The sequence below is a fragment of the Triticum aestivum genome, chromosome 5A (genome assembly GCF_018294505.1).
Source record: "Triticum aestivum cultivar Chinese Spring chromosome 5A, IWGSC CS RefSeq v2.1, whole genome shotgun sequence".
Lineage (NCBI taxonomy): Eukaryota > Viridiplantae > Streptophyta > Magnoliopsida > Poales > Poaceae > Triticum > Triticum aestivum.
Window position 1 is genome coordinate 221607498 of NC_057806.1, and position 72089 is coordinate 221679586.

Here is a 72089-nt window from a genome sequence, read left to right on the forward strand (position 1 = left end):
GTAGCTAATGTTGGGTGCATCATGACTGGATCTTTTCTACCATGAATAGTAATGGTTAGTCGTTGCTTGAACTTTGGGGGTGCTCTGCATTTATGTTTTGCAGTCTCAGAAAGGGCTAGCGAGATACCACTGTTGTCATACTATATCATGGTTGTTTTAACAAAGTGTCGTTGTTTGAGATATCTTATTATTGCTCGCTAGTTGATTATGTCATTGATATGGGTTAATATAATTTTTAAGAGTTATTTTCAACATGGTTAGTAATAATTTTGGCTGAAAACTTGGGTGCTACTTAAGCTTATTTATGTAAACAAGAGCAAAATAGTTCATAAAAGTTTTTATTTTCCACTTTTAGTTTATCAACTGAATTACTTGAGGACAAGCAAAGGTTTAAACTTGGGGGAGTTGATACGTCTCCGTCGTATCTAGTTTTCCTAATGCTTTTCCTCTTGTTTTGGACTCTAATTTGCATGATTTGAATGAAACTAACCCGGACTGACGCTATTTTCAGTATAACTACCATGGTGTTGTCTTTGTGCAGAAATAAAAGTTCTTGGATTGGAACGAAACTTTGCAAGGATTTTTTATACAATAAAAGAGAATTTCTGGAGCCAAGAACCACCGGAGGGGGGCACCTGGGTGGGCACAACCCACCAGGGCGCGCCCCCTCCAGGCGCGCCTAGGTGGGTTGTCCCCACCTAGTGGCCCCACAGACTCCCACCATAATACTATAAAATTACATATTTGGAAAAAAATCAGGGATAAAGAATTATTGCATTACACGAGACAGAGCCGCCTCCACCTCATGTTCTTCATTGGGAGGCCAGATCTGGAGTTCGTTTGGGGCTCCGGAGAGGGGGATCTTCGATCTTCGCCATCACCAACCCTTCTCCATCGCTAATTCCATGATGCTCCCCACCGAGAGTGAGTAATTCCTTCATAGGCTTGCTGGTTGGTGAGGAGTTGGATGAGATTCATCATGTAATCGAGTTAGTTTTGTTAGGGCTTGATCCCCAGTATCCATTATGTTCTTAGATTGATGTTGCTATAACTTTTCCATGCTTAATGCTTGTCACTTTGGGCTCGGGTGCCATGATTTCAGATCTGAACCGTTTATGTTATCACCATTATATCTATGTTCTAGATCCGATCTTGCAAGTTATAGTCACCTACTACGTGTTATGATCCGGCAAACCCAGAGTGACAGACGTCGGGACACTTCCCTGTGATGACCGTAGTTTGAGGACTTGATGTATTCACTATGTGCTAATGCTTTGTTCTGGTTCTCTATTAAAAGGAGGCCTTAATATCCCTTAGTTTCCAATAGGACCCCGCTGCCATGGGAGGGTAGGACAAAAGATGTCATGCAAGTTCTTTCCATAAGCACATATGACTATTTATGGAATACATGCCTACATTATACTTATGAACTGAAGCTAGTGCCGTATCTCCCTAGGTTATGACTGTTATATGATGAATATCATCCAACGAATTCAGCGATCCAATGCCTACGAATTTCTCTCATATTGATCATGCTAAGTTACTACTGCTATTGTTACTATTGCACTTGCTACAAAAGCATTACTATCACTGTTACCGTTACTATTGCACTTGCTACAAAATCATTACTATCACTGTTACCGTTACTATCGTTGTTGCTACTACTATCAAAACTATCATACTACTTTGCTACTGATCACGTTGCTGCAAATAATTAATCTCCAGGTGTGGTTGAATTGACAACTCAGCTGCTAATACTTGCAATAATTCTTTGGCTCCCCTTGTGTCGAATTAATAAATTTGGGTTGAATACTCTACCCTCAAAAACTGTTGTGATCCCCTATACTTGTGGGTTATCACACGCCTAGGGGGGTAGGCGCACCATGATGCCTTGTGGGACCCTTGTGACTCTGTCTAACCTAATTCCACTTCTATAAATTCCAAAATATTGGGAAACCAACAAAGAGCCACCCAAAATACTTTTCCCGCCACCACAAGTCTCTGTTCTTTCACGATCCCATCTAGAGGCCTTTTTGGTACTCTGCCGGAGGGGGCATCGATTATGGAGGGTGTCGTGGTTTTTTCAAGGCATATGTCACCGTGAAAGGACTAAGTCTGGAAGCCATCGCAACTACACTACAAAAAAGCTACTTCCGTGATGATACGTGTTTGTCATAGTATGTCACGTTTTCTGTCATGCATGTACATCCATGACGATTTTATGACAGAATCAAGATAGTCATACATGTGCTGTCGTAGAAGTGTTCCATGACAATACCAAAATTATCATCACGGAAGTGTCCACTTCCATGATGATAGATGGCATGTCATGGAAGTGTTTTCATCAAGGGTAACCGACATGTGGCATCCACTGTAACGGGTCGCCGTTAAGCTATTAGGTTCCGGTTTGGATCCGATAACCCGTTAATAGCCCACACCAATGGGGATTTTCCACGTGTAAAATTCTCAATGGCATGAGGAACCAAGTGTCAGCTCAGCATTGGGACATATGTCATCCACTCATTGGACGGGAGGCGCCTATGATACGTCGACACGTGGCAAGGCCCAACAGTGGCCCATTCAGGTGAAAAAGCCATCGTTTGACTTGGTCAAAAGGTAGCGGGCTGGTCCATGGAAAGCCTGTTAACGACATATTCGCATATAGCCCATTTACAGTCCGCTAACTCACGGCCCGTTATGGCCTATCCGAATTTGGCCCAGTAGCATCATCTGGGCCTTCCAATATGATTCTAGCCCATTGTAACTTCTGGCCCATGTATGGCCCATGACGTCTTTCGGCCCATATAAGGCACTTTGTAACCCTGGGCCCATTAACGGCCCATGGTGAACTGGCCCATAATGAACATTATATCGCTTTATACCCATTAATGACCCATTATTCCATTGGGCCGTTTCCAGTCCGTGTTATCTTTCGGCCTTCTAAGGGCCCATTTATTCTTGGGCTCATTCCAGCATTCGAATACTTATGGTCCGTTGATGTCTACTACGCAACTTTATTCTTGTAGACTCATGTTGGGCCTCCAAGCGCAGAGTTTTGTAGGATAGTAGCAATTTTACCTCAAGTGGATGACCTAAGGTTTATCAATCTGTGGAAGGCATAGGATGAAGATGTTCTCTCTCAAACAACCATGCAACCAAATAACAAAGAGTCTCTTGTGTCCCCAACACACCAAATACAATGATAATTTGTATAGGTGCACTAGTTCGGTGAAGAGATGGTGATAAAAGTATAATATGGATGGTAGAAATATTTTTTTAATCTGAATAAATAAAAATAGTAAGGTAGCAAATAGTAACGGGCACAAAAAAGATATTGCAATGCTTGAAAATGAGGCCTAGGGTCCGTACTTTCGCTAGTGCAATCTCTAGACAATGCTAACATAATTGGATCATATAACCATCCCTCAACGTGCTATGAAGAATCACTCCAAAGTCCCTATCTAGCGGAGAACATAAGATGAAATTATTTGTAGGGTACAAAACCACCTCGAAGCTATTAATTCCGATTGATCTATCCAAGAGTTCGTACTAAAATAACACCAAATAATTCTAGGTTCATAATACTCAATCCAAACACAATGAACCTCAAACAGTGCCCCAAGATTTCTACCGGAGAAAGAAAAGACGAGAACGTGGATCAACCCCTATGCATAGATTACCCCAATGTCACTGCGGGAATCCGCAAGTTGAGTGCCAAAGCACATATCAAGTGAATCAATATGGCACCCCATTGTCGCCACGAGTATTCATATGCAAGACATATATCAAGTGCTCTCAAATCCATAAAAGTATTCAATCCGATAACAACGAAATCTCAAATGGGAAAACTCAATTCATCACAAGATAGAGGGGAAAACACCAAATGATCCGATTATATTAACAAAGCCCGAGATACATCAAGATCGTGCCATCTCAAGAACACGAGAGAGAGAGATATTAAACACATAGCTACTGGTATAAACCCTCAGCCCTGAGTGTGGACTACTCCCTCCTCATCGTGGTGGCTGCCGGGATGATGAAGATGGCCACTAGTGTTGATTTCCCCCTCCGGTAGAGTGCCGGAACGGGGTCTAGATTGGTTTTCGGTGGATACAGAGCCTTGCGGCAGTCAAACTTCTAATCTAGGGTTACCCCCCAGGGTTTTTGGAATATTTGGTGATTTATAGGGCAAAGAAGGGGTGCGGGAGGCCACCGAGGTGGGCACAACCCACCTAGGCGTGCCTGGGTCCCCAGGCGCGCCCTAGTGGGTTGTGCCCCCCTCGGGGCACCCCCCAGGTGCTGCTCTGGCCCACTGGTGGTCTTCTGGTCCATAAAAAAATCCACAAAAAGTTTCGTGATGTTCGGACTCCGTTTGATATTGATTTCCCGCGATGTAAAAAACAAGCAAAAAACAGCAACTGGCACTGGGCACTGGGTCAATAGGTTAGTCCCAAAAAATGATATAAAGTTGCTATAAAGTGATTGTAAAACATCCAAGAATGATAATATAGCAGCATGAATACTTCATAAGTTATAGATACGTTGGAGACGTATCATCCGCTACTGGCCTGTTCTGCTTGTGGGCCAAATTTAGCCCGTGGCTAAAGTCGGCCCGTTTGTGGAACATTAATCCATTGGGACATTTTCATAGCATCATCAAATATGGACCACTAACGACCCATTATGCCTGTCGATAGAATGAAGCCCGTTAAACATATCGGCCACTTAATAGCCCGTTATGGTCGGCCCATAAATAGACGATTCCCATTGTAGCCTGTTTACGTCCCATATTGCGGTCTGTTGTTGGTCCACGAATAGTATGACCCATGTTTTGCCAATTGATTATATGACCCATATAAGGCCCATTGATTTTACGGCCCGTAGAAGGCCCATGGATCCTTCGGTCCATAGGAGGCCCATGGCACTACAGCAGGTAGCAGGACCATGGTTACAATGGTTCGTATGTTGCCCATGGTTATTATTGGGAAATGTTGCATGGAAAACAAAAAAAATTCTACACACACGCAAGATCTATCCAGGGAGATGCATAGCAATGACAGGGGAGAGTGTGTCTACGTACCCTCGTAGACCGTAAGTGGAAGCGTTTGTTAACGCAGTTGATAGAGTCGAACTTCGTGCTCCAACCGATCGAGTACCAAACGTATGGCACCTACGTGTTCAACACACGTTCAGCTCAGTGACGTCCTCTGCTTTCTTGATCTATCAAGACGGAGTGGTAGTAGATGAGTTCCGGCAGCACGATGGGCGTGGTGACGGTGAATGGTGAAGCTATCTCCACAGGGCTTCGCCTATGCACTACGAAAATATGACCGAGGGTGTAAACGGTGGAGGGGGGCACTGCACACGGCTAAGCAATTGTTGTTATTGTGCTAGGTGCCTCCTTCTCACATATATATAGGTGGGAGGAAGAGGGGAGATACCAAGGGGCGCCCCAAGTAGGGCTGAATCCTACTTGGGGACTTCCCCAAGCCGCGCCCCCCTTTCCATATATGAGTGTGGGAGGAAGGCAGGAGGAGAGGCGCCCACCTTTCCTTTCTCTCACGAGGAGTGAAAGGCGGGATGGGCCACCCCTCCCCTTTCCTTCCCCTAGGGCCACACGACCATGTAGAGGGGCACACCAGCCCCCTAGTGGGCTGGTCTGTCCCCTCCTTTGGCCCATTAAGCCCATACACTTATCGGGGGTGTCCGGAACCCCTTCCGGTTACCGATGACTACCGGGTGCACTCCAAAACTATTCAGGTGTCTGAATACCATCGTCCTATATATCAATCTTTACCTCTCAACCATTTCGAGACTCCTTGTCATGTCGGTGATATCATCCAAGACTCCGAACAACATTCGGTCACCAAATCATATAACTCATATAACACTATATTATGAACGAACGTTAAGCGTGCGGACCCTACGGGTTCGAGAACTATGTAGACATGACCGAGACACCTCTCCGGTCAATAACCAATAGAGGAACATGCATGCCCATATTGGCTCCTACATATTCTACGAAGATCTTTATCAGTCGAACCTTATGACAACATATGTAATTCCCTTTGTCCATCGGTATGTTACTTGCCCGAGATTCGATCATCGGTATCTTCATACCTAGTTCAATATCATTACCGGCAAGTCTCTTTACTCGTTCCGTAATACATCATCTTGCAACTAACTCATTAGTTACTTTGCTTGCAAGGCTTCTTATGATGTATATTATCAATAGGGCCTAGAGATACCTCTCCGATACTCGTAGTGGCAAATCCTAATCTCGATCTATGCCAACTCAACAAACACCTTCGGAGATACCTGTAGAGAATCTTTATGATCACCTAGTTACAGTATGACATTTGATAGCACACAAGGTATTCCTCCAGTATTCGGGAGTTCATAGTCTCATAGTTGAAATAATATGTATTTGGCATTAAGAAAGAAATAGAAATAAACTGAATGATCAATATGCTAAGCTAACGGATGGGTCTTGTCCGTCACATCATTCTCCTAATGATGTGATCTCATTATCAAATGACAACTCATGTCTATGGTTAGGAAACCTTAACCATCTTTTGATCAACGAGCTAGTCTAGTAGTTGCTCACTAGGGACATAGTATTTGTTTATGTATCCACATATGTATTTAAGTTTCCATCCTATACAATTCTAGCATGAATAATAAACCTTTATCATGATTAAGGAAATATAATAATAACCATTTTATTATTGCCTATAGGGCATATTTTCATCAGTCTCCCACTTTCGCTAGTGTCAATAATCTAGTACACACCGCCATGTGATTAACACCCATAGTTCACATCGCCATGTGACCAACACCCAAAGAGTTTACTAGAGTCAACAATCTAGTTCACATCGCCATGTGATTAACACCCAAAGAGTACTAAGGTGTGATCATGTTTTGCTTGCTAGAGAAGTTTAGTCAATGGGTCTGTCACATTCATATCCGTATGTATTTTGCAAATTTCTATGTCTACAATGATCTGCATGGAGCTACTCTAGCTAATTGATCCCACTTTCAATATGTATCCAGATTGAGACTTAGAGCCATCTGTATTGGTGTCAAAGCTTGCATCGACATAACCCTTTACGATGAACTCTTTATTACCTCCATAACCGAGGAACATTTCCTTAGTCCTCTTTAAGGTACCTAAGGATAATTTTGACCGATGTCTAGTGATCTACTCCTAGATCACCATTGTACCCCCTTGCCAAACTCGTGGCATGGCACACATTAGGTCTGGTACACAACATGGCATACTATATAGAACCTATGGCTGAGGCATAGGGAATGACTTTCATTCTCTCTCTATCTTCTGCCGTGGTTGGGCTTTGAGTCTTACTCAACTTCACACCTTGCAATACAGGCTAGAACTCCTTCTTTGTCTGATCCATTTTGAACTTGCTCAAAATCTTATCAAGGTATGTACTCAATGAAAACCTTATCAAGCGTCTTGATCTATCTCTATAGATCATGATGCCTAATGTGTAAGAAACTTCACAGAGGTCTTTCATTAAGAAAAATCTTATTCTAGTATCCTTTTATGCTATCCATAAATTCTATATCATTTCCAGTCAGCAATATGTCATCCACATATAATATTAGAAATGTTATAGAGCTCCCACTCACTTTCTTGTAAATACAAGCTTCACCGTAAGTCTGTACAGAACCATATGCTTTGATCACCTCATCAAAGCGTATATTTCAACACCGAGATGCTTGCACCAGTCCATAGATGGATTGCTGGAGTTTGCACACTTTGTTAGCACCTTTAGGGTCGACAAAACCTTCTGGTTGCATCATACACAACTCTTCTTTAAGAAATCCATTAAGGAATGCAGTTTTGACGTCCATTTGCCAGATTTAATGATTATAAAATGCGGCAATTGCTAACATGATTCGAACTGACTTAAGCATCGCTACGGGTGAGAAGGTCTCATCGTAGTCAACCCCTTGAACTTGTCAAAAACCTTTTGCGACAAGTCAAGCTTTGTAGATAGTAACATTACCATCAGCGTCAGTCTTCTTCTTGAAGATCCATTTATTCGCAATGGCTTGCCAATCATCGGGCAACTCCACCAAAGTCCACACTTTGTTCTCATACATGGATCCTATCTCAGATTTCATGGCCTCAAACCATTTATCGGAATCTGGGATCAACGTATCTTCTTCATAGTTCATAGGTTCACCATGGTCTAATAACATGACTTCCAGGATAGGATAACCGTACCACTCTCGTGCGGTACGTGCTATGTTCGACCTACGAGGTCTAGTAGGAACTTGATCCGAATCTTCATGATCATCATCACTAGTTTCCTCTCTAGTTGGTGTAGGCATCGCGGGAACAAATTTCTGTGATGTGCTACTTTCCAATTTGAGAGAAGGTACGATTACCTCATCAAGTTCTACTTTCCTCCCACTCACTTCTTTCGAGAGAAACTCCTTCTCTAGAAAGGTTCCATTCTTGGAAATAAAGATCTTGCCTTCGAATCTGTGGTAGAAGGTGTATCCACTTGTTTCCTTAGGGTATCCAATGAAGACGCACTTCTCTGATTTGGGTTCGAGCTTATCAGGCTGAAGCCTTTTGACATAAGTATCGCAACCCCAAACTTTAAGAAATGACATCTTAGGTTTCTTGCCAAACCATAGTTCATACGGTGTCGTCTCAACAGATTTAGATGGTGCACTATTTAACGTGAATGCGCATGTCTCTAATGCATAACCGCAAAACAATAGTGGTAAATTGGCAAGGCACATCATAGATCGCACCATATCCAATAAAGTACGGTTACAACGTTCAGACACATCATTACGCTGTGGTGTTCCAGGTGGCGTGAGTTGTCGAACAATTCCACATTGTTTTAATTGAAGGCCAAACTCGTAACTCAAATATTCGCCTCCACGATTAGATTGTAGAAACTTTGTTTTTCTTGTTACGATGATTCTCCACTTCACTATGAAATTCTTTGAATTTTTCAAACATTTCAGACATGTGTTTCTTCAAGTAGATATACCCATACCTACTCAAATCATCTATGAAGGTCAGAAAATAATGATACCCGCCACGTGCTTCAACACTCATCGGATCGCATACATCGGTATGTATTATTTCCAATAAGTCATTACCTCACTCTATTGTTCTGGAGAACAGAGTTGTACTCATCTTGCCCATGAGGCATGGTTCGCAAGTATCAAATGATTCATAATCAAGTGATTCCAATAGTCCATCTGCATGGAGTTTCTTCATGCACTTTACACCAATATGACATAAACGGCAGTGCCACAAGTATGTTGCACTGTCATTATCAACTTTTCATCTTTTGGCATCAATGTTATGAATATGTGTATCACTATGATCGAGATTCAATAAACCATTCACATTGGGTGTATGACCATAGAAGGTTTTATTCATGTAAACTGAACAACAATTATTCTCTAACTTAAATGAATAATGGTATTGCAATAAACATGATCTAATCATATTCATGCTCAATGCAAACACCAAATAACATTTATTTAGGTTCAACACTAATCCCGAAGGTAGAGGGAGTGTGCGATGGTGATCATATTAACCTTGGAATCACATCCAACACACATCATCACCACACGCTTAACTAGTCTTTGTTTATTCTGCAACTCCTGTTTTGAGTTACTAATCTTAGCAACTAAACTAGTATCGAATACCCAGGGGCTACTACAAACACTAGTAAGGTACACATCAATACCCTAGCCAAGAACAGACCCTCACGAGGCTGTTCTTCCTTGTATTGCTCATCACCATCAGCCCAAGAGGCAATCCACCACACCACACACTGGAGTAGGGTATTACACCACAACGGTGGCCCGAACCAGTATAAACCCTGTGTCTCTTGTGTTGTTCTTTCCATAGCTTAGATCTTAGCGAGGCGGAGGGGTGTAGGTAGGTAGAAGGCGAAATCTCCGTGCGCACCCCAGTGTTCGAACCTCAATGGTTTGCCGGAACCCGAAATCCGACACTTACGAGAGTGAGATCTGATAGATATGATAAGATAATATTTTTGGTATTTTTATGATAAAGATGCAAAGTAAAATAAAAGCAAAGGAACTAAGTATTGGAAGATTAATATGATGAAGATAGACCCGGGGGCCATAGGTTTCACTAGTGGCTTCTCTCAAGAGCATAAGTATTTTACGATGGGTGAACGAATTACTGTTGAGCAATTGACAGAACTGAGCATAGTTATGAGAATATCTAGGTATGATCATGTGTATAGGCATCACGTCCAAGACTAGTAGACTGATTCCTGCCTGCATCTACTACTATTACTCCACTCATTGACCGCTATCCAGCATGCATCTAGAGTATTAAGTTCATTAAAACAGAGTAATGCCTTAAGCAAGATGACATGGTGTAGAGTGATAAATGCATGCAATATGATAAAAACCCCATCTTGTTATCCTCGATGGAAACAATAAAATACGTGCCTTGCTGCCCCTACTGTCGTTGGGAAAGGACATCGCAAGAATGAACCCAAAGCTAAGCACTTCTCCCATTGCAAGAAAGATCAATCTAGTAGGCCAAACCAAACTGATAATTCGAAGAGACTTGCAAAGATAACCAATCATACATAAAAGAATTCAGAGAAGATTCAAAAATTGTTCATAGATAATCTTGATCATAAACCCACAATTCATCGGTCTCAACAAACACACCGCAAAAAGAAGATTACATCGAATAGATCTCCACAAGAGAGGGGGAGAACATTGTATTGAGATCTAAAAAGAGAGAAGAAGCCATCTAGCTAATAACTATGGACCCGAAGGTCTGAGGTAAACTACTCACACTTCATCGGAGAGGCTATGGTGTTGATGTAGAAGCTCTCCGTGATGGATGCCCCCTCCGGCGGAGCTCCGAAACAGGCCCCAAGATGGGATCTCGTGGATACAGAAGGTTGCGATGGTGGAATTAGGTTTTTGGCTCCGTATCTGATCTTTTGGGGTACGTAAGTATATATAGGAGGAAGGAGTACATCGGTGGAGCAACAGGGGGCCCACGAGAGTGGAGGGCACGCCTGGGACGGGGGGGGGGGGGTAGGCACGCCCCCTTCCTCGTGGCCTCCCTATTGGTTGATTGTCGTAGGCTCAAAGTCTCCTGGGTCTTGTTCGTTCCAAAAATCATGTTCCTGAAGGTTTCATTCCGTTTGGACTCCGTTTGATATTCCTTTTCTTCGAAACCCTAAAATAGGCAAAAACAACAATTCTGGGATGGGCCTTCGGTTAATAGGTTAGTCCCAAAATAATATGAAAGTGGATAATAAAGCCCAATAATGTCCAAAATAGTAGATAATATAGCATGGAGCAATAAAAAATTATAGATACATTGGAGACGTATCAGGTCGACATGAGCTCCCACTGGATGGCTGTCGTCAGACAAGACCAGAAAAAGTTGGTGCTCGTGAACTTCCACACCTCCGATGAGATTATCCTGCCTACGTTGGATTATATAGGGTTTTACCGTCGCTGTCCAAGTCATCTAGATTACGAAGTCAGTTGGACGCACCTTGTTTTGCCGAAGATAGTAATCTGCCAAGTGCCCACACGAGATGTGAATTACGCAGACTTCAAGCTAATTGCCTTGTTCAACCGCAGACTCGCCTATCTTTCCGCTGGTGCCTTCTTTAGCTAGAGACAACTCACCTCGTACTGGATCGTCAAAGCTGATACACACTTATGTGATGCTATTGAACACAATGGCATCATCTACGCGATCGACAAAGCAGATGGCACCATGTATTGCTGGGACGACGCGTGTAAGTTGTTTCCGTCTGATGTTAATGATGACGCCATGACACTGTTTGAACTTTTTGTGATGATTGGCATATCCCTGTTTGAGCAGAATTTGAGTAGAACAATGGCAATGTATTAGAGACGCCGTAAATCAGCTATATTTGGAATGAGGTAATTCATGCGACTGTGACCATGTCATTACAGCCAATTTGTACCCCCGAATAATCAAACGGTTAGGAAGATATTGATATTCTCCTTATTTATAGGAATATATATACTACTAAGTATGAGTGTGTATCAATGGCCATGTTGGTTTCCTCATTTTCATGATGTAGAAACATGCATCACACCGTTGGTTTCATCTAACACTGGTACACCGACGTGCTATACAAACGGTTTTTAACCCCTTTCCGCGACGGCATTTGGAACCGTCGCCAAGTGAGTGTGGGTGAAAGGGGGGTGGTTCCCACACTACCCAGAAATCGTCGGGGATAGGCCCTCCTGGGACATAGACTGGGGCCGTGTGCGATCAGGCGAGGCATCGAAACCCAATCATTTTCGTAGGTATGTACATCCCACATGGTAATCCGAGAAAAACAATTCCGTAGGTATGTACATCCCACATGGTGAATCCCAGAAAATCATTTCCGTAGGTATGTACATCCCACACGGTGAATCCTAGAAAATCATTTCCGTAGCATCCCACACGGTGAATCCTAGAAAAACATTTCCGTACGTATGTATATCACACATAGTTCTTTGTGTGGAAACGTTTGTGCAAGGTGGCCTAATGCAAACTGTTCGCTGCCGGAAGCCGTGTGTGATTGTTAGTTGATTAAACAAACCTACTTTCTAGAAACCATGCGGGTTGTTTGAGTTCATTGCCCACGGTGCTGTCCGAGTAACTGTCAGCAATAGAAAACCCCAATAAGCAGGGTAATTAGCCTATTATTGATAATCCATGTACTAATCAAATAGATATTTCTTATAAAACACACCGGATATTTCATATCCGTATAAAAGCAACAAGGATTTCATAATCGAATTATATCAGATAGCTTCTGTACTCAGTTACGCCGTTACACAACAGCACCAAGTTTCAGATGCAGCATCAAAAACCTTTGGAAAGTAGCATCATACACAGTAAATAGATAGATGAATCTCATCTGGGAAACTGCAGAAGCGGAAGGCAAATATTGAGCCTTCAGGGATGTTAAATGTCCTTGCAACTTTAGGCCAGTGGCTATGGATAATTGCCCGCCCAACTTTCGCCCTCTTCAGCAAGACTTCAATATTGTACCATGGGTGTTGAATGAATACCTTCCTCGCCTCTTAACCATACAGGTGGTTTGAGAGGTAATCATCGGTGAACTGCTTTGAAAAGTACTGAAAACAAAGCTACATCGCTGTTGTAAATTTTGAAATGGTGCAAGGGGTAAAAACAAGGTAAAAGAGTCGGTATCATCCTATAGTTGACTGGTGTCTTCTTCATTGTGCAAACAAAGATCTTGCGTTATTCGTCGCAAGTTTCTTCATCCTAACAATCTGTCTGAGTTTCTTGATTTGAATGATATTCATGGACATCTCATTTCCCCATATGCAAAATGGGTCGAACAGTGGGTCTAAGCCTCTGACAGCAGGACCTACATGTGCAAGACCAAATTGTAAGAAACCTAAATATTAGAATGATTCCTCCAACTGGACAATAATGTGCTATTAGCCAAAGGACCCTGCTTGAATAAACCTCGATGGTAAACCGCAGTGTCTCCCATTGTTTCCCTGCAACACACATAAGGAAGATCTTGACCAGGTTAACTAAGAGTTGCCATACTATCAGTACAATATGTATTGAGTATAGCCAAATTCGATTGGTATCACATGCATAACAATACAAAATTGTACCCACAGAAAACAAAAATCAAATTGCAGAACTGAACCAAACAGTTAAATGGATAGTAGACCAAATGAACCAAATAGTTAACTGAGCACAACATTGCAGAATGGAAACATGTACTAGAAGATAAGACAGTTAACAAAACAAAGAATGCTTGAGAACAGTACTATGAAATGTAGCAATTGTTGGACCAAAGTGTTAACGGAACATTACATTTCAGAGGACCAAACTGTTAACTGAACATCAGATTGCATATTAACATTATAGAGGACAAATCACTAGAAGGCACTGGCGGTGGCCTCGAGAAAACAACACAAACTGTATTTTAAAGTAGACAACCACGTGGCGGTATCGACGGTGGCCTCGAAGACGAGGTGCTCCTCCAAGATCTGGCGGTCGACACGCATGGCAGTCATAGCGACCTCGTGCGCGTGTGCGGCCGCATGCTAATGAGCTCCATGTTATACTGCATGCAAAATGGCTACGGGTGGCACTTAATTGGAGGAGGGGGCAGTGATTTCGGTGGAAGGTGTTGCGCCGTCGGTCGGGGCATGTGGGACGGGAAAGGAGGAGGATGGTGTGGGTGGGTTGTGGATTACCTGACCATATCAATGAGGCCGCGCAGCAAGAAGAAGGGTTGGCAGCTAGGAGGCCGCGCAGCAAGAAGAAGGTTCGGCGGCAAGGAGGCCGCACATCAAGAATGGGTCGCCGACGAGGAGGTAGCGCTGCAAGAAGAAGGGTCGCCAGCAAGGAGGCGGTGCTGCAAGAAGAAGGTAACCGGCTAGGAGGTGGCGCTGCAAGAAGAAGGGTCGCCGGCGAGGAGGTTTAGCTGCTAGTAAGCAACAATGAAGGTTTGAACTTTGAAAGCAAGGAGGAACGGTGGAAATGTGGCTTTTGGTAGGAGGGAGGGGCAGGGAGATAGATATTTCCGCGGTGGCAAATTTTTTTTGCTTGGTGCCGCGAGAAACCAGTGCGCAAGTGTGGTTCAAGCGGGGGCGGTGGACTGTAGATGACGAAGCCTCCTGTGTAAGCCAGACAAGATGATGCGCCAAGATATTTTATATCGCATCCCACACAATTCTTTGTAGTAAACTGTTTGTGGTATACCTGATTTTTTTCATTATGTTTTGAAAGACAAAATGGTGTTACGGAGGGAAAGGGTGGTGTTTGAGTTGCTAGAACATTTACGTACAGTGAACATGGAACTAGTACATGACTATCGTGTTTAAATTTGGAATTATTCCGGGTTTGTTTGGCATTTTTATGCATTAATTGAATTTCTGGGCATTTAATGTGCATAATTCAAACTTGAATTACAAGCACATGCTCCAATGCACCAAAGTTTGTTTAAAAATCACATGTGTGTCTTTGGGTGAATTTATAGGTCCCATGCAAGAAATGGGAATGAAATTCAAACATCTAGGCGTCGTGGCTTGGCCGGAAAGATTGAGAAACTTGGCTTTTAAATTCCTGTAAATCCAAAACATGCCTGAAAATCATGAAACTTGGCATGGTATCATGACATGGCACCAACATGTTGCGATAATTTTTTTGGCCGAATTGGGACAAGCTTTGGTGTAAGCTTCTTGCAAACCGGAGCTTCCCTCAAGAAGGCTCGTGGTTCCGAGAGGGAACGTGTCACCTCCCTGTGCGAAACGAGGTACATACAGTGCCTTCTCTCGCCTTAATTTTTTACAGAGGCAGATTAGACCAAATAGAAGTATCGTGCTAAATTTTGGAATTATTCCGGGTTTGTTTGGCCATTTTTATACATTAATTGAGTTTTAGCGCATTTAATGTGCATAATTCAAATTTGAACTACAAGCACATGCTCAAGTGCACCAAAATTGGTTGAAAAATCACATGTGTGTCCTTGGGTGTATTTATAGGTCCCATGCAATAAATGGGAATGAAATTCAAACATCTGGGTGGCGTGGCTTGGTCGGAAAGATTGAGAAACTTGGTATTTTAATTCCTGTAAATCCAAAACACGCCTGAAAATCATGAAACTTGGCATGGTGTCATGACATGGCACCAACATGCTGCGGTAAATTTTTGGCCGAATTGGGACAAGCTTTGGTGTAAGCTTCTTGCAAACGGGAGCTTCCCTAAAAAAGGCTCGTGGTTCCGAGAGGGAACGTGTCACCTCCGTGTGCGAAACGAGATACGTACACTACCTTCTCCCACCTTAATTTTTTTACACAAGCAGATTCGACCAAATAGAAGTATCATGCTAGATTTTGGAATTATTCGGTGTTCATTTGGCCTTTTTATACATTAATTGAGTCTCTGCGCATTTAATGTGCATAATTCAAATTTGAAGTACAAGCACATGCTCCAGTGCACCAAAGTTGGTTGAAAAATCACATGTGTGCCCTTGGGTGTATTTATAGGTCCCATGCAAGAAATGGGAATGAAATTCAAACATCTGGGCATCGTGGCTCGGCTATAAAGATTGAGAAACATGGTTTTTTAATTCCTGTAAATCCAAATAAGCGTGAAAATCATGAAACTTGGCATGGTGTCATGACATGGCACCAACATGCTGCTGTATTTTTTTAGCCGAATTGGGACAAGCTTTGGTGTAAGCTTCTTGCAAACCGGAGCTTCCCTCAAGAAGGCTCGTGGTTCCGAGAGGGAACGTGTCACCTCCATGTGTGAAACGAGATACGTATAGTGCCTTCTCCCACGTTAATTTTTTTACATTGGCAGGTTAGACCAAATAGAAGTATCGTGCTAAATTTTGGAATTATCTGAGGTTCGTTTGGCCTGTTTTATACATTAATTGAGTTTCTGCGCATTTAATGTGCATAATTCAAATTTGAACTACAAGTACATGCTCCAGTGCACCAAAGTTGGTTGAAAAATCATGTGTGTGTCCTTGGGTGAATTTATAGGTCCCATGTAAGAAATGGGAATGAAATTCAAACATCTGGGCGTCGTGGCTCGGCCGGAAAGATTGACAAACTTGTTTTTTTAATTCATGTAAAAATCCAGAACACGCCTGAAAATCATGAAACTTGGCATGGTGTCATGACATGGCACCAACTTGCCGCTGTAATTTTTTTGGCTGAATTGGGACAAGCTTTGGTGTAAGCTTCATGCAAACTGGAGCTTCCATCAAGAAGGCTCGTGGTTTCGAGAGGGAACGTGTCACCTCCGTGTGCGAAATGAGATACGTACACTGCCTTCTCTCGCCTTAATTTTTTACACAGGCAGATTAAACCAAATTGAAGTATCATGCTAAATTTTGGAATTATTCCGGGTTTGTTTGGCCTTTTTTATACATTAATTGAGTTTCTGCGCATTTAATGTGCATGATTCAAATCTGAACTACAAGCATAGGCTCCAGTGCACCAAAGTTGTTTGAAAAATCACATGCGTGTCCTTGGGTGAATTTCTACGTCCCATGCAAGAAATGGGAATGAAATTCAAACATCTGGGTGTCATGGCTCGGTCGGAAAGATTGAGAAACTTGGTTTTTTAATTCCCGTAAATCCAAAACACGCCTGAAAATCATGAAACTTGGCATGGTGTCATGACATGGCACCGACATGCTGTGGTAATTTTTCTGTATGATTTGCGAAGGCACACACATTAACAATCAACAAAGTCATTTTCGAACAAGTGTTGTCACGTTACAAATTGGAAACAGAAGTATTATTGAAACTGTGGGCGTTCTACTTACCATTTACGTGCCGCCACGTGTCCCCTTTTTTTATTGGCTAGGAGGTGCCGTGCGGGGTAGCTATTTGAGTACGGGAGGCGGGCAATCAGACCCCTGCACGTGCTCATCGGGAGGAGAGCCCTTTGACCACTACCCGCCATGCACCTTCCTCCCAACGTCCCCATTAATGGCGCCCGAGCCCCTATCTACGGCGTGGCTATGTGTCTCACTGGACTGAGATTTAAGAGAGAAAAATAAAAATCTGAAAAGAAAGTTTTGCACGGATCTTGATGTAAGATCTGATGGACCTATATAGAATCGACTACGACTTATAGCAAGAATGATGAATATAAGGACGATGACAATGGATAATAATTGTCTTACATATTTAGGAACATAAATTGAAAAGGCCACATGCGGCAACGCCAGAAATAGACAAGGGTAAAAGAAGAAGGAAGACAATGATCTGCCTCACCGATCTCTACGTTGCCGCAAGCCGCGGGAACTAGTCTCCATGGCGAGCGGCGATGAGCTCTTTCTTGTCCTCAAGATGCTGCTTGAGAGCATCCACGGATTCCTCCACCAGCCTTCTGTGCTCGATGCGCAGCATGGCATTCTCGTCCATAAGTTTCTCGACAATGACACTGGTCCTCTTCAAGAAGACAGTGGTCTCCTCCTACTGCTCCGCACTTCCGATGATCTTCACCCTCAGTAAGTCGCACTCAGCCCGGAGCTTTGCATTGATCTCATTTAGTTGCCGGATGACACCGGCAAAAGAGGCTTTCATGTCGTCCTGCAACCTCGCCCAGCCAGAGATCTGATCCATCTGGCTATGGACGATCACATACATGCGCCTGTAAGAGTCCTCGCCTGCCCGCGAGACATTTTCCCAGGCTGCCGCGGTGCGGGAGGACATCTCTGCTGCATTCGTGGCACGACGGGACATCTCTTCTGCTTCCGCGGCGCGGCCGGACCAGTCTACCGCATCAACGGCGCGACGAGACCTGCGTGCTGCTTTGGTGGTGCGGCGGGACCTCTGCTCTGCTACGGCCGCGCAGTGGGACGTGTCGGCTACGTTCGCGACAAGGCAGGACATCTCTTGTGCTTCCGCTTCCATGCTCGCATCTCCCTGGTGGGAATCTCTCGACCCAGAACTCACGCTGGCCATGAGAGACGCAAAGGAAATGATGATGAATGACTTTGTTTTTGTGGATGAGGAGCTGAGGAGGAATGTGCAGTCATCTTGGAGTAGTAGTATTTATAACTGAGTAGTAATACGCTCCTAAGTGGGAAACCGTCTAGGTTTTGATCAATGTGAACAGGTTTGCAATTTGGAATGTGACGGGACGCATGCTCAAAAATAACTGACGGTTATAAGTGTGGCACTATTCTCGGAAGGCGTAACGTGGGCACGTACGCCTTATTGTCTGCGTACGTGGCATTTGCACCATAGGGTGCACCACAATAGGCAATGTCAGCACACGTCTTGTTCCAACAACCGTGTTTCCTTGAAGAATTTGTTTGTGAGGACAAAACATGATTACATAACATGCATGACATGGTAGTTTCCTGTTAATAATCGATTGTGAGATAACATGAGTATAACCATGCATGGCACTTCTACATTTTTGAACCCAGTATACATTTCTCTGTATTTTCATCCCATTTCCAATAGGGACATATCAATGTTGTTTCTTGCATTATCCTACACATACTCTGCACAATGCTGATCTTACATTAACAATGCATGTCCTTTCTGATATGATGCAGTGTCCCTACAATTATTGCCCTTTGTAATCACACCACCTTTCCCAAAAACAAGGAAGCACAACTGTTTCCTCGCTCGATCAGACGATGGCAAAAGACTGATGATCATTCAGACACATGAGCCAGAAAAGTTATATTGCAAAAACCCCACTGTATACAAGCACCGTGAAATACGCGAGTGTCCGGACAGTGGCTGTTACATCTATGAGCAGGATACCAGCTTGTTAGGGCCTTCAGGATTTTTGAGTTGGAGGCGGGTAAACAACCTTGGTTCACAATCTCCGTTTCTCAGACTCAATTATCCTATTAACCAGGATATCACCATTGGCAAGGACCTTGATGGCAGAGAGGCTCTGTTTGCTAGGGAAAACTGTGTCTACACGGCGAGCCCTAAGAGTTCTGGAGCAAACTCCCCCGATTGTGAACGATACAGCCTGCAACCAAAAGAAGGTGAGAATAACAAAGGCATCTGGATTAATTTTGATCCTTGGATGTGTCGAGTCCGACAGGCAGTGATATGGTTCAATCCTTCAGGTTGATAGGCAATTGGGCTGTTGCGTCGAAAGGGTGGAGTACTGGTGTCTCTAGATCATTGGTGGCTGAAGCGGGCTTGAAAATTATGATAGTGTTGGATCATCCCTCTTCGAATGACTTGTTGTCTATGCTGCTTGTTCTGGATGTGTAGTTCTCTCTTTTGTTAGGCATATTCCTTGTCATTTGGTCATCCTTGTCCATGTCACTCTTACTATGTAAAAGTTGCCTCTATTTAGAATGCCATTCTCGTCTGGATCACGAGAGTCTGAGCGCTGCAGATGGGTCCATTTTGATGGTGTAGCAAGACTTCTTATGAAATATCATGTCTTGCTGTTCATGTAAGTAGTAGTCACTAGCCAGTGTTTGAATGTTGTATATATCGGTGTTTCGAACTGTTTATTGTCTCGAACTGCTGGTGGGCTAAATGAGGGCATCACCATTCTCCAGCGTTCAAAGTATATCTCCTTTTTTAAAGGTATAATTTGAGCTCAGTGTCTTCTCGATGATGTACACTTGTTTGGGCCAGTGAGGTGTCGTTGAATATGAGCCGAGTAGTAACGCAATGCCAAACATGTCAATTATGACTCTTAGGCCGGGCTCTCAAAAGATCATCAAAAAAGACGCTGGGCTCTCAAAAAAGGAAGAATTGGGACTCTTAGGCCGACATGTGGGCGCCACTGGCGTTTTCGTGCGCTTGCGCGCCGAGAACAAAGTGGCGCATGTTCGAAATTCATGCTACCTTTTCATCCCCAATCTCTCGCCCCTCCCCCATAGGTGGAATCTCGATTCCTACTCCAGTTCCACCAAATCCCCCTCCTGTACTACATGTACTCAAGCGCACTATCATGTCGCCAGTCAACGCGGATCTCCGAGCCGGAGATTCTCAGGTTCATCCTGCCTTCAGGCGCTGCGTGCTATCACTCAATAGTGGCATGGCGGCGCTTGACGACCAGTTTGCCGACAAAGTGCTGATGGTAACCATCAATGGCGACCGACCTCCTGTCTCGCCGGACGACCTTGTCAAAGCTCTTGGCATTGCGCATGACATCCAAATAAGTGACTTGCTTGTCGAAGTCTGTCCGCCACCGGCTGATTTCTCCGTCAGGTCCCGGGAAACTTTCGACTGCAGTCGTGTGTTCGGATCTTCCCGGTGTTTGTTCTGCGGTGGCATGCTGGTGAGCTTTGATTGGTGGCACCCAGGATGGGGCTCGGTGCCATCTGAGCTTGAGTTTTTAACAAAGCTTACCTTCCACGGCATGCCTCGGCGTGCTTGGAATAGCGAGTCCATGAATGAGCTTATCAGCAACCTTGGAGGAGAGCTCGTAAGTATGTTTGTTCCTCTAGACAGCTGGGCTCTGACGGTTATGGCATGGATGAAGAAGTCGTCCACCATACCGAAGGTGATTGGTGTTGAGATACCGGTGTAGGAATCGGGGTTGTACTATTCGTTGCCACCAAGGCCATCACGGGCCATGTTAGGGATGTACCTATATCGAGTGTTCGTGCATGTCGAAGAAGTGGTCAATCCATCAATCGAAGTCCTGCCGCCACCGCTGGTGCCCGGGTCCGTCGACGACGTCCATTACAGGAGTCAATGTCAGAATTTCCCCGTGTTGCTAGGAACGATGGATGGCATTGGGCCTACTCCATCGCGCGGCGGAGGCCACTGCTTGTTTGGGAGAAGAGGCATGGCTGGTTGCCTGGATGTGCTCTAATTTGAGGTAACAACTGAATCTTGTCAGATACTAGTTAAAACCGAGCTATGGGTGTGAAGCACTGATGTGACGGTACATTTGATTGTGACCTGTTCTATTTTTAACAAACTATAAATGGGTTGTAGTAAATTCCATTAGAATTCAAAAATGGGCTATACATTCTAAAAAATCGCAAATGGGCTATATGTTCTCTGCCACACACTTGTGGGACTACTAAGTTGACGCGTCCCCTGAAAAAACAAAAACTAAGTTGACACGTATGCAAGGCTTTGCCAACTTATAGTCAACACATGGTTCTAGCAGCAGCGACCGTTGGATGTCCATCTAACGGATGTCGTGCTTCTTCTTCAATCTTGAATATTCTTGCTTCAACCGCCCAAACAATGATTCCTCCCCCTGACATCTGGGGCGCACCGTTTCGGAGGCTGATTTTGGGCCTACTAAGTTGACGCGTACCACGGGCTTTGTCAACTTAGTCAATATAAACGATTCTAGTTGCAGTGACCGTACGATGTCCATCCAACGGCCATCATGCTTGTTCAACCTCTGGTCTTCTTGCTCCAGCCGCCCAAACCAGAGCCGTCTGTGCCGCCTGCTCCTGCCTCCCGTGTCCGGCTGTGCTGCCACCGCTGGCCATGCCATCCCTCCATACTCACCCACACCTCCTGTTATTCTCCGGCAACGACAGCCTCACACCGCAGCTGAAGCAGTCAACCCATGTACTCCCCTCCGCATGGGCATCCACTACCGCGTCTTCCCTGCCTCCGCGTCATTCCCTTCCTAGGCCTCGCCGTCGTCCACCGCCTTGGTGCTCTCGGCGCGGCATGGTCAACGTGGTCAACGGAGGACAGCCATCAGACGAGGACTTTAGGCGGTGAGGCTGACAGCTGGACCCACTAGCTAAATCTTCAAACATGAGGAAGTGCCTCCTTATTACTCGCGAAATAAAAACGATTCCTCCCCTGACAACTGGGACCAAGCAGCTATATCTTCGCATGCAAGGAAGTGTGTCCTTATCCTTCCTGACCGCTGGGACCCACCCGGTCAAAGCGTACGTAGCGTTGTTTGTCTGGTCGTGAACGTGTATGTACATACTGGTCGATCGGTCTCTCTGCAAGTATGAACCATGACCGAGTAAGTATCGACACATGTCATTGTAGAGCACCCGACATAGCAGTTCACGTAGTCCTGTCTAAGTAATGTACACGTAGGTATAGCCACATGGCAAAAAATACGGACACGCACGTACATACGGGCGGGGTCTCGAGCTCGCACTCGCACATATATATATGGATGGCCAAGGCATGTGTACGTGGAGAGGCAACAGACGACAGCAACGGCGTCCTGTTCATCAGGTAGCGAACCTGCTGGGTCGGAACAGAGAAACAACGTCTTATTCATCGGGAGGCAACCGACTGGGTTGGAATGCATCATGTTCATTGGGAGCCAACCGTCTTGGATGAAACAACCGATCGAAACGAGGCATGTCGTACCACAGAACAGAGGAAACGGACTTGTATTGGAGCGCCACGGTCGAAACAAGGCCTGGCGTACCTCGAAACGGAGGAAACGGACTTATGTTGGCGCGCTACGGTCGAAACGGGGGTCCTATTCATCGGGAGGGGTGTGGCGTACCGCAAAATGGGACTCCTTTGGCTACTGTTCATCTCCACCATCGACTGCCTCCACGAGCTATTGTTCATCCACCGTCGACCTCCTCCAGCCTCCACCTGCGACAGTTCATCCACGGGCTCCTGTTCATCCAGCCTCCACCGCTCCTCCACCGGCTACTGTTCAACCAGCCCTCTCCACGGGGTCCTGTTCCACCACCCCTCAATGGGCTACTGTTCATCCAGCTCTCTGATATGTATACGTCGTATCTACTTTTCCAAACACTTTTGCCCTTGTTTTGGACTCTAACTTGGATGATTTGAATGGAACTAACCCGGTCTGACGCTATTTTCAGCAAAATTGCCATGGTGTTATTTTTGTGCAGAAATAAAAGTTCTCAGAATGACCTGAAAATCAACAGAGAATTATTTTGGAATATATAAAAAATACTGGAAGGAAGATCCATGTCAGGGGGGCCTCAACCTGTCCACAAGCGTGGGGGCGCGCCCTACCCCCCTAGGCGCGCCCCCTGCCTCGTGGGCCACCTGACGCTCCACCGACCTCAACCCTGACTCCATATATTCACTTTCAGGGAGAAAAAACCAGGGAGAAGGATTCATCGTGTTTTATGATACAGAGCCGCCGCCAAGCCCTAAACTCTCTCAGGAGGGCTGATCTGGAGTCCGTTCGGGGCTCTGGAGAGGGGAATCCGTCGCCATTGTCATCATCAACCAACCTCCATCACCAATTTCATGATGCTCACTGCCGTGCATGAGTAATTCCATCATAGGCTTGCTAGACGGTGATGGGTTGGATGAGATTTATCATGTAATTGAGTTAGTTTTGTTAGGGTTTGATCCCTAGTATCCACTATGTTCTGAGATTAATGTTGCTATGACTTTGCTATACTTAATGCTTGTCACTAGGGCCCGAGTGCCATGATTTCAGATCTGAACCTATTATGTTTTCATCAATATATGAGAGTTCTTGATCCTATCTTGCAAGTCTATAGTCACCTACTATGTATTATGATCCGGCAACCCCGAAGTGACAATAATCGGGACCCCTCCCGGTGATGACCGTAGTTTGAGGAGTTCATGTATTCACTATGTGTTAATGCTTTGGTCTGGTTCTCTATTAAAAGGAGGCCTTAATATCCCTTAGTTTCCGCTAGGACCCCACTGCCACGGGAGGGTAGAACAAAAGATGTCATGCAAGTTTTTTCCATAAGCACGTATGACTATATTCGGAATACATGCCTACATTACATTGATGAATTGGAGCTAGTTCTGTGACACCTTATGTTATGACTGTTACATGATGAACCGCATCCGGCATAATTCTTCATCACCGATCCAATGCCTACGAGCTTTCCATATATTGTTCTTTTCTTATTTACTTTTCCGTTGCTATTGTTATCATCACTATAAAACACCAAAAATATTACTTTTGCTACCGTTACCTTTTACTACCATTACAAGTACTATCATATTACTTTGCTACTAAATACCTTGCTGTAGATATTAAGATTCTAGGTGTGGTTGAATTGAGAACTCAGCTGCTAATACTTGAGAATATTCTTTGGCTCCCCTTGTGTCGAATCAATAAATTTGGGTTGAATACTCTACCCTCGAAAACTGTTGTGATCCCCTATACTTGTGGGTTATCAAGACTATTTCTGGCACCATTGCCAGGGAGCATAGCTCTATTCTTTGAGTCACTTGGGATTTATATCTGCTTATCATTATGAAGAACTTGACAGATCCAAGAACCAAGATTTATCCCTCAACTACGAGGGGAGGTAAGGAACTGCCATCTAGCTCTGCACTTGATTCACCTTCTATTCTGAGTAAGCTTGCGACACCTAAACCTGCTTCTGCTATTAATTCTGATATGTCGCATGTTATTGATGATGCCACTTCTCTATGCATGATACTTATGATGAAACTACTTCTATGCTTGATACTACTGTGCCACTTGGTGAATTTCTTGATGAACAACTTGCTAGGGGTAGAGAGAATGAAATTATTGAAACTGATAATATTGATGAAATTGATGATGAAGATTCTCCCCTAGATATGAATTACCTGTTGTGCCTGAGGGCTATGTTATGGATGAAGAAACTGCTAGAGATTTTCTTGATTGCAATGATAGGAGTGATCTTAAGAAATTATTAGCTAAGCTAAAACAAAAAACTCTGAATGCTAGAATGAAATATGATCCTGCTTATGCTACTTCACCTATCTTTATTAATGATAAGGATTATGAATTCTCTGTCGACCCTGAGATAATTACTTTGGTTGAATCTGATCCTTTTTGTGGCTATGAATCTGAAACTGTTGTGGCACATCTTACTAAATTAAATGATATAGCCACCCTGTTCACTAATAATGAGAAAACTCGCTACTATTATATCCTTAAATTATTTCCGTTCTCATTAAAGGGTGATGCTAAGATATGGTTTAATTCTCTTGATCCTGGTTGTGTGCGTAGTCCCCAGGATATGATTTATTACTTCTCTGCTAAATATTTCCCTGCTCATAAGAAACAAGCTACTTTAAGGGAAATATATAATTTTGTGCAAATTGAGGAAGAGAGTCTCCCACAAGCTTGGGGGAGGCTTCTCCAATTACTTAATGCTTTGCCTGATCATCGTCTTAAGAAAAATGAAATACTTGATATCTTTTATAATGGACTAACCGATGCTTCCAGGGACCACCTGGATAGTTGTTCTGGTTGTGTTTTCAGGGAAAGAACACCAGATGAAGCTGAAATTTTATTGAATAATATGTAGACTAATGAAAATAATTGGTCACTTCCTGATCCAATTCCTGAACCAACTCCTAAGCCAACTCCGAAGAAAGGGGTATTCTATTTCTCAGTCCTGAAGATATGCAAGAGGCAAAGAAATCTATGAAAGAAAAAAGTATTAAAGCTGAAGATGTTAAGAATTTACCTCCTATTGAAGGAATACATGGTCTTAATTTGCCGCCTGTTGAAGAAATACATGGTCTTGATAACCCGACACAGGTAGTGAAGGTAAATTCTCTCTATAGATATGATAAAGTTGAAATCCCTCCTACTAATTTTGCTAGCCAATGCTTAGATGAGTTCGGTAACTTTATGGTTAAGCAAGAAGATTTTAATGCTTATGTTGGTAGACAATTGAAACATAATGCTTATATGATTGAACACTTGAGTGATTATATGGCTAATGTTAAAGGGGAACTAAAACTTATTAGTAAACATGCTTCTATTGTTACCACTCAAGTAGAACAAGTACATAAAGCTCAGAATGATTTGCTCAATGAATTAAATAGTAAGAAAAATGAAAATGTTGTTAGAGTTATGACTAGAGGTGGTAAAATGACTCAGGAACCTTTGTATCCTAAGGGCCATCCTAAGAGAATTGAGCAAGATTCTTAGAGAAATAATATTAATGCACCTAGTCCTTCTAAAAGGAAGAGAAAGAAAAATGATAGGACTTTGCATGCTTCTAGTGAACCTGCTGATGACACACCTGAGAATCCCAATGATATTTCTATTTCTGATGCTGAAACACAATCTGGTAATGAACATGAACCTAATGATAATGTTAATGATGATTTTCATGTTGATGCTCAACCTAGTAATGATAATGATGTAGAAATTGAACCCACAATCAAAGAATCAACGTTATGATAAGAGAGACTTTGTTGCTAGGAAGCACGGTAAAGAAAGAGAACCATCGGTTCAGAAACCCATGCCTTTTCCTCCTAAACCATCCAAGAAAAAGGATGATGAGGATTTTGAGCGCTTTGCTGAAATGACTAGACCTATCTTCTTGCGTATGCGTTTGACTGATATGCTTAAAAGAATCCTTATGCTAAGTACATGAAAGATATTGTTACTAATAAAAGAAAGATACCGGAAGCTGAAATTTCCACCATTCTTGCTAATTATACTTTTAAGGGTGGAATACCTAAGAAACTAGGAGATCCTGGAGTACCAACTATACCATGCTCCATTAAAAGAAACTATGTTAAAACTGCCTTATGTGATCTTGGAGCCGGTGTTAGTGTTATGCCTCTCTCTTCATATCATAGACTTCATTTGAATAAGTTGACACCTACTGAAATATCTTTGCAAATGGCTGATAAATCAACTGCTATACATGTCGGTATTTGTGAGGATGTGCCTGTTGTGGTTGCAGATGTTACTATTTTAACAAACTTTGTTATTCTTGATATTCCCTAGGACGATAGTATGTCTATTATTCTTGGAAGACCCTTTTTGAATAATGCAGGGGCTGTTATTGATTGCACCAAAGGCAATGTCACTTTTCATGTTAATGGTAATGAGAATACAGTACACTTTCTAAGGAAACAACCTCAAGTCCATAGTATCAATTCTATTGGAAAAATTCCAACTATTACTATTGGAGGTTTTGAATTTCCTCTTCCTACTATCAAGAAGAAATATGATATTCTTATTGTTGGGGATGTGCATATCCCCGTTGAGGTAACCTAGTTTTATTCGAAAATTCTCCAGTTCCATGTTACTCGGAATGAGTTTGTTAACAAGACCTGATCAACCTTGTTAGTGGATTCCTCTTGATGAGCATGAGATGGATGAATTTAGAAAACACAACTCTCTGTACCCTCTTTTTACTTTCTGTTATTTAGTTGAAATAAAGCAAAAATAGTATATTCTGTCGGTTTTCTGAATTATCCGTGCAATAAAAAATACCCCAAAAATAGAAGTTCTCCAAATGCCCTGAAATTTAAATATGATTTTTTCTGGAATATTTGAGAATATCTGGCACTGAAAACACAGCAGGGGGAGCAAGCACCTGGCCACGAGGCCCAGGGCACGCCCCCCTGCCTCGTGGGCCCACGGTGGCTCCCCTCCACTTATTCCAGCTACCACACGTTCCTTCTTCCTCCCACAAACATCACTAGCCAGCTCAAACCCGAGTCCAAGCGCATCTTGCTACCATTTTCGATCTCCTTGCTCAAAGCTCCATTAACAAAACTGCTTTGGGGGATTGTTCTTTGGTATATGACTCCTCCAATGGTCCAATTAGTTTTTATTCTAGTGTTTTATTCATTGCAAATTTTTGCTGCTTAGGTTACCCTGTTCTTGAGCTTGCATGTCAAATTTATGTGGTCAAAAGTAGTTTTAATGCATGATATATCCTCCAGGCACTTGTAGGAGTAGTTGCTATCAATTCTGTTGAGTTTGGTTCACTTTTATTTTGAAGTTACTAAAATTTCAGAAATTTTTCAAAGGAAGAAATATGTTTAGGAAAATGTACCAAGGTGGTCCTTCAAGGAAACAAGGACCCAGTCTCGCAATACACGATGCCGACGATGAACCACCGAGGGAAGCTCAAGTGCGGGCTTGTGAATGGCCTTCAGAGGACTTTATGGATCGAGCAGGAATCAAGGAAGAATTTAATGCATATGTGCGTAATGCTGATCTTGAGAGCTATGAGGCAGATAAGTGCTGCCGGTACCACTATCTCACTGATTCCTTTGTGAGGAAGTTTGAATTTTCATCATCACACAATTCTCAAACTGTCCTATTTGATCTTTATGAAAATTCTTATACTATGGACTTAGAGGATTTTAATACTACTTGCAAACTTCCACAATGGGGTAGTCCTAATGAACCTCGCAAATCTGAATTTAGAGATTTTCTTGCTAGTATAACTGTGGGGGAATCTAGAGATATAACACAAGCTACCATCAGGAGCATTCATTTTCCTGCTATACATTATTTTGCTCTCTTCATAGGTAGGTGCATAAATGGTAAGGATGAAGCATGTCACATGTGTGTCCCTAACCTTAGTGTTCTCAGGAGTGTTGTATTAGGAGATAAACATTATAATTTGGGAGCCATTGTTGCACGTAGGTTGCATAATAATAGAATTAATGGGGATTTCTTCGGTGGAATTTATGCAACCCGTCTAGCTAATGTTCTTGATATACCCATACATGGGTAGGATATTGAGTTGCCTCCTGTTTATTTAGATTATGAGGCCATGGTTCGTCATCAGTTTGTTGAGAGGAACGATCAGTTCCTCCAGTACCGACTAATCTTTGACAGACGATGCACCTATCACGTCACTCTCCCTGCCCCCTGCTTTCTTTGACTCTCAAGCAAAAGGGAGATATATTATAACCAGGGAGGAGGCGGACGAGAATAAGAGGAGGACGGAGACGGCCCGTCTCCAAGCGGAAGCTCATGAGGCAATAGCTGCCGCATCTCAGTACGACCCCAACTATAACTTTGGATATCCGCCAGGCCAGCCATGGCCATAGACCAACTTAGGCCGAAAGCCTAAGCTTGGGGGAGTATGTATTTCTCACCGACATTACATTCATGTTCACACACTCCTGCTAGTTGTGGTGCTTATACTTTTTTACTGTATCATCCATGCTAGTTTATTTTCCTTTTTATGCTTTCTTCTTGTGTGTTTGATAAACCTAAGAAAAACAAAAAAATTAGTTGTACCTTTTAATTAGTTTACTTTCCATGCTTGTAGTAGTAACTAAAAAGAAAACCCAAAAATATTTCTCGTTCTTCTTATGTTTGTTGGGAGTTTTCCCGTGTAAATAGTTTTATTTCTTTTCTAGTTCTTTGGGGGTCGAGAGGAGAAAACCATAATGAAAATGTTAAAGTGGCTCTTATATGCATTATCGTTGATCTGACAAAGAGCCGATATTACCTTGTCTTCTCTCTTGAATTGAATGCTTGTAGATTCTAGCTTAGTCCAATGCACGTGCACTATTATTATTATCCACACTATTCGGTCATGCAAGTGAAAGGCAATAATGATGATTATATGATGAACTTATTGAGATGAGAAAAGCTGGTATGAACTCGACCTCTCTTGTTTTTGTAAATATGATTAGTCCATCGTTCCTGATTCAGCCTATTATGAATAAACATGTTTGTAATGACAATTAGAGATTATAGTTGCTTATGCCATGCTTAATTAGCTAGGAGCTTATAATGGTTTACCTTGCGTGCCAACATGCTATTAAAATGGTTGTGATGTGGTATGATAGGGTGGTATCCTCTTTTGAACGATTCGAGTGGCTTGACTTGGCACATGTTCAAGCATGTAGTTGAAACAGAATCAACATAGCCTCTATGATATTTATGTTCATCGTGCATTATATCCTACTCATGCTTGCATTCGGTGTTGATTAATTTTAATGCATGTTCATGACTGTTGTCGCTCTCTAGCTGGTCGCTTCCCAGTCTTTTTCTAGCCTTCACCTGTACTAAGCGGGAATACTGCTTGTGCATCCAATTCCATAAACCCCAAAGTTGTTCCATATGAGTCCACCATACCTACCTATATACGATATACCTGCCATTCCAAGTAAATTTGTATGTGCCAAACTCTAAACCTTCAAATAAACATTCTGTTTTGTATGCTCGAATAGCTCATGTATCGACTAGGGCTATCTTTATCTTCCATGTTAGGCGGGTTATTCTCAAGAGGAGTGGACTCCGCTCCTCACTCACGAGAAAATGTTTGGTCACCGGGATGCCCAATCCCATGCTTTATGCAAATCAAATCAAAATAATTGCAAACAAAACTCCCTCGGGACAGTTGTTAGTTGGAGGCACTCGTTGTTTCGAGCAAGCCATGGATTGATGCTTGCTAGTGGAGGGGGAGTATAAAATTTACCATCCTGTTTGGGAACCGCCTATAATGTGTGTAGCATGGAAGATATCGCCATCTCTTGGTTGTTATGTTGACAATGAAAGTATACCGCTCAAAATATTATCCATATCTATTTCAAAACCGAGCTCTGGCACCTTTACAAATCCCTGCTTCCCTTTGCGAAGGGCCTATCTATTTACTTTTATGTTGATTCATCACCCTCTTATTAAAAAGCACTAGTTGGAGAGCACCACTGTCATTTGCATTCATTACTGTTAGTTTACATTGAGTATGACTTGACTGGATCTCTTTTACCATGAATTACAATGTCTAGTCCGTCCTTGATCTTTAAAGGTGCTCTTCATTTATGTTTTGCGGTCTCAGAAAGGGCTAGCGAGATACCATCTTATTATATCATATCATGATTGTTTTGAGAAAGTGTTGTCATCCGAGATTTATTATTGTTGCTCGCTAGTTGATTATGTCATTGATATGAGTAAACATGAGACCTAAATGTTATTGTGAATATGGTTAGTTCATAATCTTTGCTGAAAACTTGAATGATGGCTTTACATATTTACAAAACAAGAGCAAACAGAGTTTGTATAAGTTTTTATTTATCACCTTCAGTTTATCAACTGAATTGCTTGAGGACAAGCAAAGGTTTAAGCTTGGGGGAGTTGATACGTCTCCGTCGTATGTACTTTTCCAAACACTTTTGCCCTTGTTTTGGACTCTAACTTGCATGATTTGAATGGAACTAACCCGGACTGACGCTGTTTTCAGCAGAATTGCCATGGTGTTATTTTTGTGCAGAAATAAAATTTCTCGGAATGACCTGAAAATCAACGGAGAATTATTTTGGAATATATAAAAAATACTGGAAGGAAGATCCACGTCAGGGGGGCCTCCACCTGTCCACGAGGGTGGGGGCGCACCCTACCCCCCTGGGTGCGCCCCCTGCCTCATGGGCCCCCTGACGCTCCACCGGCCTCAACCCTGACTCCATATATTCATTTTCGGGGAGAAAAAAAACCAGGGAGAAGGATTCATCGCGTTTTATGATACGGAGTCGCCGCCAAGCCCTAAACTCTCTCGGGAGGGCTGATCTGGAGTCCGTTCGGGACTCCAGAGAGGGGAATCCGTCGCCATCGTCATCATCAACCATCCTCCATCATCAATTTCATGATGCTCACCGCCGTGCGTGAGTAATTCCATTGTAGGCTTGCTGGATGGTGATGGGTTGGATGAGATTTATCATGTAATTGAGTTAGTTTTGTCAGGGTTTGATCCCTGGTATCCACTATGTTCTAAGATTGATGTTGCTATGACTTTGCTATGCTTAATGCTTGTCACTAGGGCCCGAGTGCCATGATTTCAGATCTGAACCTATTATATTTTCATCAATATATGAGAGTTCTTGATCCTATCTTGCAAGTCTATAGTCACCTACTATGTGTTATGATCCAGCAACCCCGAAGTGACAATAATCGGGACCACTCCCGGTGATGATCGTAGTTTGAGGAGTTCATGTATTCACTATGTGTTAATTCTTTGGTCCGGTACTCTATTAAAAGGAGGCCTTAATATCCCTTAGTTTTCGGTGTGACCACTTGACTTTGAGAAATTTGATTGACTTGTTGCCAGTCTTGCGTTCAGTCTCTTCAAGAATAGCAACTGGGTGCTCATGATAAGAGAGATCTTCTTGGAGCTCAATGTCCTCGAAGTTGACGGTGCGGTCAGGAGTATTGAAGCACTTTCGAAGCTGAGAGACATGGAACACGTCCTGAACATTTGCAAAGTTTGAAGGAAGCTCGAGTTGATAGGCGAGGTCGCCTCTCTTGCTGACAATCTTGAAAGGTCCCACGTATCTAGGGGCAAGCTTGCCTTTGATACCGAAGCGACGAGTACCTTTCATAGGAGAGACACGGAGGTAAACATGATCTCCGATCTCGAAAGCCAAATCACGGTGCTTACTATCATAGTAGCTCTTCTGGCGGGATTGGGATGCTTTGAGGTTATCACGAATGACTTTGCACATTTCTTCTGCTTCTGTGATTAAGTCATTACCCAAAAGCTGACGTTCGCCGGTTTCAGACCAGTTGAGAGGGGTACGACACTTCCTGCCATACAGAATTTCAAATGGGGCCTTGCCCGAACTTGCTTGAAAATTGTTGTTGTAGGAGAATTCAGCATAAGGAAGACAATCCTCCCACTTCATGCCGAAGGAGATCACACAAGCCCTGAGCATATCTTCAAGAATCTGGTTGACACGCTCGACTTGACCGCTTGCTTGAGGATGGAAAGCTGTGCTGAAGCGGATGTTAGTGCCCATGGCCTTCTGAAAAGAATCCCAAAACTTCGAGGTAAAGATGCTGCCACGGTCTGAAGAGATCACTTGAGGAATACCATGCAGAGAGACAATGCGAGAGGTATAGAGTTCCGCCAATTGAGCTGCAGTGATCGACTCTTTGATAGGCAGAAAGTGAGCCACTTTGGTGAGTTTGTCGATGACAACAAATATAGCATCATTGCCACACTTGGACTTTGGAAACCCAGTCACAAAGTCCATTTCAATGTGGTCAAACTTCCATTCTGGAATGGCAAGAGGTTGGAGGAGACCTGCTGACCTTTGGTGTTCTGCCTTCACTCTTCTGCAGACATCACATTCATTCACGAATTGAGCGATCTCGCGCTTCATTCGAGTCCACCAATAAGCTTGCTTGAGGTCCTGATACATCTTCGTGCTCCCAGGGTGGATGGAGAGGAGAGAATTGTGAGCCTCGTTCATGATCACTTTACGGAGGTCACCTTTGGGTACAACAATACGATCCTCGAAGAAGAGAGTGTCCTTGTCATCAAGGCGGTAGCACTTGTACTTGGACTGACTCTTGGCAATCCCAAACTTCACCTTTTTCACCATAGCATCAAGAAGCTGGGCTTGGCGAATCTGGTCTTCTAAGGTAGGAGAGACTTGAAGGTTGGCGAGGAAACCTTGAGGAACAACTTGCAGATTAAGCTTGCGGAAAGCTTCACAAAGCTCGGGTTGATAAGGCTTGAGAATAAGACTGTTGCAGTAAGCCTTCCTGCTCAAAGCGTCAGCAATCACATTGGCCTTGCCTGGAGTATACTCGATACTCGGATTATACTCTTGAATCATTTCGACCCATCGAGTTTGCCTGAGGTTGAGATTAGGCTGAGTGAAGATGTACTTGAGACTCTTGTGATCAGTGAAAATGTCCACTTTTCTTCCCAATAGAAGATGTCTCCAAGTCAAAAGAGCATGCACAACTGCCGCCAACTCGAGATCATGAGTGGGGTAGTTCTTCTCATTAGGCTTCAACTGGCGAGATGTATAAGCAACAACTTTCTTCTCTTGCATCAATACTGCGCCAAGACCTTGGAGAGAGGCATCACAAAAGACTTCGTATGGCTTGGATTCATCAGGCGGAGTCAGAACTGGAGCAGTGATCAATTTCTCTTTCAAAGAGTTTAAAGCAATATCACACTCCGGAGACCAAACGTACTTGACGTGCTTCTGAAGAAGATTTGAGAGAGGCTTCGCGATCTTAGAAAAGTTTTCAACGAATCTTCGGCAATAGCTTACGAGACCGAGGAAGCTATGGAGTTGCTTCACGTTCCGAGGAGGTTCCCAATTCACAATTGCAGACACCTTCTCAGGATTCACGGCAATGCCCTTGGCAGAGATGATATGACCAAGATAAAGAACCTCATCGAGCCAAAATTCACACTTGGAGAACTTGGCGTAGAACTGATGTTCTCTGAGCTTATCAAGAACCAAACGCAAATGCTTGGCATGATCTTCCTTGTTCTTCGAGAAAACCAGAATGTCGTCGAGGTAGACCAAAACGAAGTCATTGGTGTAGGCGTTAAAGATGAAGCTCATCATGCGAGAGAACGTCGGAGGAGCGTTGGCAAGGCCAAAAGACATGACAGTGTATTCATATGAACCAAAGCTTGTTCTGAATGCTGTCTTGGGAATATCTTCTTCACGAATGCGAATCTGGTGATAACCCATACGGAGATCAAGCTTGGAAAATACTTGGGCACCTTTGAGTTGTTCGAACAGCTCATTGATGTTGGGAAGTGGGTATTTGTTCTTGATGGTCTTCTTGTTCACTGGACGGTAATCAACACAAAGTCGGTCCGTTCCATCCTTCTTCTTCACAAAAAGAACACCACAACCCCATGGAGAAGAACTAGGCCGGATGAGACCCATTCTTTCTTGCTCATCGAGTTGCTTCTTCAGCTCCTTCAACTCTTCAGGTCTGAGCTTGTAAGGACGCTTGCACACAGGTTCCGTGCCGGGCTCAAGATCAATAATGAATTCAACTGGCCGGTGCGGAGGCATTCCTGGAAGCTCTTCTGGAAAGACATCTTGATATTCGCAAACGACTGGAATTTGCGAGATAGCATCCAATTCACCCTTATCATTGAGAGAAAACAGACGGATAGCATCATCACGAGCGGCAAAGACAATTACATCCTCAGACGAATGAGTCAATTGAATCTGCCTGGCTGCACGATCAAGATGTGCCTTGTGCTTAGAAAGCCAATCCATTCCGAGAATAAGATCAATATCCGAGTTACCAAGAACCACCGGAGAAGAGAGAAACTTGTAATCGCCCAACGTGATAGAGACATCCGGGACGCAATTGTTAGAAGTCATTTGCTTGCCCGGAGACACAATCTTCAATGGAACAGGAATCCTTTCGGTCAACAAATCATGCTTGGCCACAAATGGAGTTGAAATAAAAGAAAGCGATGCACCAGTGTCAAAAAGAACTTTTGCAGTAACATCTTTAACAGGAAGGTTACCCATGATCACATCTGGTGAGTCCTCTGCCTGAGCTGCATTCAGCAAATTGACCTTGGCGTGCTTGGGGTTATGCTTGACCATAGCTGTACTTGTCGATCTAACAGGAGGAGGAGGAGGAAGACGCCTCTGGTTGAGACACTTGTTGGCATAGTGACCCTTCTGTTGGCACTTGTTGCACGTGGCCTCTGAAAGCGGATGGTGATACGGAGCACTCGATCTTGGAGCTTGAGACGAAGTCTTGTTCTGAAAGCCAGGGTTGGGTGGGTGGGAAGAACCACTGCCACCTTTGCTCTTCTGCTAATACGGCTGACGGAACGGAGGAGGAGGAAGCCAAAACTTATGCTGCTTGGCCACTTGAGTAGAGCAAGAAGGAGTAACATCTCTGACTTGCTTCTTGGAAGCATCACACCTCAACTGAGCAGCCTCTTGCTTCAGTGCCATGTTGTAGAACTCATCCTATCTCAAGGGCTCAAAGAGAACAAGAGCTAGCTGAATTTCTTCTCTGAGACCACCCCTGAACTGGTATATCATGCTCTTCTCATCAGGGATATCCTGCTTGGCAAAGCGGCGAGCTTCTGGAACAACTTGTTGTAGTCATAGACAGACAAAGAGGCCTTGCTTCAGATTGCGGAATTCCTCACGCTTGCTTTCAACCACGCTCTGCGGAATATGATGATCTCGGAAATCTTGACGGAAATCATCCCAAGTGATAACACGTCCACCTCTAGAGTCCTTGTACTGCTGGAACCATTCTGTAGCTTGATCTTTGAGTTGGAAGGAAGCGAACTTAACAAAGTCCTCAGGCCTGACGTTACTGCACTCGAAATGCTTACACAGATCCACAAGCCAATCGTCAGCATCGGTTGCCTCAACACAATTGCTGAAAGTCTTTGGCCCGTTAGCAAGGAACTGGTTGAGTGTAGCAAAGTGACTCTGATTGCTACCTTGATTCCCTTGACTGCCTTGATTGCACTCTTGAAGAATTTGCATGATCAGCTGTGTGTTTGCATTGGTTGCGGCCATCACAGCTTGCCATGCCTCCGGAGGAGGGGGAGGTGGTGGCGGATCAGGACTCGGAGTCGTGCGCGTTGGAGGAGCCATCCTGAAGAGGTTGACCACCATTAGCACATTGATAGATAAAATATTGAAGCTGAATCCAACGGAATGAAAATTGCAACATATAGTCTTCACATCCGAACAAAATGAACGAATACATTCCTCTTGAAATGGTCACATATCCATAAATTGAGAAGCCACGTAGAATTAAGGTAGAGAAATAAATCAACAAGGTACGGATCAAGAACGAATAATAGGTAAGAAATCCCAATCTCAAACCAATATCCGTGGAAGAAAAACTAGAGCTACTAGAATTCCCACCTATGAAACTCCCGAACCTTTCCGGTTATGCAATCAGGTGTTGGGGATACAGGGGAAGCATAATATCTCACCCAAACTAGCAATTCCTACATCCAGCTGTATCCATCCTTCAACACATAACCAAGAAACCTTCGGAAACCATCTACCTCAACCTTCGAAAAGCATCCGTTATACAAGTTATGGCGATACTCCCGAACTCCCGCCCCAGTACTGGGTGGCGTCGAGGTTATCTCACCAACGAACTGCATAAAAGAGATTTTCGATGTCGGCGTACTAAACTCAGGTATTCCAGAACTGCAACGATAAAATTATGATGACAACACCTCAGAGCTCAACTCCCCGGGACACTTCCACTAAACCCTTGACAGGAGGCACCAAGACAATGTTCTCATCATAAAACTATCGGAACGATTCCAAGATACCCGCGTGATCCTAAAAATTTTTTTAGTGAAATTTGAGAAGAGAAGAGTCAAAACTCTACGTCAGGATGCCTTACCAGAGCGATGAGGAGACTGGGAAGTAAAAAGAATTCCTAAACTCTCCGATATATAATTCCTAAATGACTCAAAACATTTTTCTAGACACAACTCGGCCGCTAAAAACGATCAAGCAATGGGGCTCCTAAGGTCGGGGAAGGCTCTGATTACCAACTTGTAACACCCTCGATGCGACTATAGCTCCCACGTGTCGAGGCATGACTTAGAGACATAATCGCATTGAAGGCATATGTCGCAAGTTAGGCAATCTTCACAACATCCCATGTAATATGATAATAAAAAGGGAGATAACATAGTTGGCTTACACTCGCCACGTCAATCAAGTACATAAATAACATTACATCATCCAAACACTCATGGCCCGACTACGGCGCCAAAATAAAGAGAACCCAACATGCGACAACGGTCCCAATCACCCCCAACTGGGCACCACTACTGATCATCGGGAAAGGAAACATAGTAACGTTGAGAGTCTTCGTCGAACTCCCACTTGAGCTCATACGCGTCTCCTGGAGCGGAATCATCAGGCCCTGCATCTGGTGTAATAGTAATCTGTGAGCCACAGGGACTCAGCAATCTCGCACCCTCGCGATCAAGACTATTTAAGCTTATAGGTATGGCAAGGTAAAATATGAGTGGAGCTGCAGCAAGCGACTAGCAAGTATGGTGGCTAACTTATTCGCAAAAGAGAGCGAGAAGAGGAGGCAAAGCACGAGCGAGAAGCTAGAGAACAACCTGCGCAAACATTACTCCAACACCGTGTCCACTTCCCGGACTCCGCCGAGAAGAGGCCATCACGGTAACACACTCAGTTGATTCATTTTAATTAAATTAAGGTTCAAGTTATCTACAACCGGACATTAACAAATTCCCATCTGCCCATAACCGCGGGCACGGCTTTCGAAAGTTCAATCCCTGCAGGGGAGTCCCAACTTAGCCCATGACAAGCTCTCACGGTCAACGAAGGAATAGACCTCCTCCCAAGACGTTCCGATCAGACTCGGTATCTCGGTAACTCAAGACACTTCGACAGGTTAAAACAAGACCAGCAACACCGCCCGAATGTGCCGACAAATCCCGATAGGAGCTGCACATATCTCTTTCTCAGGGCACACTCAGATGAACACTACGTACAACTAAAACCAACCCTCAAGTTGCCCCGAGGTGGCGCTGCAAGTGGCTCTATTTGGACCAACACTCAGAGGAGCACTGGCCCGGGGGGGGTTTAAAATAAGATGACCCTCGGGCTCCGGAAACCCAAGGGAAAAAGAGGCTAGGTGGCAAATGGTAAGACCAAAGTTGGGCATTGCTGGAAAAGCTTTAATCAAGGCGAAATATCAAGGGGTTCCCATATAACCCAACCGCGTAAGGAACGCAAAATCCGGGAACATAACACCGATATGACGGAAACTAGGGCGGCAAGAGTGGAACAAAACACTAGGCGAGAGGCCGAGCCTTCCACCCTTTACCAAGTATATAGATGCATTAAGATAACAAGGCAATATAATGATATCCCAACAAGTAAATAAAAGATGTTCCAACAAGGAACGGCCTCCAATCTTCACCTGCAACTAGCAACGCTATAAGAGGGGCTGAGCAAAGCGGTAACATAGCCAATCAACGGTTTGCTAGGACAATGGTGGGTTAGAGGTTTGACATGGCAATTTGGGAGGCTTGCAAGCAAGTGGTAGGCATCGTAGCAATGGCATAGCAAAAGAGCGAGCAAACTAGCATAGCAAAGATAGTAGTGATTTCGAGGGTATGATCATCTTGCCTGCACAGTTGTCAGAGTTGACTGGATCCTCGAAAGCAAACTCAACGGGCTCCTCGTTAGCGAACTCGTCTCCCGGCTCTACCCAAACAAGACAAACAAGCAACAAGGATACAATCAACCACGTGCAAACTCAAACAACACGATGCAAAGATGATATGCTATGCGGGATGCGATGCGGGATGCAAAATGCAAGATATGACAGGAAATGCATGAACCTGGCCTCAACTTGGAATTCCAAGTGTGCCACTGGAAAGATGAGATGAAATCGCTTGAAAACGATATAAAGAACGCCGGAATCGGAGTTACGGTTTGGAAATGGCAAGCGATTCAAAAATGACACCGGTCTGCGATTTACAGCAAGTAGGCATCTAAATGCAATGAGATGAACATGCTACAGCACCCAAACATGACAACAAAATACATGGCAGGGATGCACACAAGATGCTTAACAAAAGTCTAGCACTGAGCTACGGCCAATTCATCCATTAACAGGTTCAAACAAGCATGGCAAAAATGCAAATGGACAAACAGATCTCAGACTTAGTGAAATTAACACTTGTCTGGAATTTCAGATCATATAGCCCTCTTCGGAGCAACAAAACAACATGCTACAGGACCTGAACATGACAAAGAAAGACATGGCATGGAGCTACTCAACAAGCTTAACAAAAGTCCCTTAGTGACCTTGAGTCAAAAGGGATCACAAAATATACTAACAAGCACACGAACATAGCAAAAACATAATCAGTTTTCAGACTTAGAGAAAAACTGGGACATGCTGAAACATAACTCACGAAGGCATGTTTACGAGCTCGATGCACTCACCACGGTGCAAGTCATGGCAAGACAAGCATACATCCCTTAAGAAGGCACAAAATTCAAGCTAGACATGGCAAGAACAATGGCATAGCATGCACGGATCAACTACAATAACATCGGCAAAATCGCAAACAAGTTGACGATCTGCCCAGATTCGCAACGAAGCAAAAGTAGAGCTCGATTGACTCAAGCTAGGATGCTCCATAATTGCAAACAAAGACATGGATGGATAGAGCACTACAATATTAACAAAACTCCCTTACTGATCATCCTCAAAAGAGGCACGGATCACTAGGAAACAACATGAACATATGGCATCATGAGATAAACAAACCCAGGACTTAGTGAAATCACTAAGTCCCTGAAAACAGAATTAACAAGTGCACCACTTTGCAAGCTTGCACAAGTCACCACACACATCCTAAAAATACATGGGTTGCACCTCTGGAAAGATGACAAAACCCTTAACAAAACATATGAAGAACTCACGGGCATATCATGCACACATTAATCATGGCAAAAATGACAAAAGTGCTAAACGGAGTAACAGATCTGACAATTAACTCAAGTAGCCCTCTTCTAACAGCATTTCGGGCATCAAGATGAGCTTAAATGAAAATTATGCAATGGAATGAAATGATGTAATCTTTGAGATGAACATTTTGATATGCTATATGCCCAAATCGGAGCTATGGATGCAAAGTTACGAGGCCCCGAACAGAGGCACTTGGATCTACAATTTCGGGAGTTAGCGAAAAAACATCTCTAGGGTTTACTGTAGCCGTCTCGGATCTGGATCGGGGCGCGCCTCCCAAGGCGACTTCGGCGAGCCTTGCCGGCGGGGAGGAGAAAGGGGGCCGGGGCCGGCCGGTCTTGGCGGCGCAGGGCCGGCGTGAGGCGGCGGCGGGCGGAGGCGGCAGCGGCGGCGGCGCGGCGCGGCGAGCTCGGCCTGGGGGCGGCGCGGCGAGCTCGGCCGGCGAGGGCGAGCTGCGGCGGCGCGGCGGAGGGGCGGCGCCGGGCTGGAGGAGGGAGACGACCCGGGCCGGCGGCGGGAGCGGCTGGGCCGCGGGGGCCCGGCTCGGGCCTGAGCGGGCTGGCGCGGGCGGCGGCGCGGCGATCTGGGCGGCGGCGGCGGCCAGTAGGACGGCGACACGTGGCAGCGGCGCTCGGGTCGGACACGTCCGGCCCGGCAGACTTTGTCCGGCGGCGGCGGATCTAGGGTTAGGGGGGAGAGGATCCGGGAATTTCGTGGAGGGGTCTATTTATAGGCATAGGAGGAGCTAGGAGAGTCCAAATGAGGTGCTGTTTTCGGCCACGCGATCGTGATCGAACGCTCTAGATGATGGAGCAGAGTTTGGTGGGTTTTGGGCCAAATTGGAGGGGTGTTGGGCTACAACACACACGAGGCCTTTTCGGTCCCTCGGTTAACCGTTGGAGTATCAAACGAAGTCCAAATGGTACGAAACTTGACAGGCGGTCTACCGGTAGTAAACCAAGGCCGCTTGGCAAGTCTCGGTCCAATCCGGAAATGTTTAATCCCTACACACGAAAGAAAGCTAGAAATGACCACCGGAGGAGAATGAAGCGTCGGAATGCAAAACGGACAACGGGGAAAATGCTCGAATGCATGAGACAAACACGTATGCAAATGCAATGCACATGATGATATGATATGAGATGCATGACAACGACAACAACACACGGAGGCAAAACCCGAACCCGAGAAAATAAAATAACTTAACACCGGAAACGGCAAGAGTTGGAGTACAAATAAGGAAAGTTACATCCGGGGTGTTACAGTCATCACCCTCTTATTAAAAAGCACCAGTTGGAGAGCACCACTGTCATTTGCATTCATTACTGTTAGTTTACATTGAGTATGACTTGACTGGATCTCTTTTACCATGAATTACAATGTCTAGTCAGTCCTTGATCTTTAAAGGTGCTCTTCATTTATGTTTTGCGGTCTCAGAAAGGGCTAGCGAGATACCATCTTATTATATCATATCATGATTGTTTTGAGAAAGTGTTGTCATCCGAGATTTATTATTATTGCTCGCTAGTTGATTATGTCATTGATATGAGTAAACATGAGACCTAAATGTTATTGTGAATATGGTTAGTTCATAATCTTTGCTGAAAACTTGAATGATGGCTTTACATAGCAAACAGAGTTTGTATAAGTTTTTATTTATCACTTTCAGTTTATCAACTGAATTGCTTGAGGACAAGCAAAGGTTTAAGCTTGGGGGAGTTAATACGTCTCCGTCGTATGTACTTTTCCAAACACTTTTGCCCTTGTTTTGGACTCTAACTTGCATGATTTGAATGGAACTAACCCGGACTGACGCTGTTTTCAGCAGAATTGCCATGGTGTTATTTTTGTGCAGAAATAAAATTTCTCGGAATGACCTGAAAATCAACGGAGAATTATTTTGGAATATATAAAAAATACTGGAAGGAAGATCCACATCAGGGGGGCCTCCACCTGTCCACGAGGGTGGGGGCGCACCCTACCCCCCTAGGCGCGCCCCTGCCACATGGGCCCCCTGACGCTCCACCGGCCTCAACCCTGACTCCATATATTCACTTTCGGGGAGAAAAAACCAGGGAGAAGGATTCATCGCGTTTTATGATACGGAGTCGCCGCCAAGCCCTAAACTCTCTCGGGAGGGCTGATCTGGAGTCCGTTCGGGGCTCCAGAGAGGGGAATCCGTCGCCATCGTCATCATCAACCATCCTCCATCACCAATTTCATGATGCTCACCGCCGTGCGTGAGTAATTCCATTGTAGGCTTGCTGGACGGTGATGGGTTGGATGAGATTTATCATGTAATCGAGTTAGTTTTGTCAGGGTTTGATCCCTGGTATCCACTATGTTCTAAGATTGATGTTGCTATGACTTTGCTATGCTTAATGCTTGTCACTAGGGCCCGAGTGCCATGATTTCAGATCTGAACCTATTATGTTTTCATCAATATATGGGAGTTCTTGATCCTATCTTGCAAGTCTATAGTCACCTACTATGTGTTATGATCCAGCAACCCCGAAGTGACAATAATCGGGACCACTCCCGGTGATGATCGTAGTTTGAGGAGTTCATGTATTTACTATGTGCTAATTCTTTGGTCCGGTACTCTATTAAAAGGAGGCCTTAATATCCCTTAGTTTCCGCTAGGACCCCGCTGCCACGGGAGGGTAGGACAAAAGATGTCATGCAAGTTCTTTTCCATAAGCACGTATGACTATATTCAGAATACATGCCTACATTACATTGATGAATTGGAGCTAGTTCTATGTCACCCTATGTTATGACTGTTACATGATGAACCGCATCCGAGATAATTCTCCATCACCGATCCAATGCCTACGAGCTTTCCATATGTTGGTCTTTGCTTATTTACTTTTCCGTTGCAATTGTTATCATCACTATAAAACACAAAAAATATTACTTTTGCTACCGTTACCTTTTAGTACTGTTACCACTACTATCATCTTACTTTGCTACTAAATACCTTGCTGCAGATATTAAGTTTCCAAGTGTGGTTGAATTGACAACTCAGCTGCTAATACTTGAGAATATTCTTTGGCACCCCTTGTGTCGATGTAACATCCCAAATTTTCAATTTGGAATGTTATACATAGGTCATCCATGCATATCATATTTAATTGCATTTCGTTCTTGTGATCCTCGAAATCCTAAGAAACTCAAGGACCCACGGAGGGAGTTGGGGGTTTTCCCTTGTTCTCATATTTGAGTTTTATCAAATATTGAAACAAGGATCACTTTGGTTTTAATATTTTTTCTCCCCCAAAAATATTTCATATTAAAATTATATGAGAGGAGATAATATGACTTCTCCAAAATAAATGAAATGTTGGAGTAAAAATATTAAAATCAATTTGTATTTTTATTTGGGGTTTTATTGCTATTTTATTTGAATTAGGAAAAATACGCGTTTTTCCAAATTGCATTAAAGGCCCAAATAAATGTTCACCATGTCCGGCGTATTTTTGGAGGACGGGGAAAATTTATTTCAGGATTTTTGGAGTCCGTTTAGTATTTTTTTTCTTCGTTTTTCTGCGTGGAATTATTAAAAAAATGTAACCGACCTAAGTGGGCCGTGTCCGCCTAGGTCTCCTGGCCCGGCCGGCCTTTATAAGCCGGGAGGCCCGACCCCAGTAGCCCAGCGCCCTGCCCGAAACCCTAAGCCGCCGCCGCCGCGCGCTGCTGCCGCCACCTCGCCACCACGCTGCTACCGCCGCCGCGCCGCCGTGCCGCGCCGCCCGTGCCACTCGCCGGAGTTCACAGGAGTTCGCCGCCGCCGCCGGTTTTCTTCGCCGGTTCGGTTATTTTGGTAAAAACCCTAGATCCATTTTGTTAATAGATCGGTTTGGTTTTTTTTTCTGGTTTAATCATTTAGCAAACGCCCGTTCATACGTTTGTTTTAACGAATGGTTTTCACCCGTTAACCGCAGACAGCGAAAGTTCGTTCATTAGCCTGTTCGTTAGTTTTTTTCCAGGGTTTTTCCATGATTATTTTCGATCACGATTTCTGCCTTGTTTTTTGTCTTAGTTTATCTTTTCGCTCGTTTATCGGAATCAGGCGATTCAAGCGCCTAGATCTTCATCTCGAAGCCCTCTTTCTGTTTAACCAACTTGAATAAGATTTTGGTATGGTAAAATTTGACTTTAGTCCAGATTAGTAATCGGATCTTGTTTCTTTCACAGTTTGAGTTTCGTTGCTCCGTTTGATTTGATTCTTTTTGCAAACCGGAGTTCTTCAGTTGAACTTTCCGGTTAGATCTTCTTATTTGAGATTTACCCGTGCATCTTTGCTTGATTGCTTATGTATGCTATTGTTTGTTTGCGATAGAATACCCGGAGTGCGAAGCGTGCTACTACGAGTCTTTAGGATTTCCAGATCGTCAGCAAGGCAAGTAACACTTTGATCATACCCCTTTATCACCCAGTTTTTATGCATTAGTTTAAAACTTCACACATTGCATGAGTAGGATCTCTTAACATGTGGGTCTGGGAAGTAGATAATGAGGTAGAACCTATTACCTGTTTTATTATCAAACCCTTGGGAGTTACTTCTACGTTATTCTTATATTGCCATGCTATGCACGTAGACGTGGTTTGGGTGTGATTGTATCCATGATAGATGTGAGTAGTTAATTAATGGTTCAACTTAAGGTGACAACTTTAATACACATCTGGGTGGATTGCTTGTGGGCACCTGGAGAATTCAGTGTTGTCCTAGGATATCCCGGAGTACCCATGTGATCATCCTACGGTCCGCCACCCAGGCTCAAATTAAGGGAGCATAAGACTATTCATGCTAGAAACTTCTGTGTGCAGCCACAAGCCATTATGGGATATGGCATAATTGAGTAAGTTGTGTGAGGTCTTGAAGAGGTGGACTAGCAGATGTAGGGGATTGTAGGTGTACCGGTCCGCCCGGAGTAAAGAGCAAATGCTTCTGAAAGATTGTGCCTTGGTCATCCATTTCTCAAACACCCTGTAGTGCGAGAAATCCAACGGAGGAGATCGAGTCTTGTGGGGAAAACAGCACAAACCTCTGCAGAGTGTATAAACTAATCATGTTTAGTCGTGTCCTCGGTTATGGACATCTTGAGTATCTAGTTCTTGGATTATCATATGGATCTCATCACTCTAAATTAATTTGTTGGGTTGATAATTACTTTTAATTGGGATTGAGTCGGAGGAACCTTCTCAATATTGTTCAACTACCCTGATAGTTAAATAAAATATATTCCTTTGTTGTAGGAAAAAATTGGCTTTTCGCAAACATATTAACCATACAGCCTCCACCAGCCATATATGCATATAGTGATAGCTTTTATCTGTTTATTACTCTCTTGTGTTACATTGCCAGCATATTCCATGTGATGACCCGTTTTCGGGCTGCAACGTATCATGTTGTAGACTTTTCAGACGAGGATTAAGGTGCGATAAGTCGTTTGTCATGCACTCAACCATGCCGTTGGAGTTGATGGACTCACTTTATCTTCCAAGCCTTCTGCTGTTATCGTATTAGATGGCCTTAAGCCATATTTATTGTAGTAAGTTCTCTCTTGAGACATTCGATGTAATAAGTGTGTGATTGCCACTCTGTTATAAATCCTACGAGTACTGTGTGTATCAGCATTACCGATCTAGGGATGACACTGAAGCACAGAGACTTGACCGTTTGAGGTCGGGTCGCTACAAGATGGTATCAGAGCCCACGCTGAATGTAGGACACGGCCACTAAGAAAAGCCATATGCCACTCTTCTCTACTTATTTCTGACTCCTCTCCATTTTCTTCTCTTTAGGATGGCAGATACGAGGAACAAGTTTGCACAACCGGATGAAGACACACCTTTTGGACGACACTTGAAGGAGGTCACTAAGTACCTGAACATTGGAATACCAAGCTTCGCCGGGACCTATACCGCCACTTTACCAAAAGAGGAGCGATGGATGATTCGAGTTCAACTTCCAGGATGGAAGTTCACGCCAGTCACTAAACCCATAGAGTTTTCCTTTGATGCACCCACCTAGAGTCTAGGAAAGAGTATGGCAGCCCACATCGCTATAGGACGCATCAACGAAGTTTACCACAAGGAGATGAAGGACACTATCTACCAGATATGTGGACGTCGAGATGAGAATTGGGAAATGATCAACACCAGGAAGGACAGGTCCATTGCAGCATTCATCCAGGAATTAAACCACCACATTCGTCGCCAGGAGAACCAGATGTGCGCAAGCATCATAGATTTGAAGAAGGCGATGATCGGGATCAGGAGCTAGAAGAGGAGCTTAAGTCTACACGCAATGGATATGAGGAGGAAAGGATGGTACTTGTGGAAAGGAATGATGACATGACCAGGAAGCTAGGAGTTTTTATGGGAGACCCTGTGCCAGGAGGAGAAGACGACGAACCCAAGGAGATTTGTTCTGAAGACTACATCATCATAGATGACACCGATTCCGACCCGGATAGTAGTGATGATGACTATGAAGACGAAGCTGGAGCAGATATCATGGAGTCCTCCACCGATCAAAATTTCTAGTAGAACACCATACAATTAGTAGTACCCCCCATGTAAATATTAGTAGTCCAAGCACTGTAAACGATAGTTAGACCGATTGTATGCCCTTACTTGATTGATTGAGTGATATGATATGATTGTGTTTGTCTCATGTGCATATGGGTAGTGCTTTCTCATTAGACCTCATTATATTCTAATCTCTTCCCTCTAAACCCATCAGATGCCTCCGAGACGTGACCCCAGTTTTGCGTTCCCATCAGAGCTCACTTAGTTGATCCAACAGCAGAATGCCTTGATGCAGTTCTTAGTTTAGAACCAAGGCAACAACAACAACAACAACAACAACAACAACAACAACAACAACAACAACAACAACAACAACAACAACAACAATAACAACCCACCGCCACCACCACCAGTTGACAACTTAGCCCGTTTTCTAAGGCTGCAGCCGCTGGTGTTTTCCAGTAGCACCGAGCCAATAGTTGATGATGATTGGCTGTGCATATATGCGGAGAAGGTGCGTTTTGCCGCACACCAACTGGATGGACCAGCAGCCGCATGGTGGGAGAATTACACAACCACTTTTCCTATAGCCAATGTCACATGGGAGCAGTTTCAGCAAGCATTCTGCACAGCCCACGTATCCACGGGAGCTATGAGCATGAAGAAGCGTGAGTTTCGCAACTTACGCCAAGGGAACCGTACTGTAGGCCAGTACGTGGAGGAGTTTAGTAAGTTATCCCGCTATGCTCCAGATGATGTGGCCACACATGCCGCGAAGCAGGAGAAGTTTATGCAAGGGCTGAATGATGAGATGAGTATGCAGTTAATGGTGGCAATATTTAACAACTACCAGGAGTTGGTAGATAAAGCACTCATGATCGAAGGGAAGCAGCAGCAGATAGAGAGCCGCAAAAGGAAATATGGACAAGGGAAGTACAATTCAGGAGCTCAGCAGAAGCCTCGCTTTACCCCGAACTCGGGAGGGCTTACCCATAACCATGGAGGCCACACTCACAATGGAGGAAGTACCCATAATCATACTGGACCAAGGAATGGGAATGGGAATGGAGCAAGCAGCAATCAGAACCGTTCCAATCCAGCCACACCCGCCAAGAGGGACCTAAGCCACGTTACTTGTTTCAAGTGCGGGAAAACTGGACACTATGCCATGAAGTGCCCTGAAGCGAAGAACAGAAATGGTAATGGGAGCTCTGGGAAGAAGCCCAATCCATTTAACAAAGGACAAGTGAACCACATGAACGTGGCGGAGGTTGAAGAGCAACCAGATGTAGTTATCGGTAAGTTTTTAGTTAAATCGTTTACTGCAATCGTTATTTTTGATACTGGTGCATCACATTCATACATATCAAGGGGATTTGTGGATAAGTATAAGTTGGCCACTAGAGTTCTTAAGACACCTATGCTAGTAACCTCACCCGGAGCCGAGTATATGGCAAGCAATGTATGTTTTCAGATGCCATTAACCATAGGTAGTCATGTTTTCCCCTCTGACTTGATAATTCTGGAGTCGCAAGGATTGGATGTGGTACTAGGAATGGATTGGCTGTCGATGTATGCAGGAAACATCGATTGCGCCAGTAAGTCAATTCTGCTTACTACCCCGGAGGGAAAAAGGATCAAGTATGTATCCAGGCATGCGCTAAGGAGAACCCAAGTACATTCTCTCACAGGAGTTGTTCAGGAGGAAGTGCCTGTTGTGAAGGATTACCTAGATGTATTTCCAGAGGAGTTACCAGGCATGCTGCCAGATCGAGACATCGAGTTTTTGATAGAGCTATTGCCAGGAACGGGGCCTATATCAAAGAGACCATACCGAATGCCTGCGAATGATCTGGAGGAGATCGAGAAACAGATTAAGGAGTTGTTGGAGAAAGGTTACATCTAACGGAGTTCATCACCATGGGTAGCCCCAGTGCTATTGGTTGAGAAGAAGGACAAATCTCTAAGGATGGTTGTTTATTATCGGGCGTTGAATGAAGTGACAATCAAGAACAAGTACCCACTGCCGATGATCAATGATCTGTTTGACCAGCTGCAAGGAGCTAAAGTGTTTTCGAAGATCAACCTGCGATCAGGTTACCACCAACTGGAGATTCGAGAAAAGGATATACCTTGGCTTTTACCACAAGGTATGGGCTTTATGAGTATATGGTTATGTCATTTGGATTGACTAACTCCCCTGGCTATTTCATGAGTATGATGAATAAGGTGTTCATGGAGTTCTTGGATAAGTTTGTCGTGGTGTTCATTGATGATATTTTAGTATACTCAAAGAATGAAGAGGAACACAAGGAGCATTTGCGCTTAGTACTCGAGAAACTCAGGGAAATGTGAGTTTTGATTGAAGGAAGTTGCATTTCTTGGACATGTTATATCAGGAGAAGGTATAGCAGTAGACCCCACCAAAGTTCAATCAGTAACTGAGTGGTTGGCACCCACCTCAGTTGGAGAGATCCGCAGTTTTCTTGGACTCACGGGATACTATCAGAGATTCATTGAAAATTTCTCTAAGATTGCGAAGCCTATGACGATGTTGTTGAAGAAGGACACCAAGTTCCATTGGACTGAGGAATGTGAAGCAAGTTTCCAGGAGTTGAAGAAACGTTTGACTACGGACCCAGTGCTAATCCTGCCGGATATATGCAAGGATTTCCAAGTGTATTGCGATGCCTCTCGCTTAGGACTTGGAAGAGTACTTATGCAAGACAGAAGAGTTTTTTCATATGCCTCACGACAACTTCGACCGCATGAGTTGAATTATGCCACACATGACTTGGAGTTGGCAGTTGTAGTACATGCACTCAAGACCTGGAGACATTTTCTTATTGGGAACCATTGTGATGTGTACACGGATCATAAGAGTTTAAAGTACATTTTTACGCAGAAGGAGTTGAACCTCGGGCAAAGGAGATGGTTGGAGCTTATAAATGATTATGATATGAAGTTGCACTATCATCCGGGAAAGGCCAATGTCGTAGCAGATGCTTTGAGCTGAAAAACTTATGCCAATACCTTAGTAACAGGAGGATTGCCAAAGGAGTTAGCAGAAGATTTCAGGGAGCTACTTTTAGAGATTGTTCCCAAAGGTTTTGTTACAACCATGGAAGTTCAGTCGACCTTGTTGGGAAAGATTCGAGAAGCCTAGAAGGATGACAAATAAATTGTGGAGATAAAGGAGAAGATGAGTGAAAGCAAAGCCAAAGGTTTTCGTGATGATGACCACGACACCTTGTGGTTTGAAGAGCATATTTTTGTGCCCAATAATGCTGAGATGAGGAAGTTGATATTACAGGAAGCTCATGATTCACCATACTCGATACACCCCGAAAACACCAAGATGTATTTGGATTAGAAGGAGTGTTTTTGGTGGACTGGAATGAAGAGGGATATTGCCAAGTATGTAGTCGTATGTGATGTATGTCAGAGAGTGAAGGCAGAACATCAGAAGCCAGCATGATTTCTACAGCCAATGCCGATACCTGAATGGAAGTGGGATAAGCTTGGCATGGATTTTATCACTGGATTACCCAGGACCCGACCGAGATATGATTCTATCTGGATAGTAGTGGACCGCTTGACCAAAGTAGCTCACTTTATCCTAGTGAAAACCACATATACAAGTGCAAAGTTGGGCAAGATATATATGACCAGGATTATAACATTCCAAATTAGATCATTCATGCATTTTCGATTTCGAAATCCTAAGCAACTCAAGGACCCTCAGAGAGAGTTGGGGATTTCCCTGTTTTCATATTTGAGTTTTATCAAATATTGAAGCAAGGATTTTGGTTTTAATTATTTTTCTCTCCGAAAATATTTCATATTAAATACATGAGAGGATATAATATGACTTATCCAAAATAAATGCAATATTGGAGGAAAAATATTAAAATCAAATATTTGATTTTTATCCGAAGTTTATTGCTATTTTATTTGAATTATAAAAATTGCACGTTTTTCAAAGTTGCATTTTAGGGCCAAGAAAATGTTCACCTAGTTCTAAATATTTTATTTACACGGTGAAAATTTGTTTTGGCATTTTTAGAATTTTATTTTATTTTCTAGGTTTTTTTAGTTTCGGCAGATTTTTTTTAAGTTTTAGCGCTCAACTGGGCTGAAGCCCAGCCGAGCCGGCCTAGCTGCTCGCGCCTCGTCTCCGCTCGGGAGACCGAGACCGCGCCGGCGCCGTGAAGCGGAGTCTGGCCAGGACTCCCGCGCCGTGCCCCCTCCTCCAAGCCGAGCCGCCCCGCCCCCTCCTTAAAAGCCGCCGCCCCACCGCCCTTGGAGCCCACACCACCCCGCCACCGCAAGCCGCCGCGCCGCCGTCGCCCGCTGCCGCGCCGCCCCGCCGCCTTGCCCGCGCCGCCGCCGCCCCTCACCGGAGCCGCCGCCGCCGCCCTTTGCCCGCACCGCCGCCGCCCCGCACTGCCCCGCCACCCGCCGGAGCAGCCCCGCCACGCCGGACTTCGCCGGAGGTAAAACCGTTCGGTTTTTTTAAACCCAGTTTGATTTTTTCTAGAAACCCTAGTCTTTTTTGGATAGATCGGTTCATCGGTTTTTCGCGGTTTAGTTACTTTGCGGACATTCATCCGTACGTTCGTTTTAACGAACGGAGTTTACTCGTTAGTAACAGACAACGAACGCTTGTTCGTTAGCCTGTTCGTCAGTTTTCTTTTTCTCGGATTTTCTGCGATTATTTTCAATCGCGATTTCTGATCTGATTTTCATTTTAGTTTATCTTTTCGCTCTATTGTCGGAATCAGGCGATTCAAGCGCCTAGATCTTCGTCTCGAGACCCTCTTTCCGTTTAACCAACTTGAACAAGCTTTTGCTACTGTAAAATTTGACCTTAGTCCATATTAGTAAACGGATCTTGTTTCTTTCGCAGTTTGAGTTTTGTTGCTCCGTTTGATTTGATTCTTTTCACAAACCGGAGTTCTTAAGTTGAGCTTTCTGGTTAGATCTTCTTGTTTGAGTTTTACCCGTGTTTCTTTGCTTGATTGCTTATGTATTCTATTGTTTGTTTGCGACAGAACACCCGGAGTGCGAAGCGTGCTACTATGAATCCCTAGGTTTTGCGGATCATCAGCAAGGCAAGTAACACTTTGATCATACCCCTTTATCACCCAGTTTTTATGCACTAGTTCCAATCCTCAATCATTGCAAGGTTAGGATGTGATTAACATGTGGGTTGGGAAGTAGTTGATGAGGTAGAACCTATTGCCCTGCTATATTCAAACCCTTGGGAGTTACTTCGACGTATTGCTTATATTGCTATGCTATGCTCGTAGACGTGGTTGGGTGAGTGAAATCCATGATAGATGTGAGATTGTTAATTAAGGGTTCAACTTAAGGTGGCAACTTGAATACACATCTGGGTGGATTGTTTTTTGGGCACCTAGGGAATCCAGTGTTGTCCTAGGATATCCCGGAGTACCCGTGTGATAATCCTATGGTCCACCACCCAGGCTCCAAGTGAACTGAGATATTTTCATGCTAGAAACTTTTGTGTGCAGCCACAAGCTATTATGGGCTCTAGCATAGTTGAGTAAGTTGTGTGAAGCTTCCGAAGAGGTGGATCAGCAGGTAGTGTGATGTAGGTTGGTATGGTCTGCCCGGAGTAAGGAGTTAATGCGTCTGAAAGACTATGTCTCGGTCATCCGTTTCTCAAACACCCTGTAGTGCGAGAAATCCAACGGAGGAGATCGGGTCTTGTGGGGAAAAGTGCACAAACCTCTGCAGAGTGTATAACCTAATCATGGTTAGCCGTGTCCCCGGTTATGGACATCTTGAGTATCTAGTACTTGGAGTATCATAAGTATCTCATCACTCTAAACTAATATTGTTGGATTGTTAATTACTTTAATTGGGATTGAGTTGGAGGAACCTTCTCAATGATGTTTCAACTACCATGATAGTTAAATAAAATCTATTCCTTTGTTGTAGGAAAAGTTGGCTTTTCGCAAAAACTATAACCATAGAGCTTTTCACCAGCCAAGTATGCATGTAGTGATAGCATTATTATGTTCTTGCTCTACTGTGTTATCTTGCTAGCTTATTCCATGTGCTAACCCGTCTTCGGGCTGCAACGTATTATGTTGTAGACTTTTCAGATGAGGAGTAAGGTTCGTTAGGTCGTTGTCGTGCTGCTCAGTTATGCCATTGGAGTTGATGGACTCACTTTATCTTCCAAGCCTTCCGCTGTTATCGTATTTGATGGCCTTAAGCCATATTTATTGTAATAAGTTCTCTTTTGAGACATTCGATGTAATAAGTGTGTGATTGCTACTCTGTTATAAATCCTCGAGTACTGTGTGTGTCAGCATTACCGATCCAGCGATGGCACTGAAGCATAGAGACTTGGCCATTTGAGGTCGGGTCGCTACAAGATGGTATCAGAGCACACGCTGAGTGTAGGACACGACCACTAAGCTAAAGCCCTAGATCACTATTCTCTTCTCATTTATGACTCATCTCCATTTTCTACTCTTTAGGATGGCGGACGCAAGGAACAAGTTTGCACAACCGGATGAAGAAGCACCTTTTGGACGACACTTGAAGGAAGCTAGGAGTATTTCTGGGAGACCCCACACCAGGAGGAGAAGACGAAGAACCCAAGGAGATTCGCCCGAAGGACTACATTATCATCGACGACACCGACTCGGACCCCGACAATAGCGATGATGAATATGAAGACGAAGCTGGAGCAGACATTATGGAGTCTTCAACCAAAGAATACTTTTAGTAGACCACCACATCAGTAGTAGTATTCCACCATGTAAATAGTATAGTCTGAGCACTTTTGTAACGATAGTTAGATTGATTGTATGCCTTTGCTTGATTGATTGAGTGAAATGTTTGTGTTTATCTCATGTGCATATGGGTAGTGTTTTTCTCATTAGACCTCATTCTATTCTAATCTCTCCCCTCTAAACCCATCAGATGCCTCCGAGACGTGACCCCAGATTTACCTTCCCACCGGAGCTCACTCAGTTAATCCAGCAGCAGAATACCCTGATGCAGTTGTTAGTTTAGAACCAAGGCAACAACAATAACAACAACAACAATCCACCGCCACCGCCACCAGCTAACAACTTAGCCCGTTTCCTGAGGTTGCAGCCACCAGTGTTTTCCAGTAGCACCGAGCCCATGGTAGCAGATGATTGGCTCCGCAGGATTGGAAGGGAGTTAATCACTACAGGATGTACCGATGCTGAGACGGTGCATTTTGCCGCACATCAGTTGGATGGACCAGCAGCCTCATGTTGGGAGAATTACATAGTCACCTACCCTATAGCCACTGTTACATGGGATCAGTTTCAGCAAGCCTTCCGTACAGCCCATGTCTCAACTGGATCTATGAGTATGAAGAAGCATGAGTTTCACAACTTACGCCAGGGGAACCGTACTGTGGCTCAGTACGCGGATGAGTTTATCAAGTTATCTCGCTATGCCCCTGATGATGTGGCCACAAATGCCGCAAAGCAGGAGAAGTTTATGGAAGGGCTGAATGATGAGATGAGCATGCAGTTGATGGTGGAAACATTCAACAACTACCAGGAGTTGGTAGATAAGGCTCTTATGATTGAAGGGAAGCAGCAGCATATGTAGAGCCATAAGAGGAAGTATGGACAAGGAAGGTATAATTCAGGAGCTCAGCAGAAGCCTCGCCTAACCCCGAACTCAGGAGGACTTGTTCATAACCATGGAGGCCACACCCACAATGGAGGAAGTAACCATAATCATACTGGCCCAAGGAATGGGAATGGGAATGGAATGGAGCAAGCAACAATCAGAACCGTTCCAATCCAGCCACACCCACGAAGAGAGACCTAAGCCACGTTACTTGTTTCAAGTGCGGGAAGACTGGACACTATGCCACGGAGTGCCCTGAAGCGAAGAATGGAAACGGCAATGGGAGCGCTGGAAAGAAGCCCAATCCATTCAACAAAGGACAAGTGAACCACGTCAATGTGGAGGAGGTTGAAGAACAGCCAGATGCGGTTATTGGTAAGTTTTTGGTTAAGTCTTTTACCGCCCTTGTTCTTTTTGATACTGGTGCATCGCATTCATACATATCAAGGGAATTCATGGATAAGTTTAAACTACCAACCCAAACCATTAGGACCCATCTGTTAGTGAGTTCACCTAGAGCAGAGTATATGGCTAGTCGATGGTGCGACCAGATACCCCTAACCATTGGTAGCCATGTTTTTCCGTCTGACCTAATAATCTTGGAGTCACATGGATTTGATGTGATATTAGGCATGGACTGGATGTCAAAGTATGGAGGAAGCATTGACTGTGTTAGTAAGTCAATTTGTCTCACCACCCTTGAGGGAAAAAGGATCAAGTATGTATCTAGGCATGCGCCAAGAAGTAGCCAAGTGAATACCCTCACGGGAGTTGTTCAGGAGGAAGTGCCTGTAGTGAAGGATTACCCGGATGTTTTTCCAGGAGAGTTACCAGGCATGCCACCGGATCGAGACATCGAGTTTTTGATAGAGATATTGCCAGGCACCGGGCCTATATCGAAGCGACCATATCAGATGCCCGCAAATGATTTGGAGGAGATTAAGATACAAATCAAGGAGTTATTGGAGAAAGGTTACATTCGATGGATCTCATCACCATGGGGAGCCCCATTGCTTTTGGTCGAGAAGAAGGATAAGTCTATAAGAATGGTTGTTGATTATCGTGCGTTAAATGAGGTGACGATCAAGAACAAATACCCACTGCCGATGATCAATGATTTGTTCGACCAGCTGCAAGGAGCTAAGGTGTTTTCAAAGATCGACCTACGATCTAGATATCACCAGCTGAATACACGAGAGAAGGACATACCAAAGACAACATTCACCACACGGTATGGGTTGTATGAATACACGGTCATGTCGTTTGGACTGACTAACGCCCCTACCTACTTCATGAGCATGATGAACAAAGTATTCATAGAATATTTGGATACGTTTGTTGTGGTATTCATTGATGATATAATGGTATACTCGAAGAACGAGGAGGAGCACGAAGAGCATTTGCGCTTAGTTCTCGAGAAACTCAGGGAACATCAGTTGTATGCCAAGTTCAGCAAATGCGAGTTTTGGCTGAAGGAAGTAGGATTCCTTGGACATGTTATATTAGGAGAAGGTGTAGCATTAGATCCTACCAAGGTTTGGTCAGTCACTGAATGGTTGGCACCCACCTCAGTTAGCGAGATCCGCAGTTTTCTTGGACTCGCAGGATACTATCGTAGATTCATTGAGAATTTTTCCAAAATTGCGAAGCCAATGAATGAGTTATTGAAGAAGGATACCAAATTTAAATGGACGGAAGAATGTGAAGCAAGTTTTCAGGAGTTAAAGAAACGTTTGACTACATCCCCAGTGCTGATTCTGCCGGATATACGTAAGGAGTTCCAAGTGTATTGCGATGCGTCTCGCTTAGGACTTGGAAGTGTGCTTATGCAGGACGAAAGAGTTGTTTTGTATGCCTCGCGACAATTGAAACCGCACGAATTAAATTATGCCACGCATGATTTGGAGTTGGCTACCGTAGTGCATGCATTGATGACCTGGAGGCATTACCTTATTGGAAATCATTGTGATGTGTACACGGATCAAAAGAGTTTGAATTACATTTTCACACAGAAGGAGCTGAACCTTAGGCAGAGGAGATGGTTGGAGCTTATAAAGGATTATGACATGAAGCTTCACTATCATCCAGGCAAGGCCAATGTCGTAGCCAATGCTTTGAGTCGGAAGAGTTATGCTAATACCCTAGTGAGCACGGGATTGCCGAAGGAGTTAGCAGAGGATCTCAAGGAACTTTGATTGGAGATTGTTCCTAAAGGTTTTGTTGCAACCATGGAGGTTCAGTCTACATTGTTAGGAAAGATTCGAGAAGCTCGGAAGGAGGACAAAGAGATTGCCGAGATAAAAGAGAGAATGAGCGAAGGAAAGGCCAAAGGTTTTCGTGAGGATGAGCACGACACCTTATGGTTTGAGGACCATGTTTATGTGCCCAATAACACAGAGATCAGGAAGTTAATACTTCAGGAGGCTCATGACTCACCATACTCGATAGACCCCGGAAACACCAAGATGTATTTGGATTTGAAGGAATGTTTCTGGTGGACTGGTATGAAGAAGGATATTGCCGAGTATGTAGCCGTATGTGATGTATGTTAGAGAGTGAAGGATGAGTATCAAAAGCCAGCAGGATTGTTACAGCCTATGCCGATACATGAATGGAAGTGGGATAAACTTGGCATGGATTTTATCACCGGATTACCTAGGACCAAATCAGGATACGATTCTATATCGATAGTAGTTGATCGCTTGACCAAAGTAGCTCACTTTATCCCAGTGAAAACCACCTATACAAGTGCGAAGTTGGCCAAGATATATATGACCAGGATCGTATGTCTGCATGGAGTCCCGAGGACCATCATATCAGATAGAGGGACGCAGTTTACATAAAAGTTTTGGCATCAGTTGCACCAAACTTTGCGAACAAGGCTGGAATTCAGTACAACTTTTCACCCGTAGACAGATGGACAGACCGAGAGAGTCAACCAGATTCTGGAGGATATGTTGAGGGCCTGTGCGCTAGATTATGGATCTAGTTGGGATGACAATTTGCCCTATGCGGAGTTCTCATACAACAACAACTACCAAGCCAGTTTGAAGATGGCACCGTTCGAAGCCCTGTACGGACGAAGGTGCAGAACACCGTTGATGTGGGATGAAGTCGGAGACCGACAATTGTTTGGACTAGATCTGATCAAAGAGTCTTAAGAGAAAGTTAAGTTGATCAGAGATAGACTAAAGATAGCTCAGTCCAGGCAGAAGAGTTATGCAGATTCGGAACGCAAGGAAATAACCTAAGAAATTGGAGATAGAGCATATCTGCGAGTGTCACCCTTGCAAGGAGTGAAACATTTTGGAGTTAAGGGAAAGTTAGCCCTGAGATTTGTAGGGCCAAATCGAATTTTGGAACGTATGGGAGAAGTTGCCTACAAGTTGGAGTTACCTGAAGGACTGTCAGGAGTTCATGATGTATTTCATGTTTCACAGCTGAAGAAGTGTCATGCTGAGATGGCCGATATACCGTTAAGAGATACAGTACCCTTGGATGCGATTCATTTGGACAGTGATTTGACCTATGAGGAGAAGCCAGTCAGGATTCTCGAATTTGCCAGCCGAGTCACCCGCAGCAAGGTTATCATGTTTTGCAAAGTTCAGTGGAGCCACCATACCGAGGATGAAGCCACCTGGGAACGAGAGGACGATCTTCTCAAAGACCACCCACACCTATTCTCTAGCCAACCCGAAACTTGAGGGCGAGATTCATCTTAAGGGGCTAGGTTTGTAACATCCCAAATTTTCAATTTGGAATGTTATACATAGATCATTCATGCATATCATATTTTATTGCATTTCGTTTTGCGATCCTCGAAATCCTAAGCAACTCAAGGACCCTCGGAGAGAGTTGGGGATTTCCCTGTTTTCATATTTGAGTTTTATCAAATATTGAAACGAGGATTTTGGTTTTACTTATTTTCTCTCCGAAAATATTTCATATTAAAATACATGAGAGGAGATAATATGAATTCTCCAAAATAAATGAAATATTGGAGGAAAAAGATTAAAATCAAATATTTGATTTTTATCCGGAGTTTATTGCTATTTTATTTGAATTAGAAAAATTGCATGTTTTTCAAAGTTGCACTTTAGGGCCAAGAAAATGTTCACCTTGTTCTAAATATTTTATTTAGATGGTGAAAATTTGTTTTGGCATTTTTAGAATTTTATTTTATTTTCTAGGATTTTTTTATTTTCGGTGGAATTTTTTTTAAGTTTTAGCGCCCGACTGGGCCGAAGCCCAGCCGAGCCGGCCCAGCCGCTCGCGCCTCGTCTCCGCTCGGGAGACCGAGACCGCGCTGCCGCCGCGAAGCAGAGTCCGGCCAGGACTCCCGCGCCGTGCCCCCTCCTCCACGCCGAGCCGCCCCACCCCCTCCTTAAAAGCCGTCGCCCTTGGAGCCCGCACCACCCCGCCGCCGCAAGCCGCTGACCCCGCCGCCGCAAGCTGCCGACAACGCTGCCGCAAGCCCCGCGCCGCCGTCGCCCGCTACCATGCTGCCCCGCCGCCTTGCCCGTGCCGTCGCCGCCCCTCACCGGAGCCGCCGCCGCCACCCTTTGCCTGCACCACCGCCGCCCCGCACTGCCCCGCCGCCCGCCGGAGCAGCCCCGCCACGCCGGACTTCGCCGGAGATATAGCCGTTCGATTTAAAAAAAAACGGTTCGGTTTTTTCTAGAAACCCTAGTTTTTTTGATAGATCGGTTCACCGGTTTTTCGCGGTTTAGTTACTTTGCGGACGTTCGTCCGTACATTCGTTTTAACGAACGGAGTTTACTCGTTAGTAACAGACAACGAACGCTCGTTCGTTAGCCTGTTCGTCAGTTTTTTTCTCAGATTTTCCGCGATTATTTTCAATCATGATTTCTGATCCGATTTTCGTTTTAGTTTATCTTTCGCTCGTTTGTCAGAATCAGGCAATTCAAGCGCCTAGATCTTCCTATCGAGACCCTCTTTTCGTTTAACCAACTTGAACAAGCTTTTGCGACTGTAAAATTTGACCTTAGTCCAGATTAGTAAACGGATCTTGTTTCTTTCACAGTTTGAGTTTCGTTGCTCCGTTTGATTTGATTGTGTTCGCAAACCGGAGTTCCTAAGTTGAGCTTTCTGGTTAGATCTTCTTTTTGAGTTTTACCCGTGTTTCTTTGCTTGATTGCTTATGTATGCTATTGTTTGTTTGCGATAGAACACCCGGAGTGCGAAGCGTACTACTATGAATCCCTAGGTTTTGCAGATCATTAGCAAGGCAAGTAACACTTTGATCATACCCCTTTATCACCCAATTTTTATGCATTAGTTCCAATCCTCAAACATTGCATGGTTAGGATGTGATTAACATGTGGGTTGGGAAGTAGTTGATGAGGTAGAACCTACTGCCCTGTTATATTCAAACCCTTGGGAGTTACTTCTATGTATTGCTTATATTGCTATGCTATGCTCGTAGACGTGGTTGGGTGAGTGAAATCCATGACAGATGTGAGATTGTTAATTAAGGGTTCAACTTAGGGTGGCAACTTGAATACACATCTGGGTGATTGTTTGTTGGGCACCTAGGGAATCCAGTGTTGTCCTAGGATATCCCGGAGTACCCGTGTGATAATCCTATGGTCCGCCACCCAGGCTCAATAATTTCATGCTAGTAACTTTCGTGTGCAGCCACAAGCTATTATGGGCTCTAGCATAGTTGAGTAAGTTGCGTGAAGCTTCCGAAGAGGTGGATCAGTCGGTAGTGGGATGTAGGTTGGTATGGTCTGCCCGGAGTAAGGAGTTAATGCTTCTGAAAGACTGTGTCTCGGTCATCCGTTTCTCAAACACCCTGTAGTGCGAGAAATCCAATGGAGGAGATCGGGTCTTGTGGGGAAAAGTGCGCAAACCTCTGCAGAGTGTATAAACTAATCATGGTTAGCCGTGTCCCCAGTTATGGACATCTTGAGTATCTAGTACTTGGAGTATCATAAGTATCTCATCACTCTAAACTAATATTGTTGGGTTGTTAATTACTTTAATTGGGATTGATTTGGAGGAACCTTCTCAATGATGTTTCAACTACCATGATAGTTAAATAAAATCTATTCCTTTGTTGTAGGGAAAAATTGGCTTTTCGCAAAAACTATAACCATAGAGCTTTCCACCAACCAAATATGCATGTTGTGATAGCATTATTCTGTACTTGCTCTACTGCGTTATCCTACTAGCATATTCCATGTGCTGACCCGTTTTCGGGCTGCAACATATTATGTTGCAGACTTTTCAGACGAGGAGTAAGGTTCGTTAGGTCGTTGTCGTGCAGCTCAGTGATGCCGTTGGAGTTGATGGACTCACTTTATCTTCCAAGCCTTCCGCTGTTATTGTATTAGATGGCCTTAAGCCGTATTTATTGTAATAAGTTCTCTTTTGAGACATTCGATGTAATAAGTGTGTGATTGCTACTCTGTTATAAATCCTCGAGTACTGTGTGTGTAAGCATTACCGATCCAGGGATGGCACTAAAGCACAGAGACTTGGCCGTTTGAGGTCGTGTGGCTACAAGGATCGTATGTCTGCATGGAGTTCCTAGGACCATCGTATCAGACAAAGGAACACAGTTTACTTCAAAGTTTTGGCATCAACTGCACCAGACTTTGGGAACCAGGCTGGAGTTCATTATAACTTTTCATCCGTAGACAGATGGACAGACTGAGAGAGTCAATCAGATTCTGGAGGACATGTTGAGAGCTTGTGCACTAGACTATGGGTCTAGTTGGGATGATAATTTACCCTACGCAGAGTTCTCATACAACAACAGCTACCAGGCCAGTTTGAAGATGGCACCGTTTGAAGCCCTGTACGAAAGAAGGTGCCGAACACCGTTGATGTGGGATGAAGTTGGAGACCGCCAGTTGTTTTGACCGGATTTGATTAAGGAGTCCGAAGAGAAAGTTAAGCTGATTCGAGATAGACTGAAAGTAGCTCAGTCTAGATAGAAGAGTTATGCAGACTCGAAACGCAAGGAGGTAGTCTATGAGATCGGAGATAGAGCATATCTGCGAGTGTCACCTCTGCGAGGAGTTAAGCGTTTTGGAGTTAAGGGGAAATTAGCCCCGAGATTTGTAGGACCGTACCGTGTTCTGGAGCGCATGGGAGAGGTTGCCTACAAGTTGGAATTACCTGAAGGACTGTCCGGAGTTCATGATGCGTTTCACGTTTCCCAGTTAAAGAAGTGCCATGCCGAGATGGCCGGTATTCCTTTGAGAGATACAGTGCCCCTGGAAGCAATTCAGTTGGACAGTGACTTGACATATGACTAGAAACCAGTCAAGATTCTCGAGTTTGCCAGTTGAGTTACCCGCAGCAAGGTTATCAAGTTTTGCAAAGTTCAGTGGAGCCACCATACCGAGGACGAAGCCACCTGGGAAAGAGAGGATGATATACGCAAAGACCACCCACACCTATTTTCTAGCCAACCCGAATCTTGAGGGCGAGATTCATCTTAAGGGGGGTAGGTTCGTAACATCCCAAATTTTCAATTTGGAATGTTATACATAGGTCATCCATGCATATCATATTTTATTGCATTTCGTTCTTGTGATCCTCGAAATCCTAAGCAACTCAAGGACCCTCAGAGAGAGTTGGGGATTTTTCCTCATTCTCATATTTGAGTTTTATCAAATATTGAAACAAGGATCACTTTGGTTTTAATTATTTTTCTTCCCCAAAAATATTTCATATTAAAATTATATGAGAGGAGATAATATGACTTCTCCAAAATAAATGAAATGTTGGTGGAAAAATATTAAAATCAATTTGTATTTTTATTCGGGGTTTTATCGCTATTTTAGTTGAACTAGGAAAAATGCCCGTGCGTTGCAACAAGAGGATATCACAAACTCTAACCCAATATGCATAGGTCAAGATCCTCACATATTCAAATCATCCATTGCGAAATAACACCTATTTTAAAAATATAGTACTTAGTTCAAAGTTACTTAGTCAGACTCATTAATCCCTCTACAAAGAAATTAAAATGGATTCTTTATCCCTTCAAATATTGTATTGTTCAACTGTTGTGATGCTTTGATTGCATCTTGAACTGCAAAAACTGACCTGATTCATCCATCTTCCTAACATATAAATGAGCACGTGCTTCGTAACGGGAAAATACAAACATGTTACTAACGTATAAATGAGCACGTGCTTCGTAAAGATATCTCCATATCATGTTTCTATGTTATTGTGACAAATACCAACATCTTATTCATGTTTCCAATGACACCACACTAACATGTTACTTTTCTCTATATGGGATATGTCTCCATCTTAACCTTCATAAGAATACTACTCATGAAACATTAATGAATTTTTGTTTCGTGAAGAGAAAAATATAGAATTTTTAATCTTTGTAAAATTCAATGATGGAGCAAAGAATGAAACCAACCCATCACATTATGTTCTGGGTCGGCGACCCCATTGACCCCTCATGACCTGCAATATGATCAGGTGGTTGTGCAGGCACACCGAGCATGGGTGTTTGCTTTGTTTTTCTTGGTTATGATGGTCCCTTTTCCAAGGATACGAACGCGAGTCTCCATACTTTTTTTGTTTAAAATCTCTCATGCCTCATTTGATAAGAGAGAGAGAGAGAGCAGCGCCAGCTGGTTTGTTCGGCCCAAGGCCCAGCCACACCAGAGAGTCCCGCTGATCCCGATCTCCCTCGTCCCCCAGCCACCACAAACATGCACACGAGAGAGAGAGAGAGAGAGAGACAGGGGTTCGGCCGCCGTCATCTCTCGCACTCTTGCCTCGTGCCAGAAACACCGCCACCTGATGCTATACCTCCGGCGAGATCCTCTGCCACGGCCACCTCCCTTTCTGCCATTTCTTCCTCTCCTTCCACCTGCGAACGCACCAGTTCTGACACCATCGGCAACAGACGCTGCTATCGTGGCAAGCTACCCAGCATCGCCAGCAGCAGAGGCCACCATCGTGGCAGGCTACCCAACACCGTCGGCAACACACGCCGCCTCGAAGACCTTCTACCTCGCCCGCCTCCGTTCGCCGGAGCCCAAAGCACCATCGCCGCGGAACCTCCTGTGGCGCCGTCTCAGCCGAGGACATGGCTGCTACACGGCAATGCCAGGGCTGCCTCCACAATCAGCCTAGACAAACTCATTCATGCCTCCGTATTTTTTTATTCTATTCAATCTCTCTCACGCCTCAATCTCTTTCATGTATCTTTTTTCTCAATCTCTCACACATCCCTCTTTCTCACATATGTCTCTCAAACTCTTAGATCTCTCTCCTTTAGATCTATTATTTATTTATTAAATCTCAGCCGTCAATCTAAATACAATCAACGGATATAAAAGGGTGACGTATGGAGAACTATGAAAGCATCCTCCCTTTAATATTAGGTAAAGATTAGGAAAACTATGCGTTTTTCAAAATTGCATTAGAGGCCGAAATAAATGTTCACCTTATCTGGTGTAGTTTTAGAGGACGGGGAAAATTTATTTCAGGATTTTTGGAGTCCGTTTAGTATTTATTTTCTTCGTTTTTCTGCGCAGAATTATTTAAAAAAAAGTAACCGACCTAACCGGGCCGTGTCCGCCTAGGACTCCTGGCCCGGCCGACCTTTATAAGCCGGGAGGCCCGACCCCAGCAGCCCAGCGCCCCGCCCGAAACCCTAAGCCGCCGCTGCCGCGCGCTGCTGCTGCCGCCTCGTCGCCGTGCCTCGCTGCCACCCGCACCGCTCGCCGGAGTTCGCCACCCCCGCCGCTGCTTTTCTTCGCCGGTTCGGTTTTTCCGGTAAAAAACCCTAGATCCGTTTTTTTAATAGATCGGTTCAGTTTTTACTTTTTTGTCGGTTTAGTTATTAGCAAATGCCTGTTCGTACATTCGTTTTAATGAACAATTTTCACCCGTTAATCGCAGATAGCGAACGTTCGTTCGTTAGCCTGTTCGTCAGTTTTCTTTTTCCAGGGTTTTTCCGCGATTATTTCCGATCGCGATTTCTGCCCTATTTTTTGTTTTAGTTCATCTTTTCACTCGTTTATCGGAATCAGGCGATTCGAGCGCCTAGATCTTCGTCTCGAAGCCCTCTTTCTGTTTAACCAACTTGAACAGGATTTTGGTATGGTAAAATTTGACTTTAGTCCAGATTAGCAATCGCATCTTCTTTCTTTCACAGTTTGAGTTTCGTTGCTCCATTTGATTTGATTCTTTTTGCAAACCGGAGTTCTTCAGTTGAACTTTCTGGTTAGATCTTCTTATTTGAGATTTACCCGTGCATCTTTGCTTGATTGCTTATGTATGCTATTGTTTGTTTGCGATAGAACACCCGGAGTGCGAAGCGTGCTACTACGAGTCTTTAGGATTTCCAGATCGTCAGCAAGGCAAGTAACACTTTGATCATACCCCTTTATCACCCAGTTTTTATGCTTTAGTTTTAACCTTCACACATTGCATGAGTAGGATCTCTTAACATGTGGGTCTGGGAAGTAGATAATGAGGTAGAACCTATTACCTGTTTTATTATCAAACCCTTGGGAGTTACTTCTATGTTATGCTTATATTGCCATGCTATGCTCGTAGACGTGGTTTGGGTTTGAGTGTATCCATGACAGATGTGAGTTGATAATTAATGGTTCAACTTAAGGTGGCAACTTTAATACACATATGGGTGGATTACTTGTGGGCACCTGGAGAATCCAGTGTTGTCCTAGGATATCCCGGAGTACCCGTGTGATCATCCTACGGTCCGCCACCCATGCTCAAAGGGATCATAAGACTATTCATGCTAGAAACTTCCATGTGCATCCACAATCCATTATGGGCTCTGGCATAATTGAGTAAGTTGCATGAGTTCTTGAAGAGGTGGACTAGCAAATGTAGGGGATTGTAGGTGTACCGGTCCGCCCGGAGTAAAGAGCAAATGCTTCTGAAAGATTGTGTCTCGGTCATCCGTTTCTCAAACACCCTGTAGTGCGAGAAATCCAACGGAGGAGATCGAGTCTTGTGGGGAAAAGTGCGCAAATCTCTGGAGAGTGTATAAACTAATCATGGTTAGCCGTGTCCCCGATTATGGACATCTTGAGTATCTGGTTCTTGGATTATCATATGGATCTCATCACTCTAAATTAATTTGTTGGGTTGATAATTACTTTTAATTGGGATTGAGTTGGAGGAACCTTCTCAATATTGTTCAACTACCCTGATAGTTAAATAAAATATATTCCTTTCTTGTAGGGAAAAATTGGCTTTTCGCAAAACATATTAACCATGCAGCCTCCACCAGCCGTATATGCATATAGTGATAGCTTTTATCTCTTCATTATTCTCCTGTGTTACATTGCCAACATATTCCATGTGCTGACCCATTTTCGGGCTGCAACGTATCATGTTGCAGACTTTTCAGACGAGGAGTAAGGTGCGATAGGTCGTTTGTCATGCACTCAGCCATGCCGTTGGAGTTGATGGACTCACTTTATCTTCCAAGCCTTCTGCTGTTATCGTATTAGATGGCCTTAAGCCATATTTATTGTAATAAGTTCTCTCTTGAGACATTCGATGTAATAAGTGTGTGATTGCCACTTTGTTATAAATCCTTCGAGTATTGTGTGTGTCAGCATTACCGATCCAGGGATGACACTGAAACACAGAGACTTGACCGTTTGAGATCGAGTCGCTATAGTCGAATCAATAAATTTGGGTTGAATACTCTACCCTCGAAAACTATTGCGACCCCTGTACTTGTGGGTTATCACCCTCCACCAGCTATTATTCAACCAGCCCTCCATGGGGTCCTGTTCATCCAGCCCTCCATGGGGTCCTGTTCATCCAGCCCTCCATGGGGTCCTGTTCATCCACCCCGAACCGGCTCGATCGATCGTGGTCCTGTTCATCCAGCAGCAACACCACGGGGAAATATTCATCCAACCCCCCACCGGGAACTGTTCATCCAAACCCCCCAACAACGCTCACTATTCATCATGGGAAGGAGGCAGCAGGATTCGATCGGCTTTAGTTAGCAGCAGTAGCGAAGGAATCGCTTGATCGGGCTCAATTAATAGCCAGATCGATCGATCGCTCGGGTTCAGTAACGCGTAGCCTGCAGTGCAATCGCTCGGGTTTAGTTAGAGCCTAACGCCTCACACCTGCGCGCGTACGTGTACGAGAGAAACGCGCATAGCTCGGCCCCGACCACCCACCGTAACCGGGAACTCCCCGATATTTTCCTCGCCCTCGCTTCTACCATTGTTTTTTCTGTCATGGACGGCCCAAAGAATGTCATGCAGCTGCGTCTCCGGCCTGCCCAGGACAAAAATCCCATTTTATGTCATGATATTTTGTCATAGAAGTAGGAGCCCACCACATCTATGATGATACCGGGTTTTGTCACAATTATCATCATAGAAGTGTTATAAGCATGACAGAAAAAAATCCGTTCGTCCCAAAATGTCACGGATGTGTCTTTTTGAAAAGAGAAAATTAACTATGCCTGAAACAAACAAGGAATTGAATTGTTGAGTTGAATACAGTGACTTACCTTAACTAGTTGAACAGGCTCAGCGCTGCTCCTACTTCTCTTGCAAGGCTCCTTCTTAACATCTTGTACTTGGAAATCTCAATCTTATCTTCATTGCACCCCTCTGCAAGGTGAGACAAACTAGTTACTCATGTCCTTGGAATATAAATACACATACTTTCCAGTCTGTGAACAACACAAAAGGATGAGATTATAACAAAGCAACACCACATAATGAAACTGGCCACATCTCTTGCACTTGCACACAATGAAATGAGCATTTACTATGCGTGAACTATGTAAAAACTAGGCATACCTTCAATCTAGATCTCTAGGTACTCTTGGAGAGCCTACTTTAGTGTACAACCAAACCTTTATGTCACCTATGAGTTAGATAAGCCCCCACTACAGCAGCCCTCAGTGTTTAAATCATTGACAAGCTCTGTTAGAGTGTTAGGTCAAGAGCAACAAGTAATCAAAGCATACAGTCCTAGTATGGATGGCTGATGCAAACAAGCAATTGAACATATGTGTGAGCAAATCTTACATATCAAGAAAAGAAGCAAAGAAGGAGGCTTAAAGACCATCACCTGACTGACCAGATTTAAGGGGCATTTAAACATCATGTGCAACATATGAACTAACATAAACATTGCATATTCCAGATTCTACAATGGAATGCACATGTATTAGGTTATGCCATGTATGATGATGCCTAAATGTGCACTATAGCAGGCAGGAGTGATTCATCATTGCACGCACAATTGAATTGTAGGTTAAGGGCCAGTTCTATTCTGCCTTTTCAGAGCTTATTGTGAAAATAAGCCATAAAAGATGTAAAGAAGTCATTTTTGAGTTATGGGCTTGGGCTTAACTTATTTCGCATTGGAGGGGGTGTTTCGGGTAGAAGCTGACTAAAAATTGAAGGGAAGGAGAATAGTGAAATGACTCTGTTGTCTGCCTATATTACACTCAAAATGCAACTGCTCACGCCCGCGTCACACCTCACCCTCAAGTAAAAACAAACAGACAAGCATTCATTGCCCTGCCCACTTGCATCTCCTCTACCCCTTCCCTCTACCTCGATCTCCTGCCTGCAGCGCTAGGGTTCCTCCAGCGATTCATCGCCACTGGTCCCATGTGGCCTGGTCCTCGATGATGCTCTGTCCAGCTAGGCTACATGGCTGTCGGGTAGGGCCGCATCTCCCCGGCTGCTCCTCCCTCTGGCGCTGCCCCTCATTCTCATGGTCTCCAGTAGCTGCTCCACTGTGGTCCATCCAACGCACTACTCCAATGGGCGCCGCACAAGTACGGCTGATGCCACACTGCGGCAGAAGGCACCTTATTCCCCCTCCCCTCCTCCCAGGCCGTGGCCTTGAGGTGCTGTTGAAGGATGAGATCATCCAACAAGGTGAGGATATCCTCAGATTTTTTTGCCAAATTTTCATACTGATCCACTATAGGATAAATTGCTATGAGCTGCTTCTGCTGCTGCTATGTGATGATTTGCTATGAGCTGCTCCTGCTGCTGCTATATGATGAATTGCGATGAGCTACTGCTGCTATGTGATGAATTGCTATGAGCAGCTGCTGCTATATGATGAGTTGCTATAAGCTGCTCCTGGTGCTGCTATATGATGAATTGCCATGAGCTGCTCCTGCTGCGGCTATATGATGAATTGCTATGAGCTGTTCCTGCTACTGCTATATGATGAATTGCTATGAGCTGCTGTTGGTATATGATGAATTGCACACTCCTGCTGTTGTATGATGAGTTGTTATGAGCTGCTGCTGCTATATGATGCTTTCAGGTGGTGCTGCTATATGATAATAATCAGCCACTTGGACCATCGAATTTCAATAAATATTTGTCCTTCATTTCAATGTGGGTCATGCGTTCTTCGTTTAAATTAGGCAATAGGATCTCTATGGAAGACATTGACCCAAGTAGATTGTGCCAAGTAGATGGTATCTTTGTATTTGCATTTTGAACAAATAGTGATGGTCTGTTTTCCTATCATATTAATTACTGCACTAGGTTCAATTTGTGATGTTTGCAAGTCAAATTAATTTTCATATGGGTAGCAAAATGACAAAATATAATGCAATCTAGACTTTTCACTGATCATACCAAAGATAAGTTGAAAAGGAAGGAAATGAAAAGAACTGGTTGGCTTATTACCTGGAGCTTATATTCACTGGTGCTTATTTTCTTAGGATAACTCATAATAACTGTCCCTAAGAAACTTGGCCAATAGAACTGACATACAAATAACATGTCACGATGATTGCAATGGAGGAGTGACCTACCATAGCACACTATATAGGCTCACCGCTGCCTCTCCTTTTTTTGCGATGTTCCGTGAAATTGCCACATACATCTTGTACTTTTTCATTGTGTAACCCTATTTGCATGTTGACACGGCTAATTTCAGACATCTCTACATGATAATACATTGCATATCCCTTGCGCATATTTAAACCACCAATTAACGATTGTGTGCGTAGCATAAACTAGCCATGACTCTATGTGCTGGACTAGTAGGCACTCTAAGGGAGCCTAATGTAGTGCACTGCAATTCCTACATGCCACCAATGATTTTGTGTAATGTACTACCTATGTTCCTAAATATACGTATTTCTAGAGATTCCAGTATGGACCACATACAGATGTATATAGATGCATTTTCAAGTGTAGATTCACTCATTTTGCTCTGTATGTAGCCTATAGTGGAATCTCTAGAAAGACTTATATTTAAAAATGGAGGTACGAGGTAGTACCATGTATGACATCTACATATCTAATTTAGCAGCCAGTAGTAGAAATCAATTCCTACACAAATGTATCACTGGTCGAAAATCCTAGCGAAGTACGCTGGCAGGCACACAACAATACAAGAGAGACAGACACACTTACAAGATCATAGCTGTCGGTGTCAAAACCGGCGGATCTCGGGTAGGGGGTCCCGAACTGTGCGTCTAGGCCGGATGGTAACAGGAGGCAAGGGACACGAAGCTTTACCCAGGTTCGGGCCCTCTCGATGGAGGTAAAACCCTACGTCCTGCTTGATTAATATTGATGATATGGGTAGTACAAGAGTAGATCTACCACGAGCCTAGAAGCTAGCCTATGGTATGATTGTTGATGTGTATGTTGTCCTACGGACTAAAACCCTCCGATTTATATAGACACCGGATAGGGTTAGGGTTACATAGAGTCGGTTACAATGGTAGGAGATCTGAATATCCGTATCGCCAAGCTTGCCTTCCACGCCAAGGAAAGTCCCTTCCGGACACGGGACGAAGTCTTCAATCTTGTATCTTCATAGTCCTGGAGTCCGGCTGAAGGTATAGTCCGGCCATCCGGACACCCCCTAATCCAGGACTCCCTCAGTAGCCCCCGAACTAGGCTTCAATGACGATGAGTCCGGCGCGCAGATTGTCTTCGGCATTGCAAGGCGGGTTCTCCTCCAAATTCCATGTACCCGTTGAATAAAGTCCGGTTTCTTGTAGATGTTGCGCTCCTTGGCTTCTGCGCCCAATAATGGCCGCTCCCCACGTGTCAAACAAATATGAAAGGTCTGAGTGTTTTTACATTCACACCCCTAGCCGCGTAAACAAGCTGACCTATTTAAGGAGACGAGGATTTAGATCCAAACCACACCTTCCCCCTTCGCGAGTGTTCATCAGAGCGCATTCGACAAAGATCCATTCCACCATGGCCAGCCGTCGCGACTCCTCCTCCCGCCCTTCCAGCCCTAAGCCTGGATATTGGGAAAGATGCTCCATCCCGCATAGCGAGTTAGTGACGCTCCAGACCAAGGGATTTCTCCCCCCGGCCTATATGATCCCGGTTCGAGCCGGTCTTGCCGTCTATAACGGCGGAGAGCAAGCGGAGAGCGCCCCTAATCCCTCCAAAGGAGAGCGGGTGTGCCTCGTCCCTTATTTAATAAGGGGGCTCGGATTTCCAATCCATCCATTTCTCCGGGGGCTGCTGGAGTTCTACGGCCTCCAGCTACATCATCTCACGCCTGCCTCAGTATTGCATATCGCGGGCTTTGTAGCCCTCTGCGAGCTGTTCTTGGGTGTTGAAGCTCATTTCGGACTGTGGAGGGAGCTATTTTGCCTCGTGCCCCGTTCCAAGAAGGGGTCTATGTATCAAGTGGGCGGAGCCGAAGTATGGCGCATCGCCGGGACCGGCTATCTGTCCGGAACCCCAAAGAAGGCGTCCGAAGACTGGCCCTCGGAATGGTTTTACATAGAAGACGTCCCGCTGCCGGATCCTGTCCGGATCGGCCTCCCTGAATTCAACAATGCTCCCTTAAAGAAGCGCCTAAGCTGGCGCCCACGGAGCCCTCAGAGGGAAAGTGACAGGGACGTTGTTTACCTGATGGGCCGGATAAGATTGTTAGCTCATTCCGGACTAACCATGATCGGGGTCATGGCCGCATGCATCATGCGAGGGGTGCAGCCGCTACAGTATAGAGGCCACCCCATGTGGGATTTCAACGGGGAGGACGACACCACCCGCTACGGCCGTAAGGGGCCGGATTCGGCTGCGGCTCTAATAAAGACCTTGTCCGCTTTGTACAAGGGAGAAGAGGAGGATTTTCTCCGCGTTGACCCAAAGGGTGGATTTTCCATGTACAATCCTCCAAGCTGGGTGAGTGATCACATCTTGCCCATCCGTTTTATATCCCCATTGTTAAATATTTAATCTTAGTGATTTCGACGCAGGAACCCGAGGACCCAGGACGGTCCCTCGACCCGGACTCGCAAGAGGATCCGGAGCTTTCGGTGGATCTGATTGATGGAGTGTTCCATCAATTGAGCAAGGACAACGCCCTGGTGGCCATTACGGCCGATTATCCAGGGCTAATCCCGGCCTCCCAGAAACGGGAGGCCGAACCT